The 72,089-nt window shown below is 41.3% G+C and overlaps 1 protein-coding gene across 1 annotated transcript; it reads right to left on the minus strand.

Annotated features, from left to right (window-relative positions):
• Positions 1-11,224: 11,224 nt before the first annotated feature.
• On the minus strand, positions 11,225-54,554 carry TARS1 (threonyl-tRNA synthetase 1). The gene is made up of 19 exons (XM_075184617.1): positions 54,432-54,554; positions 49,378-49,458; positions 44,128-44,318; positions 43,292-43,415; positions 42,444-42,565; positions 39,910-40,027; positions 36,946-37,010; positions 36,158-36,236; positions 34,059-34,205; positions 32,986-33,084; positions 32,040-32,206; positions 31,408-31,570; positions 27,907-28,044; positions 26,048-26,125; positions 20,050-20,150; positions 19,856-19,960; positions 17,623-17,695; positions 16,206-16,320; positions 11,225-11,855 (listed from the first exon to the last, which is right to left on the minus strand). Exons 1-19 carry the CDS (start codon positions 54,477-54,479, stop codon positions 11,707-11,709), a joined length of 2,163 nt encoding a protein of 720 aa, XP_075040718.1. The 5' UTR covers positions 54,480-54,554; the 3' UTR covers positions 11,225-11,706.
• Between the last annotated feature and the right edge of the window lie 17,535 nt (positions 54,555-72,089).

Consider the following 72,089-nt stretch of genomic DNA (forward strand, 5'->3'; position numbering starts at 1 on the left):
GGCTAGGGGAATTTCTGACCACTCGCCCCTCTGCCTATCTATTGATTTTGCAATTGATAGAGGCCAGTCCTTTTGGAAATTAAATCCCTTCTGGCTCTCCTTGATGGGTACAGGAGCGACATTGGTGACACAGTGGGAAGGCTTCTTTGTAGATAATCTGGTAACAGCAAGGCCACCTATAGTTTGGGATGCTTTTAAGGCTTTCCTAAGGGGGACATTAATTGCTGGCATAGCTGAAATTAAAAAGTCTTCCAGACAAAAATAACAGATATTAGAGAAAAAGTGTAAATCCTTAGAAGCTCAATATATAACGGACAAAACTGAGGTTGCAAGGGGAACATGGCAGTTGGCCCAGAGAGAGTGGGTAGAGTATGTATTTGAGAAATTCAAACGTAAATTTCTGTTTTCTAAGCATGTACGATATGCAGAGGACGATAGAAATGGTAGCTTCCTGGCTTATCTGACAAGGGCGGAGAGGGCAGATGCGGCAGTACCGGTTATCTGTGATGACAGTGGGGTTAAGAGGTATCTGATGCCTGATATTGTTGAGGTATTTCATAAATATTACACTAATACATATAAGTCACAGGTCAGATATGACATGGATACGTTACAGCGGTATTTGAATGGTATCTCCCTTCCTGTCCTCTCCGATGATAGTAGGGAGTTTTTGGACTCACCCTTTACTCTTGAAGAGATTGATATAGCTATTATGTCATTCCCTAATGGTAAAGCCCCTGGAGTAGATGGAATCCCAATTGAATTATATAAAAAACACCGGCCCTTTTTTGTGTCTAGGTTGTTGGATACATTCAGCGAGCTGGGTGAGACTGGCGCTCTTTCCCCTTCAATGGCAAAGGCAATAATGGTGGTGCTACCTAAGTCAGGGAAAGATTTGTTGTACCCTGAGTCCTACCGCCCGATTTCACTTTTGTCAAATGATGTTAAGATTCTAGCAAAATTACTGGCTTTGAGGTTAAGTAGAGTGGTGCTGGAATTAATTCATCCGGATCAGACGGGATTTATGCCGGGCAAGTCCACGTCTATCAATCTTAGAAGACAGTATACTCTCCTGCAGATGCGGTCACCCTCTTCTGAGAGCGAAGTTGTTGTGTCCTTGGACGCAGCTAAGGCGTTTGACTCGGTGGAGTGGCCATACCTGTGGGAGGTACTGTCCCAATTTGGAGTGGGCCCGGAATTTATAAAATGGGTTAAACTTTTGTATTCACATCCAGTGGCGCGGGTCTGTGTCAATGGGCATCTTTCTCAACAATTTCAATTAGAGCGGGGTACTAGACAGGGATGCCCCTTGTCTCCGGCCCTGTTTTCATTAGCAATAGAGCCGCTGGCCTGTAAGATCCGGCATGATAAAGAAATTGTGGGACTTAGATCAGAGCACAGAGAGGATAAGGTGGCATTATATGCAGATGATATGCTGCTGTTCCTTTCAGATTACGACACTTCCCTAAAACATTTGCTGCGGGTGGTTGATGGATTTGGGTTTTTTTCCAACCTAAAAATTAATTGGGATAAATCTAGCGTGTTCCCTCTGGGATGGGAGTGTCCTGTGACAATGCTAGAAGGCTTACAGTTAAAATGGGCATCGAAATTCAAATACTTGGGAATATGGATCTCTAATACCCCCGCTGAATATGTAGAACTTAATTTGCGGCCCCAGATCAAATACATTAAAGAAAAAACTCATATATGGAAGAAGCTCCCACTTTCTGTCTCCGGTAGGATAAATTTAATTAAGATGATGATGCAGCCAAAATTTTTATATATACTCCAGCAGTCACCTGTATATATTCCACCCTCCATTTTACGATGCATTGATAGCTATTTGATTTCATTGGTTTGGGGAGGGGGAAGGGCTAAGGTCAAGCTCAGCTCGCTGTATAGATCCAGATCTTCTGGTGGATTTGCACTTCCTAACTTGAAATTATATTATTTTGCCTCTCAATTGGTCCACCTTAAGGCATGGGTTTCGGACCTCGATTACCATGAGCTACATTGGGTGTTGGTACACCAATTTAATTCTAATCACACTCCCTTACAGTCACTGCTGGCGGGGCGGGTTGGTATGCGGGCTCCTCCGCTCCTGATTCAGGCAGTTAAGATGTGGACAATCTGTAATAAAATAATGAAACAAACTGACATTGATCCATGTACTCCTATCTGGGGGGCAAAGAAATTTGAGAAGTTGCATACAGTGAAGAGGGCCAGGGAGTGGTCTCGGTTGGGTGTGGTGTCGGTAGGTCAACTTTATGACACAAATGTACTTAAATCCTTCGAACAGTTGTTTGGGGAATTCTCTATACCCAGAACAATGTTTTATTCTTACCTTCAGTTACGACGCACCCTAAGCACACAATTTAAAGGGGAGACATTGGTGTTTGGGGTGGATCCACTGAGGAAACAATTACAGGCCTTGGGTTATAGAGGTCTGATCTCTCGAATGTATTCATGTCTTCTGTATGAATCCACTGCAGATGATTTGGATGGTTTAAGGAATCAGTGGGAAATATATATTGGCCCTTTATCAGACAAGGAGTGGGAAATGGTTACAGACAGTACTAAAGGTTATACTTCATCATTAAGTTTTCAACAAATACAGGTGTTTATCTTACACAGGGCCTACTTTACCCCTATTAGATTGGCAAAATTTCGCCCGGATGTTACCCCTAACTGTCCGAAATGCAATTCGATCAATGCTAACTTTTGGCACCTTCTATGGGAGTGTTCATGTATACAAATCTTCTGGCGAAGGATCAGGAGATGTATTCAGGTTACTGGAATTGAAGTGTCTCTTAGTTCACCGGCCACTTGTCTCTTTGGGCTCCGATTGAAGGGGAAAGTTAATAAACTGACAAAAATGTACATTTCACAGTTATTGATGTTGGCTAAGGTCTGTATAGCGAGGCTGTGGTTGGCCCCGACGAGTCCCACGGTTAAAAATTGGAAGGCACTGGTCAATACCACCATAAGGCACGAAAGATTTGTTTATACTAGCAGACAAGCTCTGAAGAAATTTGAGAATATATGGTACAGAGGGTTAGAGTCTCCATTCTATCCTGTCATCTAGTACAGATGCTCTATTTACTTAAATGTATGACTACCGCAATTCTTATAATAAGTATCTGAGTCCATGTAATAAACCCTGCATGTGTAACATACTTATGTATAAGAATTTACGATGTATGATCCTGAATGAATATAGCACATTTATTATTATTATGCTTTAATGTAATCTTGTAAATTCCATCATTTAATTCCGATATGTATGCAATTGTTTTTCTTTTCTTTTTGTTGTTTAGTATGTTTATATCTTAAAAAATTTCAATAAAAATACTGGATTTTAGAAAAGCAGCATTATCCTTAGGACCTTCAGTGCTTCAGGCTTCCTGGGAGAGACATGAAACTTGCTGCAATGAAACTTGTTCAATTTTATAATAAGCATAATAATTAGCAATGCTGTAAGACAGAACATCAATGCATATGATGCAAAAAACAAAATAAATATTGACCAAATTACAAGTGATATATTTGGAAACACAGACACTTGAAACCGTTCTGGAAGAACTTTAGACTTATGCCATGTTGTATTAATAAAAAGAAATATATGAATAGGAGTGGCGGGTGCCATCTTTGATTTGGGAAACAGTCATAAACAAAGGGAGAAAACACAAGGCATTTCAAGGGCAGTAGTCACTAATAACACAAAAATCTTATCCATGAACTGGGGAACGAACGCAACGTCCAACATGCCAGATTTAAATATGAAAACATAGCAACCGGTGTTGATCATTCCTCTTCATCTTCCTCACTCTTTCTCCTCTAGCCCTTTATGCCCCCATGTCCAGCCTTTGCACTGCCATAGCTTCTATAATTATGACTCTTACAATCATCATATATTTAGTAGCAGAACATTTATATCGCACTAGGACAGTCCTATATTATCCAGGAGGTGGACTTAATAATAAACTTTTAATAACATGTCCATCTCCCTGGAAAAGGTGCACCCACATATATAACTGAATGTAAGCATAGACAAAGAACAAGTATGTGTTTAAGGGACTCAAAGGATAATGAGGATATTATAAAATTTAAATTTTATTGGATATACATTAAAATAATCTCACATAGTAAAGCAATGATATGAGTAGTGAAATATTAAAAACCTAAAATGAACTAAATGACCAAAATGCACTCTATCTGGTAAAACTAGCAGACGTGCTGCTAGAACGCGCTAACCCTCCTAGAATAATATATAGATTATAAATTAGTGCTGGATTAGGGATCAACCAAAGAACCTAACATTCATAATATAATGAGAGGATCAATAAATTCTAAAGGTTGATTCATACAAAATAAAATAAAACACTGGGTAGGAAATGTCAGATCTAATAGCAGTAGAACTGTATAATAGGTAAGTGATAAATAAAACGGGCAGACTGGGCCAGTACTGGGTTAGGAGTGTCGTAGTATAAAGCAAAATACTCTATAATCTCCCTCTAGTGTTATGCAACAGCAGGGCAGCCTCTATGAATTAATGATATATAACAGCTGATCAAAGCGCTACAGCTATCCCTGCTGCCTATGTGAGCTCAATATGATAGTCTTATAGCTAAGGCACTAGATATTGCCTAATAGATTGCCACGCTAAATTGTTGCACATCAGAACAGGCACAACTAACTGCTATAAAAAAAACTCCAAGTTAAGTAAAATTGTACCAGCATACTAATATAGGTTTGATAATAAAGACAGAAGAGAGTCTGCGCGTGTAATGCCGACGCGCGTTTTACTGGACTCAGTTTTTTCAAGGCTTTTAATCATCATATATTACTCACTGAGGTAGATGCTGTCACAATACACTTCTAATATTAATTGGCACTGACTGACTGTGCGCAGAGGAATTTAATTTATTTTATTTTTTTAAGCCAAATGATTTATTCCTAGCTGTTTTGTATAATATAACATAATTAATCCACATGTTCCCAATGTACATCTTGCCTTACTGTATGGAAAAAAAAAGTACTTTAATTGTCACACATATAGTATTAAATTGCAAGCTAGAATCTATCCTGCTACAAAATTAATAAATTCTCAGGTCAGTTGCCAGCATGGAATTCTACTTTGTGAAGGCATACGTGTCATGCAGCACTGACATAAAGTCTTTTCAAAGTATGAACCATTGTCTGCAGCACCCTACTTTAAGGCACTAGCTAGCCAATAACCTTCCTCTGAGTGCCAAGGATATCAGCAACAGTATGTGGTCTTAGTTCAAAACTGAAAAATACTACAAGAGTACTATAATACTGAGAAATAAATATTTGCAAAGGGTGGCTTGGGGTGTCTGCCATTGATAGAGCAACAGTACTCTGCAATGGAGTGTACTGCAGTAATAGTATGTACAGTAATGGCCAAAAGTTTTGAGAATGACACAAATATTATTTTTCACAAAGTCTGCTGCCTTAGTTTTTATGAAGGCAAATCAGATGAATTGCAATTAACTTTATCCCAAAAACAACCACTGCATTTCAGCCCTGCCACAAAAGGACCAGCTGACATCAGGTCAGTGATTCTCTCGTTAACACAGGTGAGAGTGTTGATGAGGACAAGGTTGGAGATCACTCTGTCATGCTGATTGAGTTAGAATAACAGAGTGGAAGCTTTAAAGGTGGGTGGTGCTTGAAATCATTGTTCTTCCTTTGTTAACTGCAAGGAAAGATGTGCAGTCATCATTGCTTTGCACAAAAAGGGCTTCACAGGCAAGGATATTGCTGCTAGTAAGATTACACCTAAATCCACCATTTATCGGATCATCAAGAACTTCAAGGAGAGAGGTTTAATAGTTGTGAAGAAGGCTTCAGGGCACCCAAGAACGTCCAGCAAGCATCAGAACCGCCTCCTAAAGTTGATTCAGCTGCGGGATCGCCTTGAATCCCCTTTCAGATTGTTTGGGGCATCTGGAAAGATTGGGAGGGGCAACGTCTTGGTGCAATTTAAAGTTCGTTTTGTGCTGCCAGGAGGTGCGATTTTCCCGAACACCCCCTCTAGATCCGCCACTGCAATGGCGGGACAGCATGTCGAGAGTCAGAGACTATTTTCTATGTCTTTTAGCAAATTATCATGCATGTATATAATGATCATCTTCTAGCCGGTTGGAGATGGTACAACAAGTGACAGTCTACAAAACCCTCAAATTCGATAACTTTACAAATAACTTCCGGAACAAGCGTCCTGGCCGGCTTGCCTTCAACAACACTACTTTGGTATGTGTTTCCAGTAACAATCCTATCTCCATTCATGAGTCCCACTAGCTCCTATTGTCTCTCCATTGCCCTGTCTAGAATATAAGCTCTCATGTACAGGGTCCTCTCTGCCCTCTTGTCTCATACATGGACCTTGTTTGTTAACTTCATATGTACTTGTTTTTATGTGCATTTTATATGATTTGTCAATTTGAAGCTTTGGGGCACCTTACAAATAAATGATGATGAGGACGACGACGATGAGCAGGGAAGCAGGAAATTATTCTGAGGAGGAAGATATTTTTTATATTCTATAAATATTTTATAAAGACTTAATACAATATGGTGTAAATGGCTAGAACTATCAATGAATCATAGTGCTGGGATTTGTCTAGTCATCCCTACACAAGCAATCTTCAACTCTGGCGTGCCAAGAAATCACTTAGGACCGAAAGAGGGGCAAGTAATTAATTTGTGTAGAACGTGTGGTGAATGGAAATGGGATGTGGGATAGATTGTGTAAGAAATATTTAGATTTTATACCTAAGATTGGTAGGTATTATAATGATCAAAAAGAAGACAGAGTAAAGTACAAATTGCAGTATATTATTTTAGGGCACTAAGTTCAGCATAAACGTATGTACAAAAAGATATGTATGATCTTATTATACTACAAAGTTCTCTCATATGCTAATCTTTGTTGAATGATTGTTATTAACACCTGGACCACATTTAGATCAATCTACCTTCCTCCATTTACTGGCCCCTATTGACTTTTCATGAACAGAAACCATGGGCTACGTTAACACTTGCAGTGCCTGGAACACCACCAATCATCTGCGTGCATCAATTAGGACCAGGCCATATAAAGATTGGCCCCACCAAGCCCAGCTCATTCATTACCAAGGAAGCCCTTCCATAGGGCAAAATGCATTGAGTATCTGTTATATTATGCTGACTGAAGTGGGATCCCTTAATCACTACAGGACCCACTGACTATACAATCCGTAACATTTTTTTTTTTATTTTTTTTTTTTAAAAGGATTGCGTCGGCCACAGCTAAAAGTGAAATCAAAACATTGGCAATCTCTGATGGCAAGACATGAGCGCCAAAAAACAAGATACCTCCCCAGACAGAGGGACACAAAAGGACCAGAGACCCTAGGGAGAACACCTCAGAGGGGTAAGTTTCTTACACACAGCCCTGCTACTGCAGACAGATGTACCTTAATGATACAAATTATTTCTATCTTCATATGATTGCACCCATCAGGTTGCTATCGAGACATCACAGAAACTTTTGTTAAATCACCAAGACTGTACTCTATACTTCACCATTTATTTCGAATTATGAACTACCTTGGAGAACTTACCACTATTTAAGGAATACATAAATATCTGGTCTATACTACTTACATCTGCCAATACAATTTATTGCACTATTCCCTGCGGCTTGAGAATCATTCTTTATTTTTACAATTTAGACGGCTAGAACCTCCCCCCCCCTTATATTCCAGAGTGGCAGCAACCACACTAACCCATTTTAGGAAGAACAGATAACCAACTTTACAACTTCCAATTAATTTGTGACGCTATCAAGAGATCTAGTTTGTGCATTTCGTTGCCAGCGGAGATTAGTGGTGGCATGTATTATAAAGCCAGTTGAGATCTGCATGAATTATGAAGCCACTATTGATCTGGAGTCTGTAAACAGTACACTAGTATGTTTTGTGTTTTACATTCTAGTCTCAGAAATGTTTTCTGTAGTCACAAGAATACTCTTGAGTTGTGCATTGCTTATTGAAAATGTTTATTTTATTGTATGTTGGTCACCAGCGAGCTCTCTGCATCTTAGATATCACAAGAATGCATTCTGTATTCTATAGAGTTGACGAGAATGTTATCTGTATTGTATAGAGGTCTTTAAGATGCTCTTTGCCAGTGGCAGAACTAAAGGGGGGTAAGGGCAGCTGCTATGGGACTTTCAAAAGAGCAGAGCATAGGCCTCTTCAGCAGACTCCTCACATGCTCAGAAAAACCTCGCTCTGCTCTCTTGAGAGCAGAGTAGTAGGTCTGGAAGGGTAGAGTTGCATTGCTGGGCACTAACCTAAAATTTGCTTTTGTGACTGGCTGATTTTTATTGTGCTGTGTTTAACTGAAGGACTGTGATTCTGTGTGTGATGATACCAGGTTGATCTGGCCCAATTATACCCACTTCACACGGGCTAGCTACCCAGGGGTGCCTTACTCTATCAGGGAAGCAAACTCAGTACCTTCTAGGAATCCTATAGTCACTCAGACAAATGCAGTTAGAAAGGTACAACCGTACATTTATTGTAATAAGAACAATCACTTGAATTTTATATACAAACAGTAAATGCCAGGCAGGTTTACCACATTATCTGTTCCTTATACCACTAGCTTAAGGAGTAACAGTCAACTGGATGTTCTGACTTGCTGAATCCCAGCTAGGTCATCTCTCCTCTACCAGCATGGTAGGAATCAAACATTTTGGTCTCCCTGTTAGAGCAGGTCCACCAAGTAACGACTCCAAATCTGGAGTTCTTCATAGGATGAAAAAATGAAAAAACAAACAAACAAACAAAACAACCACCTCCCCTGTCTCTCTAACCTTTCTCTACACCCTCTTTTTTCCCACGCTTTAGGGGCTGGGTCAAGGGTGGCCTTACATAGTGGAGTCCTCTGGGAGTTGCTTTTTTGTCAAAAGGGCTGTCCCTTCTTATCCTAACACATCCCTTTGTCCCCTGCTGAGTTGACACCACGGTATCTGGCTGAGTACAACCTGAGACACTGATGATTAATTAAGGGTAAATTAAAGGGCAAGGCCCAGATAATAAAGTGACACTCCCAGTATTAAACCCCTACAACAGTGGATTCCAAACTTTCACAGTTCAAAGCACCCAAAGCAAAAATATTTACCAAGAAGTCCCCTGGCTTGCTTACAAATGGCCCTGGCCGAGGCACCCCTGCGAGATCGCTGCAGCACCCCAGGGAGCCACGGCACACAGTTTTGGGAACCACTGCCCTACAAGCTTATTCATGCAGAAATAGCTCTCAGCTGATCAGGACTTCCTCTAGAGCAGTGTTTCCCAAACCCAGTCCTCAGGGACCCCTAATAGCGCTTATTTTCCATCTCTCTTTGTTGGAACACAGGTGTACTCATTACTGACCAACACATTTTGAACGATCCACAGGTAGTATAATTAATTTACTTGTGACCTGGGAACCTGCACTGTTAGGGGCCCCTGAGGACTGGGCTTGGGGAAACACTGCTCTAGAGAAAAGAGGGGGGTTGGGGAATTAATGCAGCTACTGCCCCTTGAATCTTGGAACAGGACCCCACACGATCCATACCCATTACCCACCCGGTTTCAATTTAAGAATAATATATAACAGTATCATTGCAATATCAACAATACACATTATTACAGTGGGTAACACATAGTTAAGATACACTGCACTTGCAATCTGGTGAGCTGGGAACCACTAACAGAACTATAAAAGTACATGTTATGGTCCACATTTTCTGAGAAACGAGGGACAGGCTTGTTAAGGTGACATCAAACATATTTCATCACACTGTGTAGTGTAGTATTGAGGATTATGTGGATTGTTAGTTATAACAAAGTATGCACACAGTACACAATGCACAGCACAGGAGTTAAAGGTTAGCCGTGTCATTATGTCAGACACCATGGTTGTGAGATAATGTATAGGAGCATAGGGAGATTTGCCTGTTCTAGAACTACATAGGTTTTGGTGAAAAAAAAATAGTAAATGGTTGAATGTGTGGAGTAATGATGGAGTAACTGTGTTAGGACTGTGTGTAATAGGATTTGTTGAAGCATATTGTCAATGAGATAATGTGAGAGCATAGGGTTTAAGTTGCAATTTGCAGTATATAGTGACAAGGATGGTAGTAGCTGTGTGAATTAGAATTGTAGTAGGAATTGTAATGGACTATCACAGACACCATTCATTCCCTTCCCCAGCCCCACATGGTGGCCAGATCCACTTCATACATCCTCTTTCTGGGATAAATGTGAGGATTCACAACACCAGCTCCAGGTGACAGCTGTCAGACAACCATTCACAATAACAGCTACAAACACCTTCTCTCAATTCCTCGAATCAGCACTCTGCTAAGAACAGCAATCTAGCTAGTCACCTCACCTGGACTACTGCACAGTTTTCCTTACTCTGCAATCAGCCCTTCAGTGAAAAGGTCAGGTCAATCAGAACAATTCATCTCACCTGTTTGTAGCTTTTTATAAAGTCCCTCACTTCTACCAAACCTGTGCAGGAGCAAAGTTTTGTTGTGGATCTCAGTGCTTGTGCTTTGAAGACTTGTTTTGTTGTTTGACTGCACATCACTATTCTACCTTCTCCAATCCTTTGACTTCAGCTGGTACCTCATGACCAGTCCTCTCAGGACTAAGACGCTTTATAGGAAGTGACGTGTCTGCCAGCACCGTGACAATACACAAAGTACTTATACATAATGATTAAACAGGCAAATAATATAATGACTTACAATCTATGCTACCATATATGCTAATAAGAGTAAAAAGAAACTTGGCGGTCTTAAACCATGCTTAATAAACGGTTTTATATTCCGTTTAAAATTGTTACAATGAGACTATATAATGACAAATTAAGTTGTACACCTTGAAGACAATCGTTCTTGACATCTGTAAAAGATTATGATACAAACATCTGGATTCTTGTGAGTTTAGAGCAGGAAAAGGAATCGTTAAACTGGAAACTAACTTTAGGAGTAGTCTATTGATATTAGTTATAAATAGTTATTATATGGCCATTAGCATATTTCCTCACTATTAGACGCTCAGTGCCATCAGAACATACATGTACTTTAACATCCCTCCATGAAATTTTAACACAAAACATGGGACATTTCAGATACAACTACAAAAATAAGCACCAGACACAATGTTTCTCATGTTTATTCAATATTTGTGGTATTAGCTGAAGCCTCAATGTATTTATCCCCAGTGAAAATTTGTTCTAACCTATGTAACATTATAAGAAAATTGTTCGCTGATCTTCCCAGTTGTTTCCATTACAGTAGATCACGTTGGGGAAGCATTTGTGACAATTGTTTGCAAGACAACCAAAATAAATCAACAGATGCTGTACAACCAGACTGAGAAGACAAAAGGACAGGAACAAAAAATATATATGACAATATCCCATAAAAAACAGCAGGTCACGGAATTCCTGAAAATAAAAATATTACTGTTCCCTGAGAGAACATTTCCTACGAGCACTGGACATAACTTAACGGGTCTTCCTTTGTTTTTTTTTGGCTCAATTACTGGTACTTCATTTTAATTCTGTATAAAAGAATGAATGTTATTCCTCGCACAGTGCCGGCTGAGAAACTCAATTCCCTTTAGAAAAGAAAGATATTTAAAATTCCTCCTCTGCGTTTTTACACCGCGATTCCTTCAGCTGAAGTAGTCTCTCAATTGTTTGTGCCACTGTCCGCTCCCCGTGCACCTTGTTGTCGCGTGTGCGGATGTTTACTGTTCCGCTGGCTTTTTCTTTTTCTCCGATCACTGAAATGAAGCACAGAATAGTTTAGCACAGTATGAAAGGGGTGCCCCCTAGTGTTTACTCTATGCTGTTGCAGCCATATATCTGATTCATGGTTAACTAGAACATTAACACACAGACCTGTGAACCTCTCCGGAGGCTGGCAGATGCTTATAGAATGACAAAGCAAACAAACAATGACATTTTTTTAATATCAACCACACACTTCTGCTTGACCAGGAGACCAACCATAAGGGCGCTCATTATTTAAATAGCTCGCTGGTAATTCTGTAAGCCCATACATGCCAACCTTTTGAAGCTGGCTTCTGGGAGCTGTGGGGGTGAAGGGGTGGGTGGTTGGGGGTGGGACTTGAAAAACGCATAATGTTGGCCCCACCCCACTATAAAATGCTGAAATTCACGGCATTGAATAGTGGGGGCGGGGATTAATGACGCAATTAAGCCCTGAACCCCGATATTCAATGCCGTGAATTTCTGCAATTTTGTTTAGGATCCGGGAGCTGTGCCTACTCTTCCGGGAGGACTCCCCGAAGTTCGGGAGCCTCCCGGAAATTCCGGGAGAGTAGGCAAGTATGTGTAAGCCCTACTACAAATCAGTAAGACTCACTGACATTGATTGGGTGGTCAACCACAGAAACACAGAGCTCTGCCCAACTCGACTCACAAGCTCATCATCATAATCAGAGTTCTGTATAGTGTGTCTGACGTTCCCCTTCTGTAGGTCTCCTACAAGCTCCGCTTACTGATCTGGAGTGTAGGAGTCTGTGTACAGTTCAATAAATAATTTATATACTGGGCAGACTGTTTGTCCATGAGGTCATGTTATAACAAAGTACCAGGTTACAAAAATGCTTGGTTAACAACAACCAGCCTCCTGACAAGAGGTCTTTAATATTCTTTAAGTGAGAGAAATAGGGAGTACAAGTAGATCAACAGTTCTCTAGAGGAGGAATCTCCTTCATACTATTTTGTTGAAAACCATTGAATTCATGGACAAGTTCAATTCATAGTCAACAGCTATGTCCACTTGTGATGCTTTACAAATAAAAATCTACATATAACACGTACATATGTTACAACAGTGATATTTTTTTTATTTTATTTTTGTGCCGTAAGTGAAAGAAAAAGGTGCACAAATCAAACGGTGCGGAACTGGCCCTTCTCTGCAGAGGAACAGCCCTAACCCCCGACCCCCGGAACAGAAAGGTCTCTTTGGGGACCGCAAGCTTAGGGGAGCCCCTTTTACCACTGGGATTTGCTGAAGCTTCACCCAGGGCATCTCTGCCACAACTGCACTTCATCTTAGCCAAAAAGGCCGAGAAGCAACAGAGCTATCACAACAGACGATTACCTTACTGTACATCTCTCTGCTGTTCTGGACATTCCAACACTTTGCAACTTTCATCAGAAAAAGAAAGCGCATAATCTCGTTTTGTTTTATCTGCACATTTAGCTACAAATTAGTTAATTAAAATGTATGCAAACTACCCACCTACTTGGTATCTCTACCAGAAAGGCAGGCAACGGATCTAAGCATTGTTAATTAGAAGGTCGACAAAATATTCAACCAGTCAGTCCCACCAAGGAGCCAGCTGGACCATGGAAAGAAACACACACATTTGGTGTCCGGGTGCTATGCTGTTGGTCTTTTAATGAAAGCATTGTGTATAAGAGATAATGTAAACTGCGAGGATTGTGAAGTGGGCTCTAAGATGTTATACAATGCCATGGTAGGTGATACTCAATATTTTATTTTCCAACATACATGAAATTACTTTTTTAAAAAAAAATATATAAAAATCCCATTATGTGGTATCTCAATTGATGATTTGATTATTGTAAAAGTCCATCTCTCACTTGGTTTCTTTAAAGAAGGCAACAGAAGATCTTTAAACGAGCAAGTGCTGTACAGAGCTAATCTACTTAGCATACATGGAGGGAGAGAGGCACAATTTGCCTCATGCCTCAAAGATGTCATTATCTCCTAATGATAGGCTGAATATTGGTTCATCCTGCAAAGTGTCTGCCTCCAGTAAGTGGAGTCGACAAGTACACTATAAATCCGATGACCGTGTCTTTATAAAACACAGCACTATTATACATTTCAGACACAAGAGGAGCCATATCTCTGTACACAGGCTATATTCCGGGCTCTCTAACCGCATGAACAAACTACATGTTCCATTCAAATCAAGTGAAGCTAAGTATAGAGGTGATAAGTCCACAAAGTATATAATGAAATAAGGGTCCATGCTACACACTCACAATCTGTATTGTCTGCTCAACACATCTGTATTCAAATTGTACCTTCTCCCTCAGATATGGAATTTCAGATTCAATGCAGCCTATTCAGGGCATAACAGCCTCTTCAAATGCGGCTGCCGGTCACTGTATTGTAATTGGGAGCCTTCCCCAGTGGTTTAAGCTCTACACAGTGATTGCTTTACTGGTGCATACAATTTGCCGAATGCTTTCCCTCAATAAGGTGCTTTGTTAAACTATCATGAAAATAACATGTCTGATGTATGGAATTACGTGCATTTGACACCACAATCTTCCTGCTGTAGTTTAACAATAGCCGCACATCACGACTCTGTGCTGCTGGGGGATTCAGCTCCTTCTGCTATCTAACTCTCAGTCTGTGACTTCCAACTGGCCTGCATTCCTCTCCTTACATCATGGCACCGCCCTGTCACATGACACCCTGCCCTCACCAACAATCACAGGAGTGGACAGGTCACTGCCTCCCACTAAAGCAGCACACTAGTCTCCGGTAATAATATGTACTGCTGTGAACATTCGGATGATCGGATTGGCTGTATTTTGCTCTATCTGCGTTTAATGCAAAACTGGGGACATTCCGGACAAGCAGGTGCTCAGATCAAACGCATTTTAAACATTAAAAACATTTTTATTTTTTTTCGTTTGTTTTTTTATTTAGCTTGACTTTATATTTTTTCACCTTACTATCATCATCTATTTATGTAGCACTACAAATTCTGCAGCGCTGTACAGAGAACCCACTCACATCAGTCCCTGCCCCATTGGAGATTACATTCTAAATTCCCTAACACACACACACGTCTTGGGAGTGTGGGAGTAAACCGGAGCACCCGGAGGAAACCCATGCAAACACGGGGAGAACATACAAACGCCACACAGATAAGCACATGGTCAGGAATCGAACTCATGACCCCAGTGCTGTGAGGCAGAAGTGCTAACCACTGAGCCACCATGCTGCCCCAGCCTTATTATTAGGAGTACATTAAGCTTCAACACACTACTCACCAACAACTGCTTAAATCTCATTAACCAGGTCCCACTATAATCCGGATACGCTAGTGCCCGAATTCTTAAAAAAAAAATTACCAAAAAGGGTCATTTGTGATATCAGGTGCCTACCTATTTTTACAGGTAAAAACTTAGATTTGCAAGCAAAGATGACATAGTCTGGGGGTGCAATGGTTTGAGAGACACAAGCTCCATTTACAATGGGATTATTTAGAGGTGATCCAAGTTTTACTAGTACACACACATTTTTCCTCCCCACAAATGGGAAAATTCTCTAGGTGGTCAGAGGAGCTGGGCTCATCGTATACTTTCGGTGGGAAGCATTTTGCACCTTTTAGTTTCACTATTGTGGCAAGTGTATTTATAGGTGCACCATGACCAATGTAAGTAATACGTTTATTACATGTTTCACTTGTGTGTGCCTATAGACCCAACAGTCCCTCACTCTCGTGTTTAGTTTAAGACGTTAATTAGGTTAAACCGAGAACTATTTTAGGAGAAAAAGAGAAGAGAGTAAAATAATTCAGTGGATGGTCGTAGAGCGGTAGAAGGTCCAGCGTTACGCGTACATTCAATTTTAGCTCTAAAGTATTATTCACCCACTCTACTAAAAAGCTGAAGCCCCTCCCATATCAAGGGGATCGGGTGCATGTCAAAAAGTTGAGACTACAGTCATCCGAGCTGCTGTGACATCACTGACCACGCCCCTCCGGACAATCTACCAAATTATACAACGCAATTCTGCAAGGCAAACCTGTCAGTCACCATCTGCTTGTTGGTAGAAGGACCCTTCTTCTAACATGGCATTTTACTGCCAAGGACAAATAGGGCATTTGCCCATTTGTGCAAAAAAGAACCAGTGCACCAGTTTTTTGTTTTTTTTTGAGTAATGCAGAATTAGAATTAGTGCAATCATCTAAACAGCAAAACTATACATATCCCTTTGACAAATGTAATAACCAGCTCATAATGTACACATCCACATGTACTACCCACAATGGTATGTTTCACATACTTACAGATTATTTACAGAGCAAGAGAACAGAAGTCTTTCCTCTTACCCAGAATAAAATTGTACTGCGCAAGCTGTGCGTTCCTGATCTTCTTGTTGAGAGTGCAGCCTTGATCCAGATCTACATCAGCCATACACCCAGCATGATGGAACTGCTCCTTGACCTGCCGTGTAAAGAACAGAGGTTTGCTAAGACCGAGGAACAAAACCTACAGATGAAAGCAGTTTATAACACCAGCCTGGCAGCACAGCCCTGGGACACAGACACGTAATTATAAAGCATCCCACGGGGTCATCTTATACACCGATCCACTGCCTGCCCCTTACAAATCACTTCTGCACATGCTGTGTAATTACAGGCAATGTCTCTGGAACAGATAACTTTTAATACCTGTAGTGTGGACAAGTTTGTACTTTGCCCGGTTAGTGAAATCTTCCTGTAGAGATAAAGCACTAGAAAGAAATGTGTGTACTAATATAAACCGCAAAAGGTCACATTCACATATATCTAACCATTCTTACCATAGAACCCCAAACCCAGCAACAAATCAGCCTCACACCAGCGAGAGGATTACACAGATTCCGAGAAGCTTTTACCATCATTTGATTTTAAACGACACCTGTCACTCTATATGATCATTTTAAGTCACTGCCAATTCCTTAGTCTGCAACAGGCATGGAGCAACCCGTGGCTCTCCAGGTGTTGTGAAACTACAAGTCCCAGGACACCCTGCCCGCTATCGGCTGGCAAAGCATGCTGGGACTTGTAGTTTCACAACACCTAGAGAGCCATGGGTTGTACAGGCCTGGTCAACAGCTTCTGTGTCACTACTGTCTATTCAGAACATAATGACCAAATTGTTAAAAGAACGTAATATTGGAGGGGAAATAACCTACTGACTGTAAGACACCATCGATCGCTACAGGTAACAGTCAAAAAATATATGAAAGAGTTTCGGGAACATTTGAAAGCTACATTTTGAGAGAAGTTTGGTTACAGGGGATGATTTTTCTCCAAAGGGCCCCTGACATCCTGTGAGTCAGCAATCTGATGGAATAACGGCTTTCCTCATGTCCGGCATTCACCATATAGACCATCTTGATGTGAAATCTGAAAGACTTGAAACTATTAGACTGCCTGACTGTTTACCTCTCCGTATAATGACAGATGAGATAGCTCTACTTTCACTCAAGTGATTACCTTCCAAAATCACAAGAAGAGATGTCACATTATTAATTCTGTCTGATAAAACGTCTAAATATAAAAGAGGACCAGACACCTAGGTTGCGTGGAGACCAACGGCCCTTTCTGTGCGTCTCAGATCACATGGATTTAGAATAACAGAAATGCGAAAGGCATTCAGTGGATCTCACTATAAATAACCCAGGGACATGTAATTATCCCCATGAAAACTGAAGCACTGCATTCAACTGAAATAAAAAGAGCAAACTTTCTGTGTGTTGACCTTTTGGGCATATTCGTCACATGTCGGCCCCACGGGCACCACCATCACTTGCTGAGGAGAAAGCCAGAGAGGCCTGTGGGAAAAAGACAAGACATGAGCAGTGCTGAATGCATGTGGTGAAAGAAAACATCTCACTGAAATACTTCACACACAGACTAAGGGTAGACTGTCTAGAAGTTCTAAAAGGTAAAAGTGGAGATGTTGCTCATAGCAACCAATCAGATTCTAGCTATCGTTTAGCACATTCTACAAAATGACAGCTAGAATCTGATTGGTTGCTATAGGCCAGGGTTTCCCAAACCCAGTCCTCAGGGCTCCCCAACATTGCAGGTTTTCCATATCTCCTTGCTGAAGCACAGGTGTATTCATTACTAACTGACACATTGTTACAGATCCACAGGTGGTACTAATTATGTCACATGTGATCCAGAAAACCTGCACTGTTGGGGAGCCCTGAGGACTGGGTTTGGGAAACCCTGGCCTATAGCAACCAATCAGATTCTAGCCATCGTTTAGCACATTCTACAAAATGACAGCTAGAATGTGATTGGTTGCTATAGGCAACATCTCCACTTTTCCTTTTTTAGAGGTTTTCATAAAGCTTCCCCTCAGTGGACCAGACTAGCAACCTGCATTTCATCTGTGATGGTAATACACACAGGTGCACATTCTGTAGATCTCTGTAACCACAGAGTCCAAGATATGGTAAGAGGGGCTAATTAATTAAGAAACATAAATGGCGACACATGCTGTATTTTGCGTTAAGTTGCACTGCACATGTCCAGGAACGGACTATGTACCAGTGAATACAAGAACATCCAATTCATCTTTGGGCACAAGAGAACACTTACTACAGGCTACGATGTCATGGGTGGAGCGGGGAGGGGACTGGGCGTATGCACGTAGTCCGTGTACAGTAAGGGGGTGCCAAGCTCCAGCACACACAGCAGATTCTGTTTCAAGCTTTGGGTATCTCTAAGGTACGTGTTTTACTGTTGTATCACTTGCACCAGTTACAGGTCTGGTGTAAGTGCCGAGTGATAGTGATGACAGCTGTGTATACAGCTGGAACATGTGTCTGCAATCAGGAGTAACTGTTCAAGTGCATTTTATGTACAGTCGATATTAATAACCTCACGATTAATGTGTTGGATTGAAAACATTTTTTTTATACTTTTTAAATGTTTTTTCATTAATGACTATATTATTATTAACAAGTAACAATATTTGAATACTTTTCTCTGTGTGTGCTCCTGGGACTTTATATTACATGTATTGTACGTACCGTGCAGAGTGTTATTACTAGCTCCATATGGTAAGTGCTGTATATGCAGAGTTTACCTGTATTCAGCGAGAGGTTTCTTCCTACCCGCTTCTAGTTGAACACAGATGTGTATACGTCCGATTTATGAGCATTTTTTTAAAAAAGCACAAAGTGTTCTTTTCACGAGCCTTAATGAAGCAGGCCCAGATAGAGGATATGAAGAGAGGTATATCCCACTAACTGAGCTCGTACAATGTCTTTACCATACACAGTCTTACATTTAAAAAGAAGAAAAAAAAAATCTGAACGTGCCCTTTAAATATTATTATATTCTTAGTTTCACATCTGTGGACTTTAAAAGACAACCAACTCAAAACACAAATGTTCAGATATAAGAAATGAAGGTAAAATAAGCTGTTTACCCTGGCATTCAATGACAGCTCTGTTTAAAAGTAAAGTATTATTCAATTCTATCAATCGGATCGGGTGCAGGTCAAAAAGTTGATACTACAGTCATTTGAGCTGCTGTGACATCACTGGTCCTGCCCCCGTGGACAGTCTACCAAATCACACAGTGTAGTTCTGCAAAGCAAGTCTACAAGTCTGTCAATCACTGCCTGCATGTTTAGAGAAGCACCTTTCTCCTAACTCGGTAACTTGCTGCAGAGGGAAAGAGAGCATGACGGATTTATTTAGAAAACGTATAAACCCTTTAGGTGTTTCAGGAACGTTATTCTTCATCCCCCCTACCACAGAGCTGTTAATCTATATGAATGTCAAATACTGGCTTTACCTGCTGTTCAATTGATTACTTTTGCTTTCTTACTGATGTGTGATAATTGACAGACCACAGAGATTGATATTGTGTATAATGCAAGTCGATATCTAATAATATGATCAGTAGGGCTGTCAAACACCACACAGCTATTGTAGTGTTAATACATAGTCATTCTACAGCACAATACTTACCATTTGCCTCCATAGTTTTCTGTCAATATAGCAATCATTCGTTCTACAGACCCGAGGATGGCGCGGTGTATGATAACCGGTCTCTTCTTGTCGTCACCGTCGGGGCTGCAGGAATAAAGCACAAGGGGCCGCGTAAGGAGATGGGGAACCCCGTATTTACAGACATAACCCTTTTCACAGGCACCCCGACTTACCTGACATAGGTGAGATTGAACCTAATGGGAAGCTGGAAATCCAGCTGAATTGTGGCGCACTGGTGGTAACGGCCAATGGCATCCTTAATCTGGATGTCAATCTACAAAACAATAGCAAAAAAAAATGGAGTTGGTGACTGAAACGAATTCTTAGATTTTATTAAAGTGACGTGGTTGTAGAGGAGCAACAAATGACACAAGTTAAAAATCTTTGTATGTGGCTATGGAAACTTTTGCAAAGCGACCGAAAATAGTCAATAAAAGAAATTGCAAACAGCGGAATAGAACCATTGTATAAGGAAAAATGTAACAAATATTTCAGATTTTAAGATCCTATGAGAAGTGAGGCAATTATACCACATTGGTGCCACCCATTAAGATAATAGTGTATTTAAGTGTTTCATTGGGTAATAGTTGTTTGTATCACATCAGGAAAGCAATGAGGCACCTCCCACTTAGTGATAAATAGGCCGATAAATTAAGTTTTTTTTCTCCATTCAATGGTTTGACCACATGTGGACAATACATATTAAATTCAAGTGATTGCAAGTAGCTTATTTATACCCCATTCATACTGCATGAAAAATCCGGGTTTTTGCCGGGGAGAGGCCCAGACGACCCGGGTTTAGGCGCAGTATGAATGGTGTTCGTGACCGGAATGTAGACCCAGGACCTTTGGTGCGGTAATTCCCGGGTTGCCTGCACTATGAATGGTGAGACCCAGGTTTTTCAACCTTTCAACAGTTATAAAGTTTGAAAAAACAAACAAAGAAAAAAACCAAAAAAAAAAACACACAAGATGAGCCAATCAGAGCTCCTCTTAGGGTGTTGCCATGGAGACCCGGGCAGACCCGTCTTCAGTATGAACCAAAAGCCATTGTATGTTGTTGGGAGTGTACAGCTTGATACATACCCAGGCCTATGCTATTTTATATATTGGTTTTATATGGGATATTTGCTATTAATAAATCTGTTTTATTTACCGCAGTATAATGACCTATTGATTGTCACCATATACATGGGCTCAGATAACTTAATTTCTCTCAAAGAAACAACTGCAACCAAGTGTTTATAAATAAATGAAGATTGAATAAAAATAATTTTGTTTCCTATATTATTAGATTTTCCTCTTTCAGTAATCGTAACAATTATAAAGTAGTAGATAGAAAGGACATTGCAAAAAGCACAATGATAAAGTCAGCTGAACACAGGGCAAAATGTTACAAGGATTCGTTCTCTATTGCTTACTGTAAAGACAAAACAGATAGATCACAGGGGAAACATAATGTACTGCCATATGTCATGTTTGTGTGTCTAGAAATGTCAGATACTCGGGGAGACCACGCTGGTATCAGGGAACATTGGACAAATTAGGATCTCTCCAATCTTGGCAATACACAAGTTGTGACATTTTGCGCCGCGCTCAATCACTTCTGTATTAGACACTCTGCGTCCTTCAAGTAATTGCAAAGCAATCTCTCCCCAATGGCAATTTATTTTCTTAGGAGTCAATAAGGTATCAAAATGCAGGTCCACACAACAATATCTCCAAGGTCGTCCTTCATCCTGCCGCCTCTACAGACAGAGACTGGGCCAGTTCCTGAGGACAGAGCAGCAATGACCCTTATCTCTTGTGCTACATCTTATTCACTAGGTTCTTTTCCTCTATATAAAATATAGATTGTTGCTCAAGTGGCCCATCCATTGCTGCCCTCGGCTTTTCAGAACACTCTACTGCTCTCAACATATTTTTACAAACCATAAAAACAAAACAATCCCCATAACTACAAACTATACTGAGGACCATCAATACAGTTTCATGACATCTATATTGCAGTTTAGTATTGACTCATTAAAGCACGAATGTTGCATCAGTTTAGGATAGGAATGTGTCCTCCAGAATCAAATTCAAAATTACTCACCCTCATCTACAAAGCCCTCAACAACACTACCCCTGCATACATCTCAAATCTCATATCAAAATACTCTCCCTCCTGCCCTCTTAGATCTACCTCTGACCTGCGCCTTGTCTCTTCTCTGGTAACCACCTCTCACTCCCGCCTACCAGACTTCTCCCGTGCTGCTCCCCACTTATGGAATTCCCTACCACGCTCAATCAGACTTTCCCACAGCAATTCAAATCTTTAGATGCTCTTTGAAAACCCATCTCTTATTTAGAGGTGACCTTATCCTCGATAACACTATTCACACTAATGGACCCTCACAGCTGTCCCAATCTCCACTCTGAGCCTCACTCGCTCCTCTTATTTCAGCTGTGCCCTCCTCCCCTTAGAATGTAAGCTCTCTAATGAGCACGGTCCTCCACACCCTTTGATTTCATGTCTGCGTTTATTTTGTCTACCTGTATGTCCCTGTTTTATGTATGTCCTGTTTTCCCCGCTATGGAGCACTGTGGCGCCTTACAAATCTATGATAATAATAAGACAGACTGGTCTCACTATGGCATTAACCATGATTAATAGATAGTAATAAGGTTATATGAATAGGTTCACTGGATAATAGACTGAGTAATGTATAGAGCCGTGATTCCTGGACTCAGGTACATTTGTTTCACTGACCAGCAATATTGCAGACGTTCCAGGTCAGTAATTGGTCTTGGGCTGGACACCTAAACATACATATTCATCAGCCAGTGATTGTAGGATGGATCTTGATTTGGTCCATCTCAACAAGAATTTCTGCTAGTGTGAATATACACTACATGACCAAATGTATGTGGACACCCGAACATCACATCCATATTGTGCTTGTTGAACATCTCATTCCAAACCCATGGACATTAAATGTGGAATTGCCCCCTTGTGCCCTTTGCTGCTATAACAGCCTCCACACTTATGGGAAGGTTTTCTGCTAGATTTGGAATACGGCTTAACTGGCTAGAATCCATTCAGTTACAAGAGCATTAGTGAGGTTGGGCACTGGTATTGGGCGATAAGAACTGGCTCATAATCGGAATTCCAATTCATACCAAAGGTGTTCAATGGAGTTGAGGTCAGGACTTGGTGCAGGCCAAGTTCTCCCACACCAAATATGGGAAACCATATTTTGATGGACATCGAAAAGGACCTTCCCCAAATTGTTGCTACAAAGTTGGAAGCACAGAATTTGCTTATCATGTGTTGGAGCGTAAAGATTTCCCTTTACTGGAATTAAGGGGCCTAGGCTACATCACTGAACACTGGATCATTATTCCTCCTCCAAGCTTTACATTTAGCAGTACGTATTTGGGTAGGAAGCGTTCTCCTGGCATATGGCAAACCCAGATTCGTCCGTCAGACTGCCAGACGGTGAAGTGTGATTCACCACCCCACAGAACGCGTTACTACTGCTCCAGATTCCAATGCCGGTGTGCTTTACCCTACTCAAGATGACGTTTAGCATTGTGCATGGTGATCTGAGGCTTGTGTGCACCTGGCCAACCATGGGAAGCCAACCCATGAAGCTCCCAACCATGGCTTCCAGAGGCAGATTGGAACTCTGCTGAAGTGTCCTCTGTTGCAACACTCTACACTCGGCGGTCTCGTTCTGTGAGTTTGCATGCACTGCTGCTTGGCGGCTGAGCTGCTGTTACTCCTCAGTATAACCCCATCTTATAATAGTGCCATATGGAAAGTCTCAGATCTTCAGTACGACTTATTCTACAACTACTGACTATGGAGATTGTATGGCTGGATGCTTGACTTAATGCACCAGTTAGTTTATTTGCCCATTTCAGCCACACCTATTGCTAACTAGAAGGGATGTCCACATACTTTTGCCCATGTCCAACAGTGTCATTCATCAGTGCTACCCATTTATGGATGTTCACCTACCATCCATGTTCTGGCTATGATGTCTTGCAAACCAATGCACAGATTAACGACATCGGGACGCTGGTTTATCCAGATGGAGATGACGGGAAGACCTAATATACGTATATTGGGAGTTATGGAAATATCCAGCCCCCTGTTCTCTGGATACATTCACTGACTGCTAGCCAAAAAGATAGAACAGTCCCAAAACGAACCCGATGCATTTCCACGCTCAGGACAGTTAGAATTATTGTTTCTTCCGCTTTGTTGCGATCTGAGACGCGACATACACTCCGTTACATTATATAGTTCTATTTGTCGGAGTCTGATACAGGATTTGGCTTCTCTAGCACAACCCAACATAAAGTCCAGCTCCTTGTTAATTGTAGTAGATTTCTTCCCACCTACATTTATTTGTAGGGGTGGCTATTTATAATTTACCACCAGCTATATCTAGCTTTTCCCCCAATACCCCCCCCTCACACACATCTAGCAGAGTGTTGGTGTTACATGCCTGGGACCCTATCAGTTAGGAGAACTTGCCTCCATCAGCACTGCGATGCCTTCCCCTCCTGGCAACGTCAACCAGGGGCGAACAGCGCTTAGACTATGTCCGTTTCTAACACAGATGGTGACTGGCGGGAGGAGAAGCTCCGAGCCTCATGGTAACAGACCGAGCTCTTTGTACCTACCCTTCTCTTGCTCGTCAACCCCTGGACACCTTGCCCCTGGGACCCCTTGTCTGGAAACCCCTCTGTTCTGTTAGCAGGTGGAAAGAGTTAGTTTTCAGGTAGTGATACCCTTCAAGAAAGTGCTTATTGTATTATAGTGGATGGTCTGTTAACATAAATTAACATTATCCTTCAATTTCTGGGTTAATGTTGAAGACTCCTCTGGTATTATGTCTGTGTTTTGTTCCAGAAACACGTTTTTCACCTGATCTGGCGGTGACATGTTAGCTCTATAAATTCACCAAGAACTTTATTTAACATTCATAGTGTGCCCTCTCCTGGAAAATCAAGGAACTACATTAAAGTATTTCCTACAGATGTCTATTGTAGCTGTTGAACTGTTACATAAGGTTATTCACTGTGATTGAAAATAATCACTAGAACTGAATTACATGTTTAACCTAAAGGTGGCAATAAACAACTGGAACAAGTGTTCAACTTGACAGAAAGATATATTATACTACATACACATAAATACACACACACAAAGACTTGCCAGCTGGCTGCACGCAAGGACAGGAGGCTCCTATTGTCTGTTCTACCTTATATAGCAGTTTACAAAATAATTTAGTAAAGAGCCAGTTTGTCAAATTTAGGAGCCAGCAGGAAACTAAGGATCCAGGGAAAACCTGCAATCATTTACCTTGATAATAAATGATTCCCAAAAGTTAGGAGCCAGCAGGATATTATTTTAGGCATTTTGGCTTCCTGGCTCTTGAAATGTATTCAACTCTGACCTTAAACAACTAGAATTTAAGATTAATTTTACTTAAACTCAGAGAGCCAGAGGTGTAGGACCGTTCTCATTAGAACTGTCATTAAGTTACGATGTCAGAAATATATATTTTTTTACCATGTTATGTTTAATATGTGCAGTTATCATAATTTTGACAGACTACACATTTAGGGCTATTATGTCTCCACATATGTGTAGCTTGTAGAATATATGTGACCAAAATAGTCCCTCAAGCACAACTGGAGAAAATTACAAAGTAACAATACAAACCGGTCCTATTGTTCCCTAAACCCACATACTTCCAGAAACCGGCATATAAAAAGACAGAGGAAGCAGAGGAAGATTAAATTCTAAAAAACAACGCGGGGAGCGCATCATTACCGTTAAAATTATCGTACTAACAGATGTCTGTTCATGGAGCCGCGAGCAAAGATCAGTGGTAAAATTACTGTAACAACAATAATAATACACAACAATTACCGTAGTAATGGTAATGATGCGCGCCCTGCGATGTTCTAAAGAACAACGCGGGGAGTTGAATCTCCCCTATAAGTCATACTAGATCATTGAACGTTTGCATGAAAAACTAACAGTTGTCAAAAGGTAAAAAAAAAATAAAAAAAAAATGTCTATTTGTTACAGTTATACCATAATGGTACATATCAAAGGAGTCTTACACTATTTTGGGACAGGTGTTTGTCTAATGTAAGTAAACTAACCTTTGGTCCATAGAACGCTCCGTCACCCGGATTTAACACCCACTTCTCTCCAAATTCTTTCAGACTGTTTTCAAGTTGCTGAAAGAACAAATGTTCAGTGTTTCAAACATCAGAAAAATCACAAACAACAGTCAAATCAAATCATGAAGAATAAAAGTGAATAAAATGTGCATAGTACATATCAGAACACATTTTGACATACTGACAACACACCGGCAGAGGGCGCTGCTGTTCACGTTTTACAGTGTGCATCCTAAACAGTAGAGATCATGGACTGTATACAATCTGAATCTGGGGAATTCTGATTCTTGCATATTGTAGATAAAGAAATGAAAGCCTATCCCCCTTCCTCAACTATAAGGTCAGTGGGTGGGTCAACACTAATTCTGGCTCAATGATGACTAGAGGGGTTCATGACAGAGAGCGGAGACACCTAGCCTTGGGAAAAATTGGTTTCTGCCACCGCTCTGCAAGGGGGAAAATAAAATAAAAAAATGGCTGATATACACCACCTATATTTTATGTACATTATTATATAGGACATACAAGTTTAAGGTAAATTTATAATCTACCTGTGTCCCACCGTCAAAAAATGAAGTGTCTTGTTTGATTGTCAGCTGGAGCCAACACTGGCATTTGTATTGCAGCCTCCTATAGATCTCAGAATCATTGTTCTACGATCGGTGCACTTAACTACCGAGCCACAGAAATATACATATTGCTGATAGATCTTATTAGACAGGTTTGTGGTTAAAGCTGCCAAAACTGACTTATGAGGTACATATTGTTACAGGTATCATCACAAATGCACTTTCTGGCATAGTTTGCTCTCACATAAGAGTAAATTCCATGGAATATCCAGGACAAACACACAGTCTGTTTGCATTTCAAGCAACTGATAACAACCAGAGGATGGTAATTACCCAGTTTTTTTTATCTCTTGTCTGTTTACCCCAAACATGCATCGCTCATTATGAGCCGGAATAAAAACAAACAGGGATCACATGTACATACAGCACTAACGCAAGATTAACATGATCAATGTTAGAATAAACATATTTCTGGAGAGAAGCAACGGTGTTCATAAGTTAAATCTAATAAATGAAGGGTATCCCAAGCAGTGCAACTATTTTTAGATCATTTGTCACTTTCTTCTTTCAGGATAATTAAAGGAGATCTCTAGTCAACAATTTTTAAAATAATTTTGAGCTTCCTCATGAAGTACAATAGAACAAGTGCCATTTCTTGCACCTATGGTTTGGGACATGTTTATCGGCTGTGCCCCATTTACCTACGATCATCCAGGCTCACAAGCTTGGACAAGTCTCCTGACAAGAATGGTGGCTGGAATTCTCCTTTAATTTTACCTCAACAGAGATAGCAATATGGCAGCTAACGAACACAAAACTTCTTTACCACAAGGGATTAGCCACATTCTACAGGGATGTTCAACGCTACCGTGTGATCCCACTGTTGATAACGATTGGCTGCTGCTTCTAGGTAATATCACAGTACATTTGTGGGGGTAAGAGTCCAAACTCCCTGGCAAAAGGATTTAAAAAATGTCCAACACTTAGAAAAAGACTGGAGAATAACTTAATGCCATAGTTTGTACTGTACATTTTTATTTAACCCTCTACTTATATATACAAATCATATTTCCCATTAAATGGTAGAAGGACTAACAGAAAGGATCCAGCGGAAGACACAAAGTTTTACTGCACATGATATCCCACCTTGACCAGTGCGCTAATGGTGGACCTCCAAGCTGCAGCGCCACCTAGTGGGGTCAGTAGCCGGGAGGTATAGATTTCTCTGAGGGTCTATAATCCCATTCCATCATTACGGCCATCTCTTACCTTCTCAGCCTCATTCCAAACTTCAACATCACCGAGGAACTTTTCTGGACGTGTGGAGAGGTTTAGCTTGAAGGTAAAACCAAAGACATTGTACACAGAACGCAGGAAATCAAGACAACTCTTGATCTCTTCTTCAATCTGCAATTATAAAAGCACAGATCCCTATTACAGCCCTGAGCAGTAATCATGCGCTCGTTATTCTGTGAGCTGATAACGTGCTGTTATATATAATTAAAACAAAATCTGCATATTTTATCTCTTAATCATGTCGCTAACAGCCTAGATTAAATTTACATCACAGGATACAGAATGTCATAATGTTCACGTCGAGGTGGGAAAGTAATATATAAATCAGAGGTGTTTAATGGCAAAACTCTGTACACACAATTTATTGTAATGATGGAATAGAATAGTCTGTTCTCAAGTTCACTATAGAAAGGTTGTTTAAGGTCACACAATGAAACTTAAACTTCATACAAACATTTTATGCAAAAATACAAAACAATCTTACAAATAATTGTTGCCAAACAGTAGGACTATTACCCTCCACTACAGCATACTAAATACCACCCCCATATTTATTTCTACATTATGCAATCGCATACAGCGGTAGTTTGCAACACAGTTCACCTGCAGCCCTCAGAGGCCATTCTACAGTCAAAGTGAAGGCAAAGCCCAATATTCTCTCCAGATAGACTGCACAAGCCCTAGTATAAATCACTATGCCCTCCACAGATACAGTAATTATCAACAATTACATGAATGTTAAGGGCCAAGTTCACTGTTTATTAACTGTTAATAGAAAATCCCCCCTTAGTAAATATGGTTTTAAATATAACTTTCTACCCAACTTCTGTACTTATCAAGTTACAGCAGCGATGGGCACCCCCAATACACTTCAGGGACCGCATGGTGGGGATCCTCTAACTTTTGAGAGGGCCACACATGACACTTAATCTCTGAAATAAGTTAAAACAATACATTTAATCAAAGAGAGAGACCCCAATCTGTAATAACATATCAGCAGACATAGTAACCTAGTGTTACAAGCTATAACAAGATCATTAATCAGCCGACGGCTTATAGAGGTCAAGTTTTGCAAAACTGACAATAAAGTGGTAAGGAACTGGGGGCCCCAGGTGAAGGCTCAGGGGAAGGGGGGGGGCGCAGGTGAAGGCTCGGGGGGGTGCCACAGGTGAAGGCTCGGGGGGGGGGGGGGGAGGGGGTTGGGGGGGGCCACAGGTGAAGGCTCGGGGGGGGGGGGGGGGGGGCACAGATGAAGGCTCGGGGGAGGGAGGCCCACAGGTGAAGGCTCGGGGGAGGGGGCCCACAAAGCCCTAGAGAGGCCTCTTGCCCATCACTAGATACAGGCGTCGATAGGCACTTGTACAGCAGGAGTATCATCATCAATTATTTATATAGCGCCACTAATTCCGCAGCGCTGTACAGAGAACTCACTCACATCAGTTCCTGCCCCATTGGAGCTTACAGTCTAAATGTAACATTGTAACAACTGTTACGTTGTCACCAGTGCAGCTCGTATAACAGCGATAGGCAAACTTACACATTTCAGGGTGCAAATGGGCGGCCCTCTAACCTCCAAAAGGGCCACACATTTACCTTATTACTGAGATTAGGGGACAAACAATACATTTAATGAAAGGAAGAGACGCCTTTCTGTAATAACATATCAGCAGCATTATAAACAACTGTTACAAGTTATAACAAGAAACACTGGCAATAAAGCGGGAGCTGCAGGTGAAGGCTCCGAGGGCCGCCTGTAGGTCATCAAGGTCATATGACATACCACAGGGATATAGAACTGCTGCTGAGAACCATTACTCGCCCTGGCAGGTTGATTTCTTAGATACTAGAAGAATGAGGCGGTGGAAAGGGACAGTGCAGACAGCAGCATAGACAGGATCCGTGCTGGCAGCTGACATTAACTGATATTGCAACTAGAAAAATTTGTAAAGGTGGAAAGTGCTATAGATATAGATTTGTAGCAATAATACAAGGAGGTAATGGGGCACTTCTATTAGTATTAGGTTAGTGAGGAATAATATACAAGACAGTTATGGTACAGGTGAATGTGCTATCATAGCCCTCACTGTTTGTGACCATTATACCAGTGAAGTCACGTCAAACAAAGCTGCTTAGCACGCGCTATAAGAGCCTATAAGAGCGTATGGTGCATAACATACAATGATAAAAATTACCCCCAATCAGGTCAGCAAGATGGATATAGGATAGGGACAGAGTGAGAAACCTTAGGAACCGATCTTACAGTTACAGCAAGAGATAATGAATCTTCAAATGCAAATACGTGAGACAAACAGAATTAGATACAAATTTATACTGTACGTGGTATATTGCATACAAATGGGTCAATTTCCCTGCCAATTAGAACATGTTGTGTATGTTAGAAGACGACCTTTGTTGTCATTACTGGACGGATTGTAAAAGGATACAGAAAGTAATCTCTGAGCCAGGCATAATAGATCATGTATAATGTATAACAATGTATCAACAGATGCAACAAGCTGCAAAGGGTAACAAATTGGATGCATGAACTATGTTTCTTATTGCTTTAGACAATACAGTTATCCTCCACCACTTTGATAGGAACCTCCCATCAATACTATGTGCTGCTGGGGATCCTGCTCCTTCCACTATATAACTCTCAGTCTATGGCTTCCTGCTGCCTCCATTCTACTCCTCACATCATGTCACTGCCCCTGTCACATGCAGCCCTGTCCTCGCTGACATAATCACACAAGTGGACTGGTCACTGCCTCCCACAAGATTAGCACAATCATTTCCTGAAATAATCTGTGCTACTGTGAGCATTCTTATAATCTGATTGGCTACAGGTTGTTCTATACCCATCCACTTCATGAGTGGAGAAATACACTCAAACCCTAGTCAAACACACCTTAAAAAGTCATGGATATTAATTCTAGGGAGAGACGGGACAACCATTCATGATGCAGCAGGTAACCCGTTATTACAAGTCTCATATTATCATGGTCATTGTAATCCAGGGGGGAAGGAAGGGGGGGGGGGGGGGGGGTCATACTAACCTTAAGTAAAGTAAAATATTTCTTCATATGAAATCAGAAAATTTCACTTTTATTGCAAGTTTAAGAGATAAACCCATTTCCCCAATTATGGCTACAACATCTCCTAGGTCTAAGCCTCATTCCCCTGTTCACCTTTGTTCATTCCCTTATCAAGAGATCTGTATACTAACAGTTAGTTCTCAGCGCAGGATGGTATCTAGACTCCAACAGGAAGCTGTGCTGAAGGGGAGGCTGGGAAAGCAAAGAGTTCTAGGAACATGAAGAGGAAAGAACCTGACAACAGCTGTAACCTTGGCGCAGAGACAAAGATAAAGCGCATACACTGTGCATCAGTCATTAGTAAACCAAGCTGATAATGAACCGAGATGTATAAGCTCTGATATGAATTATATTACACAGACCAGAAAGGACATTTTACCTGCTCCATGGCGCAGAATATATGGGCATCGTCCTGCTGGAAGCGTCTCACCCGTGTCAGACCTGTGAGCGCACCAGACAGCTCATTGCGGTGAAGGACTCCGAAATCAGCCATGCGCAGCGGTAACTCCCTCCAGGAGCGCGGGCGGTGATCAAACATCAAACTGCAACCCAGACGGAAAAGGGTTAGAGAACGATCGTCTGCAGTAATTCTCAGATATAAGTCCATAGATTACTCAATCATTAAACGTAAAGAAGAAGATCTGACAATGCACACAAAAACATAGAATATTTTTGGAAGATTTACAATTCAATGAGACATTTAAAGAAGAACCACATTAGAATCTAATTCTAAATAAACGTCATAAATATGGTAACTTTGCGTTTCCTGTGTGAGATCACTGTAGGGAGCGCTACTGTGCTGTCCAATCAGTGTTCTTGTTACATGTGCGACTCTGGCTCTACCCAAAGATCTACACTGTGTTGGTCACTGGAGAACAGAGAGTTGTTGTTTAAGACTAAACATGAACCTTAACTACAGCGCAGTGAGTGGAACAATGGATAATACCTGGCAATAATAATAATGATCAGACCTGAGCATGTGTATAATAATCACTGTGTTGTATCTCTTACCAGTGTCCCGGGCAGTTCATAGGTTTCAGAGCAAAAATCTCCTTCTCCACTTCAAATGAGAACATGTTATCGCTGTAATGCTGCCAGTGCCCGGATGTCTGCCACAGCTTGCTGTTGTAAACGTTGGGGGTGACCACCTCCTGGAAGCCCCGCTTTCTGTACTCTTGCTAAAAAGACAAAAAAAAACCATGCAGGAGATGGGAGAGACTAGTAACACAAGACTGACACGTTTATACTGTTCTGAGAATACACAACAGTGTCACGTCTACTATTGGTTGAACCAGTAATGAGACTGCAGCCAATCAAAGCACCAGGGACCAGTGACATCATTAAGGTACGAGACGACAGAGCACTAACTGGCCCACGCGCAACCCAGTGCTCGTCCCGACTGCCGCCGGCTAGATCTATCCCAAGAGACCACACGAGGGCCCGATTTGGAGAAATATCCGATTGATTGGCAATCAGGTCGAATGACTTGAAAGCATCTAAAACTGGGATTTTTTTTTATTTTTTTTAAAGGAGTGATTGTGGTATAAATAATATTCCCAAACATTGGGCAATTTTGGAATCTAAGCTCCATCAGTTTCAACAAATTTATCACATGATAGACCAAGAATGAGTCGCTGCAGGATTATGGTAAAGGAGTTTGTTCTGAGGAGATGTCAGCATACGTCTCCTGCACACAACGATGGCAGCCATTTTGAGACTGACACCTAAAAATTCACTATGAACTAGTGCCCAATGGCGGTGACTGACTCCTATTACATGGACTGTATTGATGGGCTCCATTAATATATTGGTTTAGCCCATAAAACGGCTGCCTCCACTGTGTGTCTCAGTGAGGTCACCTCTTCCTTGTGACCGGATAGGCTGCATTCTCATGAATATCAATCCAGACCACAAAATGGCCGCTGTGTGCAGACAACAAGTTGCCTTCAGCACTTACCCTGATGAAGTTAATCAGCTGGTTATAGATGAACGCTCCTTTCGGGAGGAAGAAGCAGCTCCCGGGGCTCAGCTCATGGAAGAAATACAGCTCCTGGTCCTGTGTGAATACAGACACGGCCGCACGTCAGCGCTACAGACACTTACTGATTGCCGGCCAAGAGGCCACAGAATCTACTGTTTAAAATAGTAAAAATAGAATACTCCTATTAAGATGACCATAAGTTACTAAATATCCCCCATATTCTTGTATAACCCTGTAGTATAAACGTATATCATGAAACTATAAACTAAGACTTTATTACAGGTCCTTAAAAGTTCTACCAGTGTTGGACTGGGTGGGAGAGTGTCGCCATTTATTAGTAAATGCTGAGAGATATGCGATGATCGGTAACCACGGACTCTGGTTACCTTTCTGTATCACGTCCATTACACACGATTCTATATAGTTGTGTCGTGTTTCTAGAGGACTCTGTGGCAGCACTGTGTTACCTTGTGTGACAGACTACAGATGGCTGCAATGTCAGATATGCTGAAAGTATGGATGATGTAGCTCTTTTATAAATTTGTTGTTTCTGGTTATTTTTATTTTAGTTTATAAAAGTTATCCATTTTAAATATTCTTAACACCACCACAAGCAAAATAAGCTCATACAACACGTTTTCACATTCGCTTTACAGATTATAGAACAAGAGCATATTTAACAATGTGGTTTCCAGTCAAAAAAAAAAAAAAAGGGTGCAACTTCCCCATGTGAAACTAGGATCAATAGATCAGTAAAAGTAAAAAGAATTTAACCAGAGGTTCCAACTTCTACTCAAACCTATTCCAGCACTCTACTTAAACAGGTCAGTAGTCGTGTTCACCTCCAGAAATATAACCAGCGGGATTCTGGGACAATATTTCACATGGTACAGAACAGTAAACACTTATGTGGTGCTTAGCGTTGCGCTGCCACCTGCTGGAAAGTAAAATTACTTCTCTCCTTCGCCAGAGCCCGTGCAAGAACAGGTTAAAGAATATATAATTATTCATGTGTAAGATTCTGGATCATAATCATGTTTAGAACTTACTTTTCCAATCTTTCTGTGGTCCCGGTTCTTGGCCTCCTCTTGGAATTTCTCCCACTCTTTCAGCATTTTTGAATCAGGAAAAGAAATTCCATATATTCTCTGCAGGGTTTCCATATCAGCCTTCCCTTCCCAGTAAGTGGAGGAGTTCTGCAAAACACACGGCAGCCATCAGCAGAGAGGACACAGCACACGCGGACTCTGATGCAGATCGTCTATTCACACTGGCTCTTGTGCTTGAAACAAACGCAATACTCACAAACACATTTCAGAGACTTTCACTATGACCTACACAAGGACTTGTCTACCTCATACAAATGGGCAGAATTGCCAAGTGGCAGATTAATGAACTTCCATAGAATTTCCAAGTGGCGTTATCATTTCATCATCATCATCATCACCATGTAGCCACTGATTCCGCAGCGCTGGACAGATAACTCAATAAACATCAGTCCATGCCCCATTGGAGCTTACAGTCTAAATTTCCTAACACACACACATACACACAGACAGACAGACAGAGACTAGGGTCAATTTTGATAGCAGCCAATTAACCTACCAGTATGTTTTTTTGAAGTGTGGGAGGAAACCGGAGCACCCGGAGGAAACCCACACAAACACGGGGACAACATACAAATTACTCGCATATAAGGCCATGGTCGGGAAGTGAGGCAGAATTGCTAACCACTGAGCCACTGTGCTGCCCAATCATTTAAACCTTTACAATATCATTAACTACTCAGAAGACCGGGATAATATCTGTAATACACCTAAACATTTGAACTATGAATTTAGTGGAACAAAACACTCCAAAACTATACAGTGATTATTGATTAAATGAAGGCACTGGTGGCTTCAGTTGGTGTTTATTGAAAGCCTCCGGTGCAAAAATCCTCTCCCACTGTCCTTTCACCAACCGCTGATCTCTAAAGGTGCAGAGACGCTGTGGGTTGAACAGCCAAATTTGTGGTTTTAAACTTCACTGATTGCAAATTGCGGTGTGTACTGGCGCAAAAAGACACCTGATCCAGATCAGCATAGGCGTTCGATCAATATCTACCAGATGGTGATCGGAATGAGCGGTAAACATGGCTTCCCAACCGCAGCCATGTCAGATGAGGCCTGGCCAAACTGGGGACATTGGGCACATTAGTAGGATGGGGCACTACAAGAGATAACAAGACTATACATATAATACGGGTGCCCAACCTCAGCCTTATGTACTTCACAAACCTTGTACTAACCAGAGGGTCGTTGTCTCAACACAAAAAAAAAAAATTGTCCTCCTATCATCCTCTTACTTCCCAACCAATGTGTGCTAAGTGATAAACTAATCATTTATTTTTTGATTTATGTACACAACAGCACAGTAGTTAAAAATTAAAGACATATCAATATTTGTTTAATTAAAGGCCGATCCATAGTTAACTACGCTGACACCAAGGCAGAATATAGGTCCTGGAGATAAAACCTGTATAATACTCCACTTTACCCCTGTAAAGAGCCCATGTACAGTGTCAATCTAGGGCAGCACAGTGGCTCAGTGGTTAGCACTTCTGCCTTACAGCACTGGGGCCATGAGTTCAATTCCCGACCATGGCCTTATCTGTGAGGAGTTTGTATGTTCTCCCAGTGTTTGCGTGGGTTTCCTCCGGGTGCTCCGGTTTCCTCCCACACTCCAAAAACATACTGGTAGGTTAATTGGGTGTTAACAAATTGACCTTAGTCTCTGTCTGTCTGTCTGTGTGTGTTAGGGAATTTTGACTGTAAGCCCCAATGGGGCAGGGACTGATGTGAATGAGTTCTCTGTACAGCGCTGCGGAATTAGTGGCGCTATATAAATAAATGGTGATGAATCTATCTCTACCAAAACCGGAGAGGAGATGGATATATAAACTGGGCGACTTGTATAACTGGGGCATCAGATACCATGCCTAGGCATCGTGTGGTACATACAATCATCTGAGGGTTTATACTCTGAATACCTGTAGATTTCATTTCAGCTGCTCTTTAAAGTTTCTTCAGCAATGCAGGAACATATGTGTGAAACCTATAGGTGACGTCTATGTCCCTATGGCTGATACGTATATCACACTCATTACCTTGTGAATCTTGAAAGCTTTAATCTTCCCAGTGTGTCTCACATGTGGTCCTCTACAAAGGTCAATTAAGGGGCCACATCTAGAAGGGAAAATCGGACAGCCAAAGAGTTGTTAAAGCTCATTGTTATATAAATACATATCTACTACTAGTGTAATGCAATAAACATTACATCATGATGGCTACAATAAGACATGAACAACACACACACCAATGGTTCAGATTTCAAATGATAATTGATAAGGTATTTCCTTTTAAAAAGCCTCAGCATTTCTTTTGCTTGCATTTAGGAAAGTATATGTGAGTTTTATCCTACAATGACATTGCGCTATGTCAAGGGGTCCGTCTACCCACCTCACGCACCTGTACCAAGCTGTTGCATTGAGAGATGTAGAATAACAAAGTGTTTGGAAGCAGAGGATTATGGGACAGAGACAGAACCAATGGCTATGTAAACAAGCTACACCTACACCTAGATTACACGTCTAATTCCAATGGAATGAATACTAAGGGTTTCGTTCTGAGTGGCCTCAACTATTTTAGGGTTACCCATAATATAATTATGTATTTCTTAATTATAATATACAATACCTTGTATGACTTTACGTCCTTTTATGTACACTATATAATAACGATCATTAAACTGCAGGCTTGTTGCACAGCGATTTATATATTTTTCGTTATTTCACAAAAGGCTCAAGAAATCCCACTCAAAATGGCAGTGACCCTTGGTCTGTAGGGGAACAACCCCTAACACCTACAATACAACATTCTAGAACACACGGTTTACCTGTATACGGTGGTGGTTGGAGTGTCCACTTTTTCATTTAAGATTCTGCACTTGAACTTATTGTACTATTAGAGAAAAAAAAATGAAGAAAAAAAACAAAACAAAATTTTACTTGACGATGAAATGGAGAAAAAAAAATAAAAAAGGTCAAGATTATTTGCAAAACGACTATCAATAAACATGGAATTGAAATCAAAGTGTAAAGAAAGGGGTATTAGGACCACTAAATGATCATAAAACTTTGCAACTTAAAGCTGCATTATCGCCTTGAGCCAACTAGCTCCGCCCCCTGACCGGAGCCCTGGTGGCTGCTCCATCGCTCGTCTAATAGTCCCAGCCAGAAACAGATTGGCAACCGCCAATCTGCTTCAATTGTGAAAATCCCCCCAGACCCAATATTGCAGTCTTATCTTTACCCTATATCCACTACTATCTTTCATTTTAATCAACGGTCGTATCCCTGGATACACTTTTCAGCTAAAAATTGGTCTAACCCTTTCTTAAACATATCTATTGAATCTGCCATCACAACCTTCCCTGGCAATGAATTCCATATCTTGACTGCTCTTACTATAAAGAGCCCCTTCCTTTGCTGGTTGTGAAATTTCCTCTCCTGTAACCTTAGGGGGTGACCGCGTGTCCTGTGCATAGTCCTTGGGGTAAAAAGTTCCTATGAAAGTTATCTGTATTGACCCTTAGGGTCCGATTTAATTCTGCTGCGAATAACGCGGCATTAACAGTATCACTGTTAATACGGTAATTTTAACCTGGATTTCATCTCGCAGCTCAGGGAGCCACGAGTAAAAATCCAGCGTTGAAATTACCGTATTAAGGGTAATTATGCGCAGTTTTACCATAATAACAGTAAAACTGCCATCGGCGCGTTATTCGTGGCAGAATTGAATCGGCCCCTTAATGTGATGTGTGTGAAGCAATCACCTTATATTTTACTTAACATTTTTGCGTAATGCAATCTGAATTCTATACAATCTGATTTATTTTTTTATTGTTTATTCAATTTGATTGTATGCCTTCCACAGATTGATACAACAAAAATCAGATTGTATGAACAATTTTTAATGTAGGGAGGAATCTTCAATTGTATACCGACATCGTTGTACATAATACTAATTGCTCAGACAGAAAAAACAAAACACTGATCTGTATCCAGCCTGACTGAGGATTAATCACGGACAGGGTTATCCTGGAAACTGGGTGGATTTTCAGGACTAGTTTATCCTGCAAGGATTACTCATAGCAATATATTCAATTTGCAGGAATAATTAAACCAAATATATCTTCCTACACTGTCCTCCACACCCTTTCTAAGTCTGAAACGACTGTATCTGCTTAATCGATTAATATGCTGTGTATATCAAAAGCAGAAGAGACATCATAAAAGATTCGCATACAGAAGAGGACATTCTAAAACTTCTACCTACATGGTGAAATCAATAAACCACAGTACCACAAGCTATTGTCATCTGTTATCAGATCACAAGCTATTGCAGCCTGTTAAAAGCTTATTGCCGGATCCTCCAATAGGATTAAACACAAAAAGGTAGACAAGAAAAAAAGAAATCTCTCTGATTAGAGTTATTAAAATTAGTTTAATAAGTAATATTTTTGTCTGTCATTTGCAGTCCCTTTATATAAGGTAACTAACAGTTTAGGTTAAGTTGCCATTTCAATGTTTAGTATAAACTGGTTATTATCATAGATATGTAAGGTGCCACAGTGCTCCGCAGCGCCGTATAGTAGGGAAAACAGTACACACATAAAACAGGGACATATATAAAACAAGGACATACAAGGCAGACAAAATAAATGCAGACATGAAAACAAAGGGAATGGAGGACCCCGCTCAGAGAGCTTACATTCCAAGTGGTTTCAAATAGTTGGCCACAAGTTGCGTAGTGGTCTTTTTCTCTGTTGTACAATAGCAATATGATGGTCAGCAATATATACATAAAAAGTGGTGGGTAGCATTGCTCCAGGACAAACCATGTTGCAGTGCAGGGGATATAAATCCATTTATGTCCATTTATTTTTCTTGCATGCAAGGAAATACTGACTGCTTCTACAAGCAGCACACAATTACTGGACAGCTTTATTTTTAGAGATAGGAGATGCCCCGTGCAACGCATCATGGTCCAAAATTGCTTTTTTTTTTTTTTTTTTTGGTCTGCTCCTAACTCAGCATTAGGCCTAGAAAGTCTCCATTCATCATCACTGCACTGACACAAGCCTTTGATCACATATGTATAATAAAACATACCTTCCAACCATCCCCATTTACACGGGGCAGGCCCACCATTCCGCTCAGGACAGCTTTGTCCCGTGGGTGGGAAATTTGGCAGGTAGGACTCATTCGCTGCTCGTCTCCATTGCAGAGCAGCGGTGAACAGATGCCGCACGCACAGATGCGCACAGCAATGGATGGTGTTTAGAGGAGAGTACTTCAAAAGCATTAGGCACACCCTCAGGCCTCAGGGGTATGATCAAGCCCCATTGTGACTTTGTCACACCCCCTGTCCCGATGCCAGATTCCCAAATGTTGGGAGGTATGACACAGTGGTAATACAAAAGGGACTTGCTCTTTTTTTAAATAGTATGCAAATAAATTCCCACAGACCCCTCAGGTACAGAGGGTCTACTTCCCACTGATATCTATTCTGGTCACCCAAACGGTGAATAAGTTTAGTGAATACATAATATCTCTTAGCTTTGACAAAAAAGCACCTACAAAATGGATATGGAACTTAAATTACACATTGTGAAGATCAGTCATGTGCTACAACCCATAGCAACCAATCAGATATCAGCTTCTAGTGTAGTCAGACTACTGAAAGACAAAATCTAATTGGTTGCCGAGCTACAGCATACGTTCTGCTTCCACCATTTTGAAATGTGGCCATAGAACATATGGGCTGCAGTGACAAATGAAGTGATTTTCAGCTTTACCTTAAACATTTCCAGCAGGGTTTCTTTAGATACTTCCAACCGCTCAAACTGCTGTTTCTCTTTCATAATCTTTTTACACAGATTTTCCAGGCTGGTGAAGTCATTGCTGGACACCCCCCTGAGACACAAACATTACAATGCTATTACCCAACAGAAAGATTACAGTTTAATCAGTTCAGTGCCTTTAAAGTACATAGAGGGAAACACAACAGTTATAAGTAGTGTCCAGCTTACCTTTATTGCGGTATAAACGTTCAGTGATATATATGGGCACAAATCATTCCTTGCAGAGAACCTCAATTATCTGTATTTATATTAATTTTATTTTACCTCAGGGATACACAAGTTCCCACTTTTGCTTTCCTAGATGGTACAAAACTTGTTTGGCTTTAACAAGCTATGAATTTAAACAGTCACCCACAAAATGGCTGCCGATACTGTGTGTAGGCTAACTCTGCTTTCTAAATAGTATATTTCTTCAATTAATTTGGAATCCGTGGCATCCCCGTGGCACTTCTAGAAGGCAGCCATTTTAGTGGGTTGCAACGAGCATCCGGAGAATGCACCCGAAGACGATGACATCACAGAGGCCATTTGTGGTTTAGTCACCGCTTCCTAGTGAATTGGGTTCTCCTAAAGGCTGGTTTAAATCACAAAATGCCTCCACAGTGTACAGGTAATATAGAATAAAAAAAAAAAATTAAAAAGTTAAAAAAAAAATCATCTAACTGAAACTACATTTGCCAGCTGCGGATGCCAGCAAGGAGCTAACAGAAAGCGGCAGAGTTTTGGCTCATCAAGGATCAGTGAAGATGCTAAGTCAACTGTATAATCAGTGTATCCCAGTGTTAGGCATCATTTGTACAGATACTAATTACAAGAAAAACAAAGTGAACAGACAAAGCTGTGTATAAGATATATTATATAGAGAAAAAGTAGAGAAATTAATTTGTAATTTTAATTGGCTTCCTTGGACAATTTCATTGTTCTAATAATGAATGAGCTATAGATCATCCAATGTCATTCCTAAGAGATGATGGGACCCCCCCCCCCCAGCAAACTAAATAAATGATGTAATCAGGCTGGATGAGGTTTTCAAATGTTCAAAGCTCCCCTGAATCATTGTCAGGTCTGGATAATGTGCTCCACTATGTAAAGTATCTCGGTATTATGTAAGCAATCAGACAAAGGGTAGATTATGTTTCCGCTCCATTAATTCATTCAGCATTTGTTTGCACGTAAAAAAAAAAATCCATTTTATGGTGCTGCAGATATCAGATCAACTCTAAAGTAAAATGATTGTTATCAGTGGAAGAACACGTCAGTGTGGGCGAGGAGAGGAAAATATATTCAGCCAGACCCAGGCAGTCCAGTTTACACTGTCATTTTCTTTTCTTTCAATAAACAATTTTAAAACTAATCCTGTCATTAAAGGGACATACTGAACTGTAACTTTACAATACTCTCCATAATGCTTTTCTGGTGAGTTAATAATCAAACCTGGTATCACACTATGAACTGCAGCTATAGCCAACTATTGATACTCCCAGAGAGCTTTGCTAGGTAGACAGACCAGGCAGCTCCCATTGGTAGTTCAATAGCACAGATAGCTTAGGCTGGGTACACACTGGACCATTTTCGTCCAATAATCGGGCAAATCAGCCGACATACAACCGTTCGGAAGTCGGGTTAGTGTGTATACTGACACGATGGTCAAAAGTTGTTCCAAAGTGTCGGCTCATTTGGTTGGTCGTACAGTTTATAATTTTCCGACCAATCACTGACCGATCATGTAGTGTGTATGCACTCGTGCTCACGATCCCCGAGTTTACAGAGTCGTGATCTTTTCAGCCGATGCCAGCAATGGACATGTCCCGGTGAATAAATGTAGAGTGCGCTGTAAAAGGAATAATTAATTTGTTCGTTCCGAGACAGAATGTTTTGTTTCAGAGTCACAGAAGCTAACGAAATTCGTTAGGACATGTGGATAGCTATAACAAGGCGGTTTAATCAGTGTGACAAGAATGCATGAATGAATGAATGAATGAATATTGTGCTATCATTTTCTGAATTCTAGAGGACCAGATGAAGAGCACAGATCTGAAGGTAAATCATGTGTAGTGTGTACGCATGAATCACCAGACTGATCGGACCTTCAGTCGTAGGTACAATCGTTTTGAGATAACACATCGGTCGGAAAATTCTTCAGTGTGTACCTAGCCTTACACTGGCTTTCCACCTTCAGATGACTAATTGGGCTGTGCACTTTTGCCAACTATGAGACTGTATCTTTCTAACCTTGCTCTGTGTTTTGCAGCCATGTGTTTACAAATCAGGAAGAGTTATTCCCCCCCTCGGACACAACACAAAGCTGCTCTCTGAATACAATTAAAAGAGATCATCATAAGACTGTGTTAATAGATGCAGGACACATTAAATTCAGGTTAAGGTGGAAACCCTCTTTAAGGACTTTCATAAGCTCATCCAATCAGCTTGTCCGGGACACTGGCTGCAAGAAACAGGAAATTGCTTACCCCTCTTCCAGAAACATGTCGTAATAAAACCCGTTCTCAATGGGAGGGCCGTAGCACAAGCATCCGCCATACACCCGCTCCATAGCTTCACCCATGATGTGTGCGCTGGAGTGCCAGAATACCTGGCGTAGGGGAGAAACGCGCTACTTAAGGCATTGACGTATAACAACCAAAAGTAATATCATTTCATTACATTTTTTTTTTTACTAAAGAACAAATAAGTACACTCTGCGCCTCATTAAAATTAAACTATGCCAATTAAGCAAGGTAAACAATGGGAGTTTTACTCTAAGCTGTAAAGTACACACTGTAACAAACACCAAGCTGCCTTTAATATCTTTCTGCCACAAAATGTATAGAAACATTTCTAGTTTATGATATATGACATGTTTGTATTACTGTTGCATCAATGTTTCTTGTTTAGTTCAGTTATTCTTATTTTATATAAAATGATGGAATGCAACCTCAACGTATATTTAACACACTATCCAGTATATTTTTTAAATTAGTTATTTAAAAATAATTTCTATTTGAACATGTGCAACACCCGTAGGGGGGGGGGTCGGCTGGGGGCACGTGCGGGGCACCTCCGGAACGGTACCGAAAGCACTCCGAGGCGATGCAACATCGCAGATTTCTCTTTGCCCCCCATAAAAGATGGAGGAGAAATACGCAACATTCAGGTACCGTAGTACCAAACAACGCAGATAATTGAACCCCCCCTCCCCCCACACTATGTTTCCGCTAAGTCTCCACGGGTCAGTAGTCCCTGCCATACTACATTGTGACTAGATGCACAAATGGGTATTTATCCAGGCAAATCAAGAAATAAATAATTCAGTATTTACCGCTTGTGCTTCTTCATCATCAAATTTCAGCAACTCCAGTTTACAGTCCTCTTCCAGTGGACGATCAAGGTCCCAAACCAAATTATTCACCTTTGCAACAACTGTATTATCAGCTAGCCCTTGGCTGCAAGAGATGTAGGACAATCAACATATGGATCATCATGAGAAAAGCAGAACGAATCACAGAAAAGCTGCTCTATATGAAAGAACAGCTAACAACACACACAAAATAATTGTATGTCTAACTTTCAGGAACATATCAGGACTGAAAAGGGTTTTTTAAATCTGGAGGAGGAGATTTGCACATTCTATACTAGTTCCTAGACTACAGGGTCAAAGAAAGGAGATCCAGCTATTGGATACAGGTGTACCATAGACACCAATCAGAAACTGGCTGGCATTTCTAGACCAGGAAGCCAACCAGTGAGCAGCAAAACACATGCTCAGCTAGCTATTCAAAGCCAGTTTAGTGGGCACATTGTGATCTTCACTCATACATTTGTGAGTTACAGGAAGATTGAACAACATGAATTTTAAGCCTTGTTTAATGGCATCATTGCAGTGGAAATCATTACAGTTCTATCAAAAGTTTCTTAAATTTAGCTCACTTACGCCAACATAAAGTAAGAAATTAATCAAATTAAACTATAGAGCTAATAAAATAACTTCATATAATTGACAAATAAGTTGAGTTTCCACTCCCCTGCTGATGACTCGGTCCCCTACAAAATAACTCAGTGTCACTAATCTCACCTTGAAACACAATAGTTTTCAACACTGAAGACAGCATAAGGCCATTATCAATGATCTTATTGTAAACGAAGGTTGCTCCGTACCTGATCCCAGCAGCTACTTGGTAGGGGGTGGTCTTCCAGGACTCCGCATCCACTTGCTTCCCGTCTGGCAAGGTCACCTTGATGGCTTTGCTGTCCTTTGCTGCCTTTTCTGCCAGGAGGGCCTCATGCTCCGCTTTCAGTTTATTGTAGATTTCGAGTCTCTGGTCGATAAACTCAGGCCAAGGATTCATCTAAACGTCAAAAACAATCGACAGGAGATAAAAATCATTTATAATTCAATGAAATGTCTGTAAAATTCTGACATTAAAGAACCAGAAAAACCACCACTTCAAATTAATAGGCATCAAAGGCTGCACATTGAATAATGTACATGAGAAACAGGAGTGTATTTCATGTAGTCCACATAGCTCTCACTGTCTCCTCTGCAGTACGCTGCCTTGTTAGGAGGGGTGGGCTTCTCTAATTGAGCAGAACCAGAGTGACTGACAGCTTGGAAGACTTGCATAAATGCAGAGTGTGGATTCAATCACAGGGACGGGACTGGTGATGTCACAGCAGCTCAGATGACTGCATTCTCAGCTTAGATCTGTATCAGATCCCTTCAGGTCGAAGTTTAAATGATATGGGAGTTGCTTCAGCTATCTATAATGGAGTGGAGAGGTTATACTTTATAATACAGCTACTGTGGAATGATGTCTCTTCATAGTTTACATATGAAACACAATAACGCTTCCATCACTGTGTGTAGGTGATGGGTTCACTTTAAACACAAAATATATGGCTCCGCAGAAGCAGAATGATTAAACCATCCTCTAGTTGTACACCTGGCAGGTACAATTGTATCCAGAAAGTGAGTAATGCTGCTATAATGATCCAGAAATGACTGCAGGCAGAGAGATTATTGGAATAATACGTGTATCTAGCCCGACAGCTGCTTAACCAGCAGGACCCAGCTCAGTGGGGAGGTCAGACTATGCCAATGTTTACAGATTCTGTACAAAATACTTTGTACTGCCAGCAGTAAGATAATCAGATGTCTGTCAGTCCCGATAGAGGGACAAACAGACGTATATGACTGATCAGGGTTTATGGAAAGCCACGAAAATTACCAAGACAGATCTATACATTTCATGACTGGTCATCAAAGCAAATCAAGCAAAAAAGGAAACTGAACACCCAAATATAAATGTTCATATTTAGTGTGGCAAAGTATGCTCCACATGCTATCAGCTAAACCACAACCCCTGATCATTATACAGCCTTTAGAGTGCAGTTGATATACCCATGTGTAAATCCACCAATTTGTCAGACCCTCTGCACCACCCAAATCATCCTGCAAAGCCCATGCAGGAGAATATAGCCCCCAAGATCATTGTTTGTATAACTACATTTACATGTGATTGTATTCTGCAGGGGGATTGGTGAGTGTCCCTATATATGATTTATTAATATGCAGACTGCTAATTACAGTGGGTTACTCTTTACTAGATCCGACTCTCATTATTACAGCATTCACATTCTCAGCAGAAAAGCTTGCACTATGCCCGACACACCCTCCTGCACTCTCCCCACCCACCGGCCCTCTTGCACTCTTCCCCACCACCGACACGCCCTCCTGCACCCTCTCCCACCGACACGCCCTCCTGCACTCTCTCCCACCCCCCCACCGACACGCCCTCCTGCACTCTTCCACCCCCCCCACCGACACACCCTCCTGCACTTTCTCCCACCCCCCCCCACCGACACGCCCTCCTGCACTCTCTCCCACCCCCCCCCACCGACACGCCCTCCTGCACTCTCTCCCACCGACACGCCCTCCTGCACTCTCTCCCACCCCCCCACCGACACGCCCTCCTGCACTCTTCCACCCCCCCCACCGACACACCCTCCTGCACTTTCTCCCACCCCCCCCCCACCGACACGCCCTCCTGCACTCTCTCCCACCCCCCCCACCGACACGCCCTCCTGCACTCTCTCCCACCGACACGCCCTCCTGCACTCTCTCCCACCGACACGCCCTCCTGCACTCTCTCCCACCGACACGCCCTCCTGCACTCTCTCCCACCGACACGCCCTCCTGCACTCTCTCCCACCGACACGCCCTCCTGCACTCTCTCCCACCCCCCGACCGACACGCCCTCCTGCACTCTCTCCCACCCCCCGACCGACACGCCCTCCTGCACTCTCTCCCACCCCCCCCCCACCGACACGCCCTCTTTTGGAGTCTATATGTGCCACTTAATTACTTGTACTCTGAAAGCAAAACCTATATCAGTGATTGGCAACCTGATACACACTTCGGGGGGCTGCATAGTGTCTTAATTTCCGTAATAAATTAAAACCATACATTAAATCAAAGAAAGACACCTATCTGTAACAACATCAGGAGGCATTTTATACAAGTGTCACAAGCTATTACAAACATCTGACAAAGCAGGAGCTGGGGGCCTCAGGAGAAGGTTAGGGCAGAATGCAGCCCATCCCCGACTTAAATAATAACAATAGTTCCACAATGCAGTAGGGGTTGCAATCCATGAGAGTAAGCAGGATAAAAAGTCAATGTCCTTTAACAATGCATTACAAGTATGTTCCCTAAGCCTCCCTGTAGCATAGAGTACTGTGTACTTTAAGAGATAGCCATTGTATTTTACCAAACGATACCGCCTTTCAGTGACACCCAAATACGTGTTCCCTTTCTTAAACCTGCTTCTTTGAGAAAGTCATATCTCCAATGACAAAACTCGTCAGTTAAATCTTATAACCGTGATTGAGCCTAAGAAGCAGGTTTATGTCCATCTCAATTTCTGCCATTTTATCTTCTTTTGAAGAACATACAAAAAGACTGCTACAAGATTTGAGAGATGTGCTAAACGTGGCTAGATCCCAACTGTGGGCCGTCTGTCTGCTTGGGTGGATATTAAGGGGGAGGATATTGCCCCCAACAACTAATGCACCTAATCAGGTAAAATAGCTACCAATGTCTCTCATAATTTTTCGGGTTGGGTACGTGTTAGCGCGACTTAGATAAAGGTTCATTTAAAGCGGCAATATGTGGACCCCACAGGTTAAGTGTTCAGATTGTTTTTGTAGGAATAAAGCGTGTCGGGCATGTCAGCATCGGTGACATGATTACCACCAGATTTTTAATTTTAACTTTGTGACAGAATCCAACGATGCACAAATAAGATCAGGAATTTTTATGACATTTGCATATATTAGTGATTTACATCCCATTAATTATGTGAACTGGCCATTCACTTTGGACCATAGGAGTATGCCGCATTCTGACAGTTTCCAACAAGATCTGAGCTCTAACACTTTACCTGTGATCTGTTCCTGCAGGATACAGAGCTCATTATTTGCATAAGGATTACCTGTCCTTTTGGAGGAAATGGGGACACTTGGATATTAATTTATATTCACTGGTTTTATTATAGTCTTTTGAATTTTTTTTATTACCTTTAGTGTTGTATATTGTGTGATGTTTTTACCTTTGATGTTGTAATAAATAGTTTTTATACAAAGTAACACTGACTCTGCAACATTTATGCTGGTTATTTTAATTTGGACATTTGATATCTGGTCAGTCCTATGTCGCACCTATCCATGAATTTTTGATACTTGGTTGTTTTTAGAGATTGGCACCCCCAAGACAGACAGCGACACGGGACTATGTACTTTTCAGATATTGCTACTTTAAATTAACCCCTTCAGTACGCTTAAAAATATATTTGATTTTTTATAAAGCAGTGTGACAGGACTGAGATGGGGCCAAGTGTATCACACTTCACCATCACTATAGCACATATACAGGACCTCATCACAATAAAGGCGGAACGTTGCACAGCGAAATATGCCTAATGTTAATGGAAAATATTCACCTCCACATTGTAGGCTGGAAGACATACGACAGATTTAAAAATCCTATTGAAAGAGAATCTTACTGGGGAAACTCAATGTTATCCACAATCAAAATCCAAGCCACTATACCACAGGTAAGCTAAATATTGATTTTTAAAAAGGGTTTAATTAATTTTAACCCCCACGTAAACCAAAGGCATTTTGCCCATTCATGACCAGTCCAATTTTTAAGTTGTATACAATCACTATGTCCTAGACTTCATTATTTCATAAGATAGGGATTTCTTTGGCAGCATTTTTAACAGTTAGCGTTTTATTTTATAAAGATTATGTAGTCAGATAAAATAAACGAATACAAAATACATATTTTTCATTATTTTTGGGGCAATCAAAGGAGCCCTTGATTACGCTGTCTCTTGTGAATGAGTGGCATGTTTTAAATCATTTTTCATTACTTTATTATATATATATATATATATATATATATATATATATATATATACATATATATATATATATATACACACACACACATACACATATTCACTTCTTTCCACTGTGATTCCCTTTTGATAGATATGAGGGAAGCCCCCAATGTTTGGTCATCTGTAATAGTGTTAGATTACTACCGGTAATCTAACAGCAATGTAGCACTAAGGACATTCATCGCATATAGACACACTTTCATCTGTCACTTGTCCATTATTGGAAACACCAGATAGTCCCCCAGGACTGGGAAAGAAAAATTTAAGGGGTGGCATCCAGCCCGTGACATCATCTTGTCTTATTTTATTCACATGTGTGACTAAGGCTAGCATAACAAAATAATTACCTTTTTAAATTACTAGTAGAACACAATCATTTCTTACATCTCTTTTATAGAGAGGATACGTGGCAGAGGTTGTGATGAACATTTGGCAATGGAGAAGTGGGGAAGAAAGCGAAAGGGGAGGTAAAAAGTAAAAACCGGGTCTTCCTTGATGTCAATACATTGATTTCATTGTGGATACTTCTGCGTCGGAAAACACAGGCGTTCAATGAGATGGTTCCTAGACACATTGTCCAAAGACATCGCTGTGTACAGAAGAGAACTGCCGACGTGTTCTCCAGGACCTATACATAGTCATCCAGAGGGCAGGTGGCCCCAGAGCAAGGCCAATGCTCAGTACTTTATAGAAGATGACTATCTAATCCCGGGGATTTAGGGTACCCATGAATGTGCACAGAACAAGCTTCTCGGCTCATGTACCCCAACGGGTCACATTTTGAGTATTACCTTAAACAGAGCTAATTAATATATTGGTCTAGGTCAGGAATTATTCTACCTGGTTCCACAAATTAAAATCCTCAAAATATGATCTGTGGGGGGTTACTTGAGAAACCCGAATCTTTATAGCTTAGTTATGGTGTTAACCACAGACACCTTACCTCAGAACGTCCCCCGTCTCCAGCTCCATCCTTCTTGCTCTTTTTTCCCCCCTCTTTGTGTTTTCCGGGTTCGGAGTTTGGCTGAGGAGATAAAACAAAAAAGAAACAATAAGAAATTAGAAGTTATGTATGATGCGATCTGACCAGCAGGGGTATTTACAGGAGCCATAAGCCCTATTTTACATATTGGCAACTGTTTGTTGGTCTACATGTATGACTTCTCACACCAAAGATGGCCGACATGACATATCGGTGGCCTTGCATCTTTTCTCAAGGGGGATAAACACATTTAATTTCTACCTCTGTAGTACTAAGAACACATGTATTTACGTCAACAGGGCACAGCGCACCATAGAACAGCAGCGTACACAGAAAGAGGAGGTCTGTCAGCTGAACATCCCAGTATCTGCACACATCACTATCATAAGATGCATTACTAGTGGTATGACTGTAACATTATCATAATGACCAAAATCAGGTGGAGGGAAAAGACTCGAGGTTAAAAGGGTTATAGGCACATTATACACCAAAGACTGATTTTCCTTGCAAATCGTTCTTCCTCTGTTGAATCACTCTGTATGTCTCTACACTGGCTGCCTGTTTTGTACCGAATCCAATATAAAATACTTTTACTAACCTACAAGGCCATCAACAAAGCTGCACCTACATACATCTCCTCTCTTGTCTCAAAATATCTCCCAACTCGGCAACTCTGTTCTGCGTCTCTCATCCACCCTCATTACATCCTCCCATTCCCGGTTACAGGACTTTTTTCAGGGCTGCACCCACTCTATGGAATTCTCTCCCTCGCACAATAAGATTCCTCTGGTCTACAAACTTTCAAGCGTTCTCTGAAAACCCACCTCTTCAGACAAGCTTATAATATTCTTCTGCCACCCTCTTAACCTCGCTACCTTTAGCCTGTTACACAGTTTCACGCGGGACGGCTGCCCCCTGACCAACATTGTTGTGTGACGGGTTCATTTAGCTTATGAGTCACTTTTACCTTTGCAGTCTGGCTGGGCCAAAATGCAAAATGTAGACTTAACATCATGTGTCAATCTCCCATTGTCCCCATAGATTGTAAGCTTGCGAGCAGGGCCTTCTCACCTCTTTGTCTGTGTTACCCAGTTTGTTTATTAGTTTATTATGTTTGTCCCCAATTGTAAAGCGCTATGGAATATGTTGGCGCTATATAAATAAATGATGATGATGATAATCTACGAACCTTAGAAGTGAGGGATTGTTTTATGCACAGGGCGATTACATGGAAAAACTCAGTGAGTGAAAAGAACAGGAGAAATCAAAAATGTAAATAATGACACAGAATTAGCCAACTCACAGTGTGACTTATACAGTAAATAGGAAGTTTGTCCGGGGCACGTGCATTCAAACCACCCAAGTGCACAAAAGCTCTTACGGTCATTCAGTCCTACAAAGAGGAGGGCCGCCTTCCCCACCCTGACTTCCGGGGCCAGAAAGCCTCAACAGGGACAAAGGTATTCAGACTCCCGTTTGCTGCAAAGTTAAGTTGGGGTCCCTTTGTCTGGGGACCTGTCAAAGCTTCACTTAGAGATCTGGATTCTTTACGTCCGTCAGAAGGAGGAGGCAGAGACACATCAGCTCCCGGAAAACTGGGACACTGAACAAGTAAGGTGAACAGCACCCATCAATCTGGTGACAGAATGGGATAGAAAAAAAAAAGAATGCTATGATTAGCAGCCCCAGCCTTCAGCTGAAGCAATCAAAATCTTCCTGGCCGGCTCTAGGGCAAAAGAAGCGATGCAGAAAAGTGGAGTACATGCTAAGTGGCACTGCAAAGCCTATGGTTTTCTGGCAATTCCAGGTTGCGACTGCGGGGACACATAGTACCTTGGCCATTCAGGCTGATGGCCTCCTGGCAAGAGGAACAGGGCAGCCTCTCCTTATCAAGAGGGTTTCCAAGGCCTTCTAGGACACTATTACATTTGATCTAAGCTAAAGGCCCGACAAGTAAAAAACGCAAATTATGGAGTAATAAGAGCAATAAGACACAACTCTACCCAAACACTCAATTTCCTTATGGCATCATAATATTATATATAGATGTAGGAACATTGTTGTGACCTCCAGGGGAGCAGGGTTATGGGGATTACCAATTGGTACACAAAAATGTTCAAAACACCATTCAAATTCATGTTTTATAGGTAATCACTTATGGAGTGACTGGGTAACATTTATATCAATTTCAATCCTGATGGTATGGGACATCCAATAATTTCACTGTACATTTAAGAAGTCTATCTGTTTATATATACTTTGCCATGTAAATGGCATTTTCCAGAATTCCATTCTCCTTTTGGAGAGGTTCGTTTTAATATTTTTACTAAGGAGTTTAGCCTGCAAGTCTCTCTCTGATGCTAGCAAGGTTGATTCTACAGCTCTCTTCACACTGCTGACCAAAACAACCTGCCCTGCACTGATGAGGTCAAAGCAGGACCAAACAGGTCTGTTTGTAGGTGGATCAGCTGACACCTGTGCAATGCTTTAAACACCCAATAGGTGTGGTGGCACTGACTCACTGGGCAGTCATACAAATGACATTTTCCAAAAGTCCCTTCTCCTTTGAAGATGTTTATTTGAATATTTTCCCAAGAGATCATTGTTAGATTCATTATACTAGTGAAAGTACCTTATAGTTATTAAAGCAGACAGTACATGTACTCTTGTATCAGTCCCTTTTTCATGTATGATACTACTACAATATCAGTGCGTACTCTAATCATATCCCAACTAGACTATTGCAACACTCTCCTCAGTGGTCTACCACCGAACAGACGGGCTCCACTTCCTCATCTCACAAAGGATACACCTACAAAGCCCTCAGCAATCTCGCACCTCCCTACATCTCTTAACTAATCTCCAGCTACATCATCAACAGAACCTCAAATTTGCCGGAGTTTACTATGGGAATAGCAATCTTAATACTTTAACTAGTCAATGCAGTTGGCTTCTTAATAACTTTAGTGGCACACTGAGCACAGATCAGCAAAATAAACCTGATATTCATTGACTAAGCCTGTATGTTGTTGGCAGTACAAATGCCAGGTTCCGATCACATTATGACTAAAAATCTCTGAGTGCTGTGAGCAGTGCTCATGAAGCTTGTCCATGGTAGTGTGAGAAGAATCGGGTGTTTATACTACCTGGCATGAGCAGAGAGAACAGAGGGACTGTCAGGTTCCTGTGTGTGTAATAGAATATAATTACATATATATAACAGTGAGAAATGAATTTTCATAGTATGATAAGTGCCCTTGGTAATAATGAAGATTAGAATAATAAATTCAGTCTTAACATACAGTTTAGAATTCTAAAGTGCATCATTAGCCATAATCTCCTTTATCCAAATGGAAAAAAAAAAAAAAAAACACCCTCTCCGCATCACACATACTCGCACATTTGCTGGAATATTTTCCTCAGGTAATAATCCCCCTTCTGTATTATCTTACACTGGTCCTCTAACTGCCCACATCATATGAGTCATCCTCAGCTGCTGACACACAGACAACTGCTGATTATTCCTCTTCTCCTGATGCAAACAGCCACTTGAGTGAAAGGAGGAAAGAAGACTGGAGCAGCAGGTGTCTGAAGAAGTGACAATGCAGAGCCACACCTGTTCAGGGTCAAAATAAGCAAGATGACATGGCAGAGACCAACGGGTACAGGAAAGAAGCCAAACCACAAGCAGCAGATGACAGATACTGGAGGCTATTTTCTGAGACAGGTAAAAGAGTCTTTACCAGTGGTTCCCAAACTGTGCGCCTAGGCTCCCTGGGGTGCCTTGGTGATCTCACTAGGGTGCCTCGGCCAGGGCCAGTGGTAAGCAAAGCTGGAATTACATGGTAATTATTCTGGCTTACAGGTGCCTTGAAGAAAATTATGAAAACCCTAAGGGCGCCTTGAACAGAAAAAGTTTGGGATCCACTGGTCTATAGTATCGAGCCTTTACACAAGTGCAATAAAATGTGTATTTTGTAAATATGTACACTGTAAGATAAGCAAATTATTTTATGACATGTAAACGTTCCCAGGCTCGGTTTTACACGCATCTGACAGTGCAATGTATTTGTAAAACAAGAGTTAGGTATAAAAGTAGGATTTGGGCACTTACCATTGCGAATTTATAAAATGGACATTTAGCTTCAAACAGTAACCCATTCACACAAAGGCTAAATCCATGTTTTTGATGCACACCTCAAGGGTCCTTGTGATTAAAGTGGTCTAGCAGGTGGTGGTAGAAAGGATACAGTTGCTCCAGCGGAAGAGAGAATGGCTAATAATGAGGTGTAACTGCATAATAACTCTCATGATAATCATGTAATTAAATAATAACACTGATGCAGAACTGACAACATCAAGGTGCAAGATTTACCAGCTCAATACCCAGGGCCCCCTACTCTCCATCTCAACAACAAGGACCCCCCCTACTTCTCCAGCTCCACATTCAGGACCCCCTTTCCCCTTCTTCTCCAGCTCAACACCCAGGACCCCCTTTCCCCTACTTCTCCAGCTCAACACCCAGGACCCCCTTTCCCCTACTTCTCCAGCTCAACACCCAGGACCCCCTTTCCCCTACTTCTCCAGCTCCACATTAAGGACCCCCTTTCCCCTACTTCTCCAGCTCAACACCCAGGACCCCCTTTCCCCTACTTCTCCAGCTCAACACCCAGGACCCCCTTTCCCCTACTTCTCCGGCTCAACACCCAGGACCCCCCTACTTCTCCAGCTCAACACCCAGGACCCCCCTACTTCTCCAGCTCAACACCCAGGACCCCCTTTCCCCTACTTCTCCAGCTCAACACCCAGGACCCCCCTACTTCTCCAGCTCAACCCTTTGTGGCACTACGTGAATGGTCTGGTCATGGAGAGCAGGGAGACTGGACACCCCTTTTATAATACACCTTTATCATTATTTACCATTCCACCCAGTTTCTGGCACTAGGACCAGGAGCAGGACCACAGACTAGCAGACACATGGCTCAGACTAACAGCCCGGCTTCCCGCCTCCTTACCTTTTTCAGACTCATGTTCTCCATCTGAGCAGCCACGTTCTCAGCCATCACTGTCACACTAAGCGGCGATCACCCAGCTGATGCAACCGGCAGCTAGAAAAAGACAGTCTAACCCGGTGACTCAAAAGGGAGGAGCCACAAATAACGAATTGACCTATGATAGGTAGATAAGAGACCAGCACCGCCCATGAAAAAAGAGGCTTGTCAAGGGATAGCCAATCAGAGGGCAGTGCTAGTAAGTTTGGTTGAACCGAGCAGCTCAGAGCCCGTGTCCGGCTTCGTATACAGCCTCGTGCTGATGAATGACGCGTGACGTCACTGCGACGCGAATTACGTTTGGAGACCACAGCCAGGAATAAAAATGGAGGTTGCCAATAGTTCATAGGCTCTGTTCCCAGGACTTTTCCTTCGGTTGAATGAGAGGGGTTGGACGGCAGAACTGACAACTTAAACTTTGCTTTCACAGTTTGAACCTTGTAATTTGAAACGTTTTACATTAGAGTGCTGTGGACTGTGGTTAGTATGGTACAATGAAGCACAAAGGTCATTCTGAGCTGTGCCCTCTGCATATATGAGTTAATATTCTCTCTTTCTCTCGCTCTCATGTTTGCAAATTACTGTTTTCTGTCCTTGACTATTCCTACTGACTAGATTTATTTTACTCATTTCTTGTGTTTATTTTATTTAGGTTTTTTTGTGTGGCAATAACCATTCAGCTTTGGTATTACAAATTGACTCAATTTTCTATCCATTCATTTTATTTACACTTGTGTTAAATTAATAGGAATATAATTATGAATTTAAGCTACAACGTGTAACTGCGATGCCACCTAAAAGGCAACTATCTGCTGTGGGAGTAACTGCACAGCCAGAAGCAGCAAAAAGACGATTGGCAGAGCAGGGTAAAGCTTGACGACAAACTATGACTGATGACCAAAGAGAACGTGATTGTCATTGCCATGTAAATATGACTCCTCAGCAAATTGCTCGTCACAGAGAAATCAATCGAACAAACAGGACAGAGGTAATATCATGTCAACACCTTCAGTAAACAAGATGTAACACCATTCTGGATGTTGGTACCTTTGATGAAACAAATATTAATACTCATTACTGTGTTTCCATGAACATTATTTGTGAATTTTGCCACACTAAGCATTTTGCAGCTAAGCAGCCATCTGACAAGCTATCAGTCAATGCTGCCACAAGGGTAAAGTCAAATTGTGTGCAATAAGGTCTGCCCCTGTTATTGAGCCCTTAATGAAAGGACAGCATGAACATTCAATTTTATTTTTTTTTAACATAAGATCGATTAATAGTGCTTTAGCATTTTCGTCTATGGGTGGTAATTTTGCCCAGCCAAATGGCTACGGTCCCTATTGTTTCCGAATTAAAGGTCAAATTTTCCATCGATATTACTCTTATTTTTTTTATGTCATTTTGACAGACTTTTAAATAATACAATATATTATTAACCTTTATATTGCTCCAATATGTTATGCTGCGCTTTACGGGGAGTTTTTAGTGGGTCACATTAGTCCCTACCCAAGGGGTGCTTACAGTCTAAATCAAGTTTTAAACTACATTTAATCAAAGAAAGGCATCTGTAATAATATCAACATTCATTTTTTATAATCCTTGATTTAAAATTTGGATATAAGTGTCAAATCTAAACCAGATTGTTCACCTGTAAGTGTCAGTTTATCAGTTATGAGCTCATCAGCTGGAGAGAATTAAATACACTGCACGGTTTGAGTGTACAATAAACTCTGCTTTATTAGTTACAAGTCCCTATATATATAGCAAAAATCATGTATTACAGAAAACTACACCCCAAAAGGTTTTAACCACTCATGTTCCCTTCACACAGATGTTAATACAGTCTCTCATTATCAGACAGGAAAACTCCACAGGGGAAGTTGCTTATCTCCTGTCTGGTATGTCCAAGGTTATAAGCATAGCCTTGCAAATAATTAATTACTCCTACAAAACAGGTGCATCTAATTGTATTTAAGCTATAACAGAACAAAATGGCTATAAGGCAACAAGATGGCGTCAGCTTAGCAAAATCACAAATCTCATAAGCAACAACGAAAATGAAAAATAAAATGTAATCCAATCAAGTAAACTTGCCTACTCTCACTGAACTTCTGCCAGGTTCCCAAATTTCGCGTCCTCCTTGGTCTTGGTGGAGGCAGGGCTTCAAGTCAGGCCCTTTGAGTACCCATAGAAATGGTAGAAGGAGTACTATTTTTTTGTACTGAGATTATCTATAGACTACCAGGTCAGGAAGAGGAACTGTACAGGAACCTATTGTAGGACATCTATAAAATTGCATTAAAAGGAGAGGTAATAATCATGGGAGACTTTAATCTACCTGATGTGAACTGGGAGGGGTCTTTTGCAATTTCCACTAGAAGTAGGGGCATTCTGAATTCATTGCAGTGAACTTCCCTCATGCAAATGGTGAGGGAGCCCACTCGCAAAGATGCAATATTAGACTTAATACTTACAAGTGGTGACAGAATATCTTATGTAAATATGGGAGAGAACCTAGGATCCAATGACCATCAAGCAGTATGGTTTAGTATAAAGACAGAGACTGACTCACACCACTCAAAAACAAAGGTGTTCGGAAGGCTGAAAGATGGGAAAATGTGTAAGTGACTCTTTGGCAGAGAGGGGGAACTTAACAGGAGTACAGGAGAGGTGGGAAAAAAGTACAATACTAAAATCAACAGACCTTTTTATCAAAAGGGTTAGGAAAAGCACAAGAAAATTGATGATGTAGGTAAACTAGAGGAATGGTCAAACAGTGGCAAATACGGTTTAATGTGAAATCATGCACTTTGGTCTTAAAAACCCAAAGGCTAAATAAAGTACTAATGGCACTAAAATGGAAAGGTATCTAGGATCACTATTTCAGGTGGCTTAAAGACAAGTAAGCAATGTAACAAAGCAATGAGAAAGGCAAGTCAGATGCTTGGTTGCAAAGGGAGAGGAATCGGTAGCAGAACTGCCACTGTGTAGGTCATTTGTACGGTCTCATTTAAAATACTGTGTTCAATTCTGGAGGCCATATTTCCAGAAGGATATAAATACATTAGAGAAGGGCAACTAAAATGGTGCATGACCTACAGCACAAAACCCGGAAAGACTAAAAGATCTCAATATGAATAGTTTGGAAAGGGGGGACATGATAGAAATGTTCAAATACATCAAGGGTTTAAACAATGTACAGGAAGGAAACATTCTTCCAAGGAAGAGAAATATTAGAAAATGAGGACATGCACTAAAACTGGAGACAGGTTCAGAGGCAAATTGAGGAAGAACTACTTCACAGAAAGGGTAGTGGATAAGTGGAATAGCCTCCCATCAGAGGTGGTAGAGGCTAATACAGTAGAGCAATTTAAACATGCACTGGGCAACACGGTGGCTTAGTGGTTAGCGCTTCTTCCTCACAGCATGAGTTTGATTCCTGACCTTGGCTTTATCTGTTTAGGGTTTGTATGTTCCTCCTGTGTATGCGTGGGTTTCCTCTGGGTGCTCCGGTTTCCTCCCACACTCCAAAAACATATTGGTAGATTATTTGGCTGCTATTATATTGACCCTAGTCTCTCTCTATTTGTCTGTGTGTATGAATGTATATTAGGGAATTTAGACTGTAAATTTCTATGGAGCAGGGACTGATGTGAGTGAGTTCTCTGTACAGCGCTGCGGAATTAGTGGTGCTATATGAATAGATGATGATAATAGACATAAGGATATCCTTACAAAGAAAAAGGGATCAAATAGGGTTTGGGGTTACCATAGGTTAAAATATAGGCAGACTAGATGGGCCAAGCATTTCTTATCTGCCATAAAATTCTATGTATAAAGAGCTTTAATGCATGTAAGAAAGCTTGCAAACAGGCCAAAGTGTTGTAAAGTTTGGGTCATAAACTGCCAAGAGATCCTGTCAAAAACCTTTTCAGCATCCGGGGATAGCAAAGTTGCTGTGGTTTTTCTCATATTTATAATATGGATTAGGTCAATGGCATTCTTGGGATAAAACCCATTTGGGAGGATCAGAGTAGGGAGTAAATAGTTTAGTCTGTTTTTATAATGTTTGTGTATAGTTTTATGTCATTGTTTAATATTGATATAGGGCAGTAACTAGCACAGATATGAATATCTTTGCCCTCTTTTTGAATGATTGAGATTCTGGCCTTGAGTGACCAGGAGCCTCCTTTCAAAATTGAGTTAAAAAGAGGGTGAAAGTAGTTGGGAACCAAAATTCCCACAATTTTTTCGTAATAAGCTGCTGAAAACTTATATGGGGCTGTTAAAGGCAGAGTAGCACGAGATCCTAAACTGCTGGAATCGCTTCTCGAGATGTTCACCTTTAGCAGCCCCCTTTCTAAAGAACTTGATGCATTTCACAGTACTTGGTTGCCCCAGGACTTAAGCTCTGGTAGTAGCAGTTGTTGATCTGTCACTTGCACAGTGGAGTGCAAGAACACGGTAGGAGGTAGCGAGTAGCCAGAATGTTAACTAAACTTAGAGCCAGGCAGGCAGAAGTTAATGCAGAATGTTCTGGCACCTGCCTAGTAGAATAGGCTACTCACAGTAAGAGGTAGTGAGCAACCAGGATGTTGGTAGCAGGTCTAAGAGCCAGATAGGCAGGGGTAAATGCAGAGTAATAAAAAAGCCAAGGTCTGGAGCAGGAGAAGACAAAATCCTTTAAGCAAGCCAGAGGTCAGGGCAGGTAGAAATATGTTTGCAGACCAATTAACAAGCCAATGGTCAGGAGTGAAGAAGACAGCAGAATCCTTTAAACAATCTGGATGAATAACAACCGCTCAGGAGAGAAGGCACACTAGGTCAAGCTGAAACTATCACCAGCATTGGTATGCTGCTAGGAAGAGGTTTATAAAGGCAGCAGCACCAATCAGAAACTGCAGGATAATAATGCATATTATTATCCATATTATTATTTATTATAATAAAAACTGCATGGGTGTGCGTGATAATAGCACAGCTGATGCTGCCAGACTGGGAGGTGAAGAGAAACTTGTTGCTATTTACCTGGCAACCATTTGAATCCGTGAACTGCAGGATTGATCCTATACATGGTTGCAGCAGTAATGCACAGATGACAGATCAGACAACAGGAGAAATCTTATTTCTTAACTGACTTTGCCTGCTTTTTGATGTTTTATAGCCTGTGTAATTTCTTCATTGGTAAATTCAACGTTAAAGTGTTCTTACGCTTGACTAAATAAATTTGAAGAAGTTTGCTTCAGTCAGGAATTTATCAATCAAATACACTTTTTTTTGTTTGGCATGTTTATTTTGTGGTTGTGAACAATTATACAGTTTTTGATAACATTTTTGGTACTCTAGTCGAATCAATCAAGGGTCATAGGTCAAGTTTACCTGTGAGTGTCTAATAGTCAAGAGATTATGGTTAATATTTTGGCTTGAAGTTTAGAGGCTAAAAATTTATCAGCTTTATCACCTCTCTCCTAATGGCAGTGTTTTAGTCATTTAATTTTGTTTGCTGCTTGTTTAGATAAGAGGATCATTTCAATCCTGGAGTAGGTATTATAGACTTGGACAGGGGATCTGTGACTTGCCAGGAATCAGAGATGATGAAGCTTTAAGAAATCTTGTAGGGCTTTAGAATTCAGGGGGTCCTTTCTGATAGAGGGGCCCAGAGGAGAGGACTTGTCTTGGTTGGTTGAGGGGACTGTGCTAAAATCTCCACCTACTATTATTTTATCTTTGATGTGAGATAACTTCTTAAACAACTTGTGCTGATCTTTAATAGGAGCATAGATATTTACTAGTGTACAAGTAAGGTTCAGTTTACCCATCAGTATCAGAAATCTTCCTTCTTTACCCCATTGAGTCTCAAGAGGTTCGAAAGTGAGATGGCGTGTGATTAGTATAGTCACCCCATGTTTCCTGTTTGGCATTGCATGCAAGGAGAATGACTGGGAATTTTTTAGAGCGTTGTTCAGGATAGGGATGCTTAACAAAATGTGTTTCCCAGAGAAAGGTCTCCTTTCATGAAATCCAAGGATGAGAGGACTTTCATAATGTTTTTGGGGTATTGTGACGATTATGAAGTATATCTAATGACTGATTGTTATTTTCTGTTGAATTCATGTATGACAATGTATATTGTATGTAACCTTGTAATGTAATCTCAACATGTGCTTTGCTAGATGACATGAGTTTGAACCTATGCAAATGTCAATAATCTTTTGAAATTAGCCAAACCTGGGATAGATAAGCATCTTGGAGGAGTTTGAAGCCCCAAAGTTGTAAACCATCTAGCCACTCAAGCAGAGCAGAGGTGAGAGATTCTCTGAGGTGCCCAAACATATATCTCAGTGATAGATAATTTACTTTGGGAAGCTGTGTCATTTTGGGAATCAATCTGACTTAATTGAAAATGTAATTCCTAGGGTGGGGGTGAAGAGCCTGTAAGAATGGTTTAAAATCTTCTGCTTTAGACATTACATTGTGCATTTTCATGAGGGGGTCTTTCAAGACTGAAATGTGCCATATTTCTCAATTGTGTTCCCTCACGCACCAGGGGGTAAATGTATGAACGTGCGGGTTCTTCAACACCCGCGTGTTCGGCGATTAAATTTCAAGCGGCGCTTCATTGTAAAGGGAAACTTCCCTTTACAATGCAGCGCCGCTTAAAATTTAATCGCTGAACACGCGGGTGTTGAAGAACCAGCACGTTCATACATTTATCCCCAGGTCTTAACTAGTAAGTAGTACTCTGATTTGATTTCCTATTTTATTTTCTGAAACTTATTTTTGCAACATATTGTATGTCTTGTTATTCATTTTTGTAACTAAGCTGTGGATGCATTTTTAAGATTAAATAACTTTAATCTAGTGTGTTCTTCTTGATTCTTTGTGAAGTTACGAAGCCCAGGGGGGCTCATGCTACATGTGGATATGATTTAAGTGTGAACATTAATTAGTGGTTCTGGTGAACGTAAGGACACCATAGTAAATCCTTTGTGGTGGCAGAAAATGTATATTCATTGCAAAAACCCACAAATTCTGACAAACTCCAAGCATTGATCAGGCAAGAATGGGCGGCCATCAGTCAGTATGTGGCCCAGAAGTTGATGACCAGCATCCCAGGGCGAATTGCTGAGGTCTTCAAAAAGAAGGATCAACACTGCAAATATGGAACCAACAAAACCTCAAAGAGTGCAGCGCTAGTAACCAAAAGTGATTTTTTTATGGACTCTGCATAAACTTAATATAATTGTCAATAAAAGCCTTTGACACTTATGTAATGCTTGTCCTTTTACTTCAGTACACTATAGCAACATCTGACAAAAAGGTCTAAAAACACTGAAGCAGCAAAAAAGACAATGTGAAAAACAATGCTTGTGTCATTCTCAAAACTTTTGGCCATGACTGTACTTTGTTTAAGATACAAACTACGAGCATCTAAATGCACCTAATCGATATCCGACTATGCTGTTCAGATAGTAAATTTTAGTTATGCAAGCTCAAATAATATTTGAGATGTAAAGGCTTTCTTAAAAGAGTCTGCATTTTGGAGCTGAGTTTAAGTAGACAAAGGTGCCGACATATATTTACACTAATGGCACGGAAAGAATGAACTTAAACATAACTCATATTGTGTATGAATAACAAGTTCCACATATATGTCCTCAGTTTGAGAACAGCACTGGTACATATTCCTCATTATTAATAGTCTATAATAACCTATCAAACACTGACCCTGTAGACTGATAGATAATAATAATGCAAGGCTTATATCTAATGTGGAGAACGAATCAGTTGATGTTTAGTTGAACACCATTAGACCTATAGGGAGTGACTATAATATTGCCCACAGTTTACTCACATTTTAATCTCCAATATTTTGCCTTTTAAGTTATTTTGTTGATCTTTAATAAAAGTAATATTTTATAACAGGGTTTGTTGATTTTTGAACACATTAACCTGGGTAATTCAGATGGAATGATTAGGTTCCTTTATGAAAAGATTGGATCATTCAGTTATTGATCTAAATAGTTATACACTCAGCAGAGTAGGAGTGCCTCTCCCAGATCGTATACCTTTCTTCTTTTTAGTAATCACTGCAGAATTAGCACAAGATGATGCACAGTTCTTGCTGAAGTACGACCACTCTTGAGGAATGCAGAATTCTAGCAGGAAGATGAGCAGTTTGGAAAATGCAAGATATTTTGCCAAAAGATGAGCACTTTGGGAAGTGCAGGATGCTTTGCAGAAAGACGTGCACTTTGGAAAAGCAGGGTACCTGCAGAGAGATGGTCCCTAGGTAATGCAGAGTACTTGCAGAAAGATGATCGCTTGGAAATTCAGGGTATACAGGAACAGTGCTGGAAACAACAGGAGCCTGAAGCCAAGCACATTCCTCAGGAGAGAAAGTTTGTTCTTCTGGCAATGAGCAGAGCTCAATAGCAGGTTTAAATAGGGTGTTCCTAAGAGCTTTTGGTTGCACAGATCACGTGATTACCGGTTGGTCTGGAAAGATCACCTGATTGAATCCAAGATGGCCACAGCCATGCAGCAGAACAAACAGTATGGGACAGATTCAATTCATAAAAAAATCTGCATGAGGTGCCTTTGGAAAGGGTGTGAGACACCTAGCACAGATTTTTTTTTTTTACAAAAGTAACGCTGATTTTTGCTTGCATCATCATCATCATTTATTTATATAGCGCCACTAATTCTGCAGGGCTGTACAGAGAACTCATTCACATCAGTCCCTGCCCCATTGGAGCTTACAGTCTAAATTCCCTAATATAGACACAAATGAAGATGTGTTGGTCAGGAATGCTGCGGGCGACCAGGAGGAACCCGGATTGCCTTGAGATAAGAGTTGCAGACATGGAAACTGCGACTAAGGCTCCGATGTGTGACATTCCCTCTATCAGCAAAAATTATAACAATTAGGTCATATAAGATAGTTTATTTTATTCTGTGAATTTTCAATAGAGATGTTGAATATCAGAACTATTCCTGCCTTGTGGCGAGAAATAGTAAATGCAGTTTAAAATTCAATAAGTGGTAGGTAAACTTTTTTTCACAGATTTCTCAGGGTGGTGCTGTTGTGTCGGAAAATAGGATTAATCACTAGTGGAATAAGTTCTTGCGGCTGTTTATTATATTAAGAGATTTGTTTTGAGTATAATTTTAAAATTGGGGGCAGATAAGGGAAGTTTAGGCTTACAGGTTAAGTTTTCCAGTATGCACTTAGATAATTGTGATTCTTTGCTCCAAATGGAAAGTGTTATGTGTCTGTTGAGACCTACTTTGGTAGACACTGTGGGAAGAGCACGGGAATTTGGGTTAGTGTGGGGGTACTGGGACACCTCTATGGGGTGGTCTCGGGCATGGTTCACCTGATGAGCCCCCAGATCTCTGTGAATAGTGGCGATGTCGCTGTATAACTCACAACGGTCTTCTTTGCTGTTACAAACAGAAATCCAGTAATATGCTCTGAATAGCAGAACGTTTTTTTTCTAGTCTTTTTAAATCTGAGGAATTCATTTGAAAAATTCCTGATATATTAGCGCTGGTAGTTGTAAGCGCATATGATGTTATAGTTGATATTAGAATAGTATTATAGTATAATTATAGAGTCCCAATAGTCAATCATATAAGTCTGTATATAGATACTAAGTGGCTCAGAGTTCTGTCTTATGTTAGACTTAAGATTATCTTTCAAGTTATATTGCTGTTTCGATGCTGAGTCCAGGGGCAAACGCAGGATTTGTAGAGGGGAGTTTCCACACCACGCCGCCAGTGGGCGTGACCAACATGTATGGGGGCGTGGCTATAATTTTAGACAGTGCTTGGCTGCTCTCCAACTCTTCCTTTCCCCATAATATACATGGGTAATGCTGCGTGCACTACTGTTAGGTGCACACAGTTCTTCCTTTTCAAGCAGAGCTGTGTGAAGCGGGAGCAGGGTCCAGCCACCTCAATTATACAATCCCCCAGGCTTGGAAGGGGGTTTCAGGCACTAGAGAAACCCCCCCTCGGTTTGCCTATGGAGTCTAATATATCCATGCTGTGATAAAGAAGATTAGACATTAAGGGCCTGATTCATGTTCGGACCAACATCTGTGTAGCATATCCTGTGTGAAATACCTCTGCCCGTGCTCAGAAACGGACTTAACGCCAATGAACGCCGTTGCATGCAGTTCATATCTGAACGCAAATGACGCAACTGTTCACGACTTAAGGGGCATTGTACTGTAAGGGCATGCTTAGGGTGTTCCTGGGTCTCTCGTCAGTACGCTTGGTTTCAACCGTATCATTTGCACCAGTTACAGGGCAGGTGTAAGTGCCGACTGATCGTGATGGCTGATATGGCATAGTCTGTGTTTTAGAAACTACACATATGTGTGCAACTAGCTAGCACAGAACATGTGTATTGAAGTAAAATAGACTGTAAAAATGCATTGTATGTACAGTACGCATTGAAAACAGCTTGATTTATGTATTGAATGTAAAATAAAAATACTAATTATTTGGAAATTCATATTTATATTAATGTTTATACTTTTAATAGTTGTTCATTTATTTTATAATAGAATATTTTTTGTATGCGTTCTGATGTGACTTTATATTGTGCACACAGTTGTGTATATACTGTACTGAGTTCTGCCTGTCTACTTAAGGAAAGTACTGTTTAGGCAATACGTACCAAGATTCAATTCAAAACTCATATTGAGTTCCACTTCGATTGGAGTATGGTTAGAACTATGCTCAAATTCCGTGCAAGTTGCATTGGAACATGAATCATAAACATCATTCCATAGTGTCTGAATATGTTATCGCTTATTGAACTTTCTTGATGTCCAATCTATTGAAGAATTACGTATACAGGATTTTGGATATTGTTAATTATCCACAGTTATAGTTTCATCATCCAAAAGTTTAAGCTGTCAAAGTTTAATTCCAGACCTAATATATAACGTTGACAATATTATCAAGATGCTGCACACAAGTGTAACGGATAATAAATTTCAATCTCCTTCTGTTGCAAGTAGTATAGATAGCTATTTAATGAAACACAATCAGATGGATGATGAAAATGAAAATTTGGTATTCGTTTAATTCACCAGTAAGTCCTCTAATTCGTACTTTGGTCCTCATTTACTAAGGAATGTAAATGACGATACTTGCTGTATTTTGTGTAAAATCACTCTGTGCATGCCCAGAACCAGACTATACTATATTAAACTACAATTTTATGGGCACAACAGGGGGGTGGAAGGGGCATATGCACATAGTCAATGTACAGTAAGGGTTTGCTAAGATCGAGCGCATGTAGCAGCTTGCTTAGGACATTTCAATAATACTTGTTTTCCTGTCGTATCACTTGCTCCAGCTACAGGTCGGGTGTAAGTGCCGAGTGATAGTGATGACGGATGTATATGCATGCTAGCATATGTGTTTGCAATCAGAAGCAACTGTAAAAATGCATTTTATGTACAGTAAACTTTAATAACATCCTGATAAATGTACAGTATTTCATGTGAAGGGCAGGGGGTGGAAGGGAAAAAATGTTTTATCGTTAACGACTATATTATTAGAGATGCTCATGCTCGGTTCCCCGCCAACCGAACACACCCAGAACTTAGCAGATCCGAGCCGGCTTAGTACTTTCGGAATTCAAAACGAGGCAAAATGTCATAGTTAAGTCATCTGATCTCGGATCTCGCGAGTTTTGGATTCCTTTTTGGATTCCTTTTTAAGATCCAACATAACTGTGGGTGGGAAGGAGGGCGGGCCCAAGGACAATTCCATCTTGCACCATTTTTCTTTTCTGCCACTGCTATCTGCCAATCTGTGTCCTAGATGTGCTAGGAACTGCCATGTGTTTGAGTCACTGCTCTCGCTTACCATCCAGCCAGGTCGCTGCAGTATTTGTCCGAAAGTGTGTGAAAATAATATTGTGACCTGTGAGGTGGTCAAAATTGACTGCAAATGACTTGAAATTAGTGTTATTGAGGTTAATAATAATAATGTAGGAACAAAAAAAGAGCAACCCTGGCGGTTGGCCAGGTTTTGGAAACACTGTAGTAATTACCGCTGGGTTTTGTCTTACTGCTCTACACGTGATGTGTAATTAAATGTTGCAGCATATCCTTAGCTGACGGCGCCACCGGAGGATCAGACATCTTTTTGGCCTGTTCTTATTGTCACGGTTGTCTTGACAGAGCTGTGAATCCCCAGACTCTGCTGGATATGACAAGGCTCACTCATGGGCGCAGAGTCTAACGGGTAGGTAGTATTCACAAGGAACACGCGCAAGGGAGTATGGTCTTAGCGCCACCTATCCCGCAGGTCGCGCCCTGTGAGAGTGTATACAGCAGAGAGGTATGAAGGAGCAAGGAGATGATGGGAGACAGACACTGACACAAGGAGGTATGTCAGGAGAAGCAATGGAGTCACTGGAACAGCGGTAGTTCAATGCTGGCCATGGAAAGGAGAGGAGAGCAGGCTGACACAATAGTGGTAACTCAGGAAAACAGCTGAGGAGTCACAGGAACAGCGGTAGCTCAGAGAGGCAGCAGAGAGAGAACCAAGGCTGACACAATAAAAGGAACTCAAGAGGTAGTAGTAGAGATACTGGATTAGCGGTAGTTCAATGCTGGCCACGGAGTTGAGAGCAGGCTAACACAATGGAAGCAGGTCACGGAGGAAGCAGAAGCCAGATTCACTGCTGCAAGAAGTAAGCTTGAAGAACAGGTGCCAAACAGGTGAACACAGGTGGTTTAAATAGCACTCCATGATCCTGCGGACAATGAGGGAAGGGAGGAGGTTTCAAAGGAGGACTGCGGTTCTGTACATGTGCAGGTCCAACTGCAAGATGGGGCCCTAATTCAACTGATGTGCTAGGATATGCCGGTATTACCGCCTGCGAGAAGAAGGTACAGACGCTGGTCCCATATGCGGGACCAGAGCGTGACTGGTATATACTCACCAAGTTCTTGCACCTCGCAAACACTCTTTCTGGAAAGAAAGTAATGTTGTCACCTGGAAAGTATGTTACCAGCTTAGGGTAAAGGGGCAAACGGACATTGCCATGACTACAACTGCAGATGGACTGGTAAGGTTTGTACTGTTACCTGCATTGCTGTCTCCAAAGGTTTTAGCCCAATCAAAAGTGCAGAAAGGTCCTCTACTTTAACAAATTTTTAGAGATTTCTGAACATTGACATACAAAATGAAATATCAAAATATCCAGAAAGTAGAAAGATCTCAATGAAGCTCATGCATTGTTAACTGATAAACTAAGAGATGAAAAAGCCCCAAAACACATTGTTCTCCCTGATGGACTCCCAGGAGGTGCCCACATGTGACCAAAAGGAAAATTACAAACATGTTTACGTCATATTATAAACTACTGTGTAATCTTAATCAGCCTTAATATTTCGGAGAATACACCCAATGCCTTGAAGTTTAGCTACATAGTTGCACCCTCCCTAAATAATTGGGACTGGAGACTTTAAGTAATGAGATTTCAGAACAAAATACCAGATGTTACCAAGACCCTCCACAATGAAAAGACACCTGGACCAGATGGTTTGCCTTATCTCTATTATAAGTTCTTCTACAGGATTTAATGTCCCCATTTAGTTGCATTGTTTAATAACTTTATGAAAGCTAAAGTAATCCTCCTTGCAACTCTCCCTTATCTTGGTTGTTCCCAAAGAAGACAGGCTTGTCAGGGGTCCACAACCAATATCACCCCTATATTCAGATCTGAAACTGTTCATGCAAATTATAGCAAATAGATGTTTAAATTTACTGCTCTCATTGGATCTTATTTACAACATGCTCTGGATGTGAACCACAAACTGTTTTGGTTTTCAATCAGCGTGTGTGAGAACTTGGAATTTGGTATCTACGGGGGAACATACTGGAAGATGTATAGTTATGATACAAAGAGAGGCTGTGCCACCGGAATACACTGAGGTGTTTGACAGTGTAGGCAAAATGTAAAGGGTACAGCTGAGTACTCAAAGTGTGGGGGTTTGGTAGCATGCAATGAAGAACACAGAGTTTGTCGGCAATGCCTGGGCACCGTGTAGTATGTACTAATGTACACAATTTTCTTGTCACTGGTTAATAGCATATAGCGTGTAATGAAGCACGAGAATGTGTTGGCACTGTTTGAACAGCACGTAGTGTGTAATAAGGTATACAGAGGTGTTGTCACTCACCGGACTGTGAGTGCCATTTCTCCTGTGTTCAGGAACCGTGGCCGTCCGCCATCCCGAGGGTCTGCGCATGTGCAGCCCTTATGAAACCTTCAGTACCTGTTGCTTTTAGTTAATTGGATGATCAGGCAACCCTTCCTATTTAAACCACCTGTGATCATTACCTAGTTGCCTGATCTTGGAGTCTCATTCCCCATGAGCCTCTGAAGGTGTTCCTGTGTTTCCTCGTGTATTCAGCTCCAGCTGATTCCTGTCTACTACGATTGTGGTTTCCTGACCACTTAAACTCTCCTGTGTTCATCGTGTCTGCACTCAGCTTATTCCTATCTGCTACTGCTGCCGGATTCCAGACCGCCTCAACTCTCCTGTGTTCAGCGTGTCTGCTCTCCGCTGCCTCTGTAACTACTGCCGGGTTCCAGACTGTCTCAACTCTCCTGTGTTCATCGTGTCAGCTCTCCACTGATTCCTATCTGCTACTGCTGCCGGATTCCAGACCGTCTCTACTCTCCTGTGTTCATCGTGTCTCCCCTCCGCTGCCTTCGCTACTACTGCCGGATTCCAGACCACCTCTACTCTCCTGTGTTCAGCGTGTCTCCCCTCCGCTGCCTCCGCTACTACTGCCGGATACCAGACAGCCTCAACTCTCCCGTGTTCATCATGTTTCCAGTTTTACTTACTACTGCTTCCTGAGTATTGCTCCTTTGATTACCGGTTACCTTTCGTGCGCTGCACCAACCTGATTACCGCTTCCATCCTCCAGTGGTCTCTCCTCCTGCCGGCGTTCAGCCGTTCAGGTATCCCTGCACTTCTCCTTGACAGCCCGCTATTCTGAACCGCGGTATGCATACTTTCCATTGACTTTGCTATTGTATTGCATATCCGTCTGGACTGTGTTGTGTTCATCTCCGGAGTCTTCCATCTACTGAAGCTATTGTTACTATTGACTTTGTTTCCTATTACCTGGATCTCTATAGTGACTTTGTATACTTCAAGCAGCGCTTGTCAGTTATTATTGTGTTGTGGTTATCATCGTGGGATCAAGTTCCGTGTGCCCCCGTGTATCCTCTGTATTCCATTCATCTCCTCGTGCCCCCCCTCACATATATATAGCAGTGGTACAACTTGCTGTACACAGACCACTGACTTCCCCGTTACCTACTTGCACCTGGAACCCATTCCTTCACTATAGACTGTGGTACAACTTGCTATACGCAGACCACTGACTTTCACTACCTCCTCTCTACTCCTGGACATTCCTCCTCACTATAGCAGTGGTACAACTTGCTGTATGCAGACCGTTGACTGTCCTCACGTTTACTTGTCCATCTGGTTCCTCGTGTTCATACATCTAAGTCATTACCAGTTGCTGCTAGTCATAGACTTTCCTTGAGCATTCTCTCACCATCTGCTGATTCTCCTGTTCCGTTGTCACCCTGCTACCAGAGGACCCTAGTACCAGCTATATTACTCTGGTAAGAACATCATCTGGTGATATCCTGGGCAAGGACTCCTAGTGCCCGTGACAGTAAGATCAGGCCATGACAGACCCAGGATCGGAACCTACAGCTAAAGAGATGCTGCAGTATCTGGTTACCCGTATTGAACAACAGGATGTTCGCTAACAACAATTGCTGCAATTTTGCCAGGAGTTAGCCTCCCAAGGAACTTCTGCGCAAAATATCACAGCTACTGTTGATGCTCCTGTGCCTTCATCCGTTTCCCCAGTGCCATCCCAGGTGTCTACTGCTTCCACGCTACACCTGCCTACTCCTTCAAAATAATGGAGACCCCAAAACATGCAGGGGTTTTCTAAATCAATGCTCAGTTCATTTTGAGCTTCAACCTCACAATTTCTCTACTCATCGTTCCAGAGTGGCCTATCTCATTTCTTTGTTTTCCGGACAAGCTCTCGCATGGGCTTCCCCTCTGTGGGAAAGAAGCGATCCATTATTACAAGATAGTGCCAAATTTATTTCCACGTTTCGAAGTGTATTTGATGAACCTGGTCGTGTTATTTCCGCTGCATCCAGCATCCTCCGTCTACGTCAGGGTTCTCGTACTGTAGCCCAGTACGTCATTCAATTTCGGATATTAGCCTCTGAACTTCAGTGGAACACTGAAGCTTTAATTGCCGCCTTCTGGCAGGGGCTTTCTGATAAAATTAAAGATACACTGACTACTCAAGAATTACCTACTTCTCTAGAAGGTTTGATTTCTCTTTGCCATCGTGTAGACATGAGATTTCGTGACAATATGCTCAATTCATGCCCTAAAAAATCGGGAAATGCCAGGCCCTAACCAGTTCTGGAGAGGTGAAGTTAGGGTCCCTGGAGTCCTCTCCATGTTCTACGAAATTAAAAGTTTGTGCTTTTGATGTTACTGTTTCCTTTGCTACCAAAACTTTCATGTCCCAAGCACTTATTGACTCTGGAGCTGCAGGAAATTTTATTTCTAAATCCCTCGTGAATCAATGGTCCCTACCAGTGATTACTTTGAAAATACCAATTACTATGACTGCTATCGATGGATCACGCATTATTAATGGTCTCATCACCCAGAGTACGTCTCCAGTAACCCTTCAAATTGGTGTATTACACCAGGAGGAAATTTCATTTTTAATTCTTCCTGTTACTACCAGTCCGATTGTATTAGGCCTTCCATGGCTTCAACGTCATTCTCCCCAGATTGACTGGCACACTCCTCAAGTTACGTCTTGGGGGTCTGAGTGTCATCATCGTTGCCTCTCTCAAGTCGTTCCTCTCAAGATACAGCAATCCTCCATTTCACCTTGTTCACCGGGACTTCCTTCTCAGTATGCTTCTTTTGCCGATGTATTTGATAAACTTCAGTCTGAACGTCTTCCTCCTAATCATTCGTGGGACTGTCCGATTGATCTTCAACCTGGCAAGACTCCTCCCAGGGGTCGTGTGTATCCACTTTCGTTACCTGAAACTCAAGCCACATCTGAGTACATCAAAGAGAATCTCCAGCGAGGATTTATTTGACCTTCTACCCCTCCCGCTGGAGCAGGTTTTTTCTTCGTAAAAAAGAAGGATTGGTCATTACGTCCTTGCATAGATTTCCGTGGACTTAACGCCATAACTATCAAAAATCAGTATCCCATTCCATTAATTACTGAGTTATTTGATCGTATCAAGGAAGCCCGGATCTTTACCAAGTTCGTTCTTCGTGGTGCCTATAATTTAATTCGAATCAGTTCCGGTGACGAATGGAAGACAGCTTTCAACACCAGAGACGGGCATTATGAATATTTAGTAATGCCCTTCGGGTTATGTAACGCCCCCGCTGTTTTCCAGGGTTTCATTAATGAGATCTTCCGGGACTTGTTATATGTTTGTGTCGTCGTCTATCTGGACGACATATTAATCTTTTCTCAGGACCT

The sequence above is a fragment of the Mixophyes fleayi genome, chromosome 1 (assembly GCF_038048845.1).
Source record: "Mixophyes fleayi isolate aMixFle1 chromosome 1, aMixFle1.hap1, whole genome shotgun sequence".
NCBI classification, from domain to species: Eukaryota; Metazoa; Chordata; class Amphibia; order Anura; family Limnodynastidae; genus Mixophyes; species Mixophyes fleayi.

Bases quoted from the DNA above. Each gene is read 5' to 3' on its own strand.
- TARS1 (XM_075184617.1), bottom strand. From the start codon at position 54,479: ATGGCTGAGAACGTGGCTGCTCAGATGGAGAACATGAGTCTGAAAAAG. The intron at 49,459-54,431 runs GTAAGGAGGCGG...TTATCTCCTCAG, and splicing joins AGAACATGAGTCTGAAAAAG to CCAAACTCCGAACCCGGAAA. The intron at 16,321-17,622 runs GTCAACACACAG...TTTACACGGCAG, and splicing joins GTGACGAATATGCCCAAAAG to GTCAAGGAGCAGTTCCATCA.